The 72,089-nt window shown below is 32.5% G+C and overlaps 2 protein-coding genes across 3 annotated transcripts in view; one reads left to right on the top strand and one right to left on the bottom strand.

Moving 5' to 3' along the window:
• Nucleotides 1-12,729, top strand: part of LOC129234420 (TRPL translocation defect protein 14-like) — a 51,094-nt gene extending 38,365 nt beyond the window's left edge. For both annotated transcript variants that reach the window (XM_054868417.1, XM_054868418.1), the window contains 5 exons: nt 3,691-3,786; nt 4,091-4,187; nt 6,468-6,559; nt 8,816-8,931; nt 11,824-12,729. In XM_054868417.1, the coding sequence (XP_054724392.1) occupies nt 3,691-3,786; nt 4,091-4,187; nt 6,468-6,559; nt 8,816-8,931; nt 11,824-12,040 (618 nt within the window). In that variant the 3' untranslated portion in view covers nt 12,041-12,729. The remainder of the gene's footprint in view (nt 1-3,690; nt 3,787-4,090; nt 4,188-6,467; nt 6,560-8,815; nt 8,932-11,823) is intronic.
• An 18,584-nt stretch (nt 12,730-31,313) lies between these two features.
• LOC129234419 (uncharacterized) lies at nt 31,314-56,510 on the bottom strand. The gene is made up of 5 exons (XM_054868416.1): nt 56,246-56,510; nt 48,717-48,919; nt 43,900-44,059; nt 42,222-42,368; nt 31,314-32,647 (listed from the first exon to the last, which is right to left on the bottom strand). Exons 1-5 carry the CDS (start codon nt 56,455-56,457, stop codon nt 32,554-32,556), a joined length of 816 nt encoding a protein of 271 aa, XP_054724391.1. The 5' UTR covers nt 56,458-56,510; the 3' UTR covers nt 31,314-32,553.
• Between the last annotated feature and the right edge of the window lie 15,579 nt (nt 56,511-72,089).

The following is a 72,089-nucleotide window of genomic DNA, read 5'->3' as shown; positions in this document are numbered from 1 at the left end:
GGTGCGATTATACACTGCCGCATATTGTGCATCTTTTTTCCTCAAGGTCAAAGTATTGCATCTTACTTATTAACCGCAGGATGAACTTCCTGAGATTGTATCTGTGTTTATAAGGTTATTTATTTTACCTAGCTTGAAATTTCCTTTTATGCTTTCAATGCTACGTAAAATAAACAATCATACAGGCAAAGAGGAAGCCTTCATTAATGCCTTAGCTCCTTTATCTTTATTCCATTGTCTCGAAGTAATTAGCGTACTGTAATCACGATTTTAAGAAGAAATCTTTGGTTTTTGAATTAATACTATAAAAGGTTAAAAGTTATTACTTCTTCGCGTTTTTAATTTATTGAACTTTCAATTTAAAAAAAAAATTGTTTTTTGCCGTTATACTATTTGTTGTCACCGCAAATTATAAAGGTTTTCTTTTCTTCAGAATTAAGTGATTCTTTTATTTTATAACCAAGTTGTATTCTTCTTTTATATATTTTAAAATTAACTTATTGCTCTTTTTTTTTCTTGCATTTCAAAGTTTGTTACAAAAGCAATCTAGATTTTTTTTTCGTTACATACTGAAATCATTTGAAATAGAGTTAACTTGTGTACTTAAGTAAATATCTTTATTTTTTTATTGTTAAAATGCTGTATTCATTCATTAAAACCTATGTTCATGATTAGAGAAAAGCTCCCTATGAATGGATGTCAAATGGTTTCATCTATTTTGCATAAATGTGTCAATTAGTTAGATAAGAATAACTACATTACCTCTATTCTTTCACTGTTACTCGTTATTCTTGCAACAATTATTATACTGTTTGAAAATTTAGTTCAAAATAATTTCAATTACTTTTTAGTTCTATCATAAATACACATATGTTTTTAAGAATGATTTTAATAGTTTCTTAAAATTCGTATGCTAAGTGGTTTCTGGAAGTAAAGTTTTTTTTTTTTTAATTTTCTATAATCTTCCCATGTAGAAAAATTAAATACACTGTTTTGAAGATTCCCCCCCCCCCCCCAAAAAAAAAACTTGATATGTTTTTTAAAACCATTTTATTAAAAAAGTAACATTTTTTAAAAATATATCTTTAGTTCAACAACTTTACACAACTTAAAACGTTTAAAATACTGCATTTTATACAAACATACAATGGATTTCAAGTAGAGCAAAGGAAGGAAACCATTATCATTGGTAACTTTAAATCAGGGAAATTTGGTGAACTTAATCAGGGAAATCAGAGAAAGGTCAGGGAACTTTTTTTCACAGTTCCTGTCGCCACTCTGAGTATACAATATTGATTAGTTCCTTTATTTGATGGGAATAATTTGTTTTATTTAGAGGAGAAATGTTCACACTGAAAAAATAATTTCGTATTTTTATAAGGCATAATTTTAAAAGGATGCGAGTCATTCCCATGAAAGTAGTACAAACCATGTCCGACTTTTTTGAACTTAGCATATTAATTTTAATAATTTTCACCTATTAATCAGATTTGAAAATTGATTGCCCATTAATTTGTGTAGAGTAAAATATTAATGGTTTGTGTAAAAGTAATTCGAAAGGAAAAAATCGTTTTAATCATAAAGAAAAATTAAAATTACAGAACAAGCATAAAATGAAATAATAATTCCAAAACTTAGTCGGTCAGCAAGTTCAAGAAGAAAAAGAAACGTTCAATGACTAACTAAGCACGGAAGCTATGTACGTCTTAGTTTTCTTTAAAATATTATCAGATTCAATGCAATTGTTTCATTTTCCAAGTGGCTGTAACATAGTGGACAGTGCAAAACAAAGAAAACGTTGGGACATGAATGTAAACATATTACTTTTTCTTTCTCAAGTTGTGCTGCTACTTCATTGTTATGTTAAGTTTATGATACAACTGATAATTTTATATTGTTGCTGCAGTTCAACACTATGTTTAATCACATTTCAGATTGTGCTGAAATGTTCCTAATGTTTAGATGCAACGACACGTAAGATTCCCCTTCTTGTTCTAATGCAAAATATTTTTTACATCCTTTCAACTACTTAGGGATAAACAATTGATACTTGATTACGAGCAATTAAAAGTCGATCTAAAAAATATGATGAATTTGTTGTGCTTATTAAAATGTAGGAAAAAAACTCAATTAGTCTCGGACATGATTTTTACAATTTTCGCAACATTGACCCATGCACTTATTTTTAAAAGAAATTATTGGATTTTGAGTGAAGTCACTTAATTCAATCATTGATCTACAAGGCTCACTGCTGCTCACTTTGCTTGCCAACGTCAGTACGCCATCCTCAGTGCTCGCTTCGCGAAACAGCTCCTGTACACTTGAGCTTTTGGAATTAACTATTCTATTAAGATTTTGTCAGCAATATTACTAATAATAATGAGTAGTTCTGAGCCAGGTTCTTCCAAGGGCCAGGACCCTATTTTCCGACTAGGTTAACGTTAAGGTCTTTCGTCTGCCTTGTTTTTGGCGCGACTACCAAATGTTGGGCAATACTTTTAAAATATCCTGGCAACACCAGCAAGGCCAAAACAACTACATGAATTTATTGACACCAATTTCGCTAGCGGCAGCGACTTCATCATTAGATTTTTGTACAACACATTCAAAGATAGAGTGATTCAAGTCAATGGACGACTTGACTTTTGTTTTCTCAAAAATTTTTAATATCAGCTGCGTGTGCGTGCTTCCTTTACCTTCTTTTTTCCATGCCTCCCTCGGGACGTCATTTGAAATGTTTTCCAAGGGGGGGGGGGGGATCAAAGGTTATATGGGTGATTCTACAAAAGCAGGAAAGTTTTGGTCCCACACTGATTTTTATTCTGTTTAATTTTCTTAAAAGCTTTTTTCTTGAAACTTCCATTCTTCTTGAGCACTAATTTCAATACAGTAAAAACTCGCTACAACGCTATCCGATAGAACGATAATCCCTCTACTACGATAATATTTCGTGGTCCCGGTGAACTCGCATAGGAATTAATGTTGTCCTTTCAATATTGCAATATTCTCTACAGCAATAAACCCCTTTAAAATAATATTTTTAAAAAATTTCACCCCCCCCCCCCCCTTTATTACGATAATTTGGTTTTCAAATAATGAAAAATATCTTATTTTATCAACTTTTGCCTTTTTTTTTCCGTTTTTCCGAACAAGAGAAGAATTACTGCTAATTGCGTACTTATTCCTTTTCACCACTGCAAGAATTATTAAAAATGTTACATACCCATTTTTGAACTTCAAGTTTTAGTAGGAACAGCAGATAAATCATATTAACAAAATGCTCAAGGAATCCAACAAAATGGTGGTCTTTTGGTCGCCAAGTTTTGTCACCAACTTGGCGACAATTTTGGTGATTTTTATTTTTTAAAATTTGGTTTTAATTTGGCCACTTTTTCTTGATATTTAGAGAGTAAACTATTGAATCACATTAAAATTGTCAATAATATTGAAATGACATTAAATTAGAGTATAAGGAAGTTATGTGATGCATACATCAGCTCGTTAATTTTGTATTCTTTTATTTCTATATCAACTAGCAATTTTTTCCTATCTTTTAAACTAACATATTACTCAAATATTCGAGAAAATGTTTTTTTCACCTTAATCATATTGTAGCACAAAGCTTATATGATAATTTTTCATTTAACATATTACTCACAATTTATAAATTGATTCGTTCATCCTTTCTAGAGTGTATGTCGAAGAATTGGTATTGATACCGGTGACCGATTGGCTACCAATAGCCACAAACTAAAATTCTTAGTTGGAAATTTGGCTGATGATAAGGTAACCGTGGCATTTTTTAATCATCTTACTCTTATATTAATATTATGTTAATTGCAAAATTTTCATGATTGTTTTCTGTAGGTCATTAAACATAACTATTCAGTATTGATGAATACATTGGACCTAGTATTGTTTAATTTTTTTTTAAAGTATATTTAATGAGCAGTTTTGATCTATTTTCTTCAATTTTTCTTCTTCAAATGTTTACATATTAGCATTAAATTATGAATGTCTTTGAAATGAAGTAGTTTTTAAAATAAAATTTTATTCTGATTGTTGTGAGTAAATTTGTAAATTTTCTTAGGAATTTCCACCATTTCAAGATTTTGAAGTTGTTCATGACTACCTTGTTACATCTCATCCCAAAGTTCAATCAAGATTGAGAAAGAGAGGACAAAATGGTAACCATAGTTTATGATAAAAACATCTATTCCTGACGCTTTTTTCAATACTAATTATTACTAAAAATGCTGGTAGCAGAGCAGTTTGACATATATCAAGTTGAAATTAAAAGTTTTTCAACTTTTGAAAACAATTCATCTTCATATATTTTTCTTAAAGTGTTATCAGACTAAAGACATAGTGAATTACATTTAGTTTTTAAAGTTATTTATAATGTATTTTACCAAAATCATAATAATATTTAATAATTTACTCCAAATTTAGGATTTAACTTTTTTTTTTTTTTTGAAGCTATAAAATGTCGCTTTTTATTTTTCTCTAATACGTTAAGCATTTGGATTCATTTGTCCTAATGAATGTTTTTGTGCATCCACGGTATACATTTTGCTTGTAAATCTATGAGAAAAGTAAGTATTATGTTGTGGAAAATAAGTATTACATTTCAATTAATGTTGCTAAGAGACGGTAAGGAAAAATGCAAGTTTGTTATGAGAATGAACTAAGTGTGGATATATTTGCATGGAAAAAAAATTATGCATTGCGTATAGAGCAAGAGCCCCTGAGGGCCAGAACTATGTCATAGTAGAAAGGCCCAAAATATTTCTGCTTGAGTACATACACCACAGCGGGCAAGCAAGGTTTGCTAACCTAATACTATTTTGAAACATATGTTTGAAACTACTAATTAAGCCATACGTTAATTAAAATGGCTTAATATTATGTTCCGACTAAACATTAAAATAGCTGATTGTTTGCAGAACTTACAAAATTACTACTTTGGTATGAAATCGGTCTAAATTTTTAATTATTAAGTTTTCTTTTCTTTTTTTTTATTTCCGTGAACAAGGCATTTTTTAATTTTTTTATTTATGAGTAAAGTAATTGGAACTTAGCTGGACCATTGTTTATAGTTACTTTTAGTAGGTAACACTTTCATGTAAGAATGAAAAAAAAAAGAAAACAAAAGGTTTCGAAATTGAAAAATATTTGTGTTCCAAAAGTTATGTTTTCTGGAGTGACCCATATACTTCCTTCTTTGTTTTTGGTTTTTTTGAAGAAATTTAAGCATAATACAAATCATTAAATTCGACAATCGAAAGCATTGACACTTCTAAAAAGTAAACTCAATTTTAAGTTTTAGCATCCTATTTTCATCAGTTATATGAGTTTAAATATAATTTTAGCAAAGTAACACAATAAAGCAGCACAAGCATAGAACACAAAGTACCTAGCCTAGTTACACATAGATTTTTAACATTTTACAAAAAGCAACGAAAAAAAAGACTGAAAAAATGCAGACCAACTGTACACACAAGTTAGTTAGGGTTAAACTTGTAGTTTTGACTCCTCATAAATAGGAGAATAATCATTGAGTTACAAGTTATGTTTAGAAAAATTAAAGAAGCGCACAAACTAAATAAGAAAGACTTAAAAACAAATCTTTTAAAACTTAAAACAAAGTAGCAATGGTGAAATGATGACTCCTATTCAAATCAAACAACCGATCAGCAACATATGAACTCATCAGTTATCTTTCATTACAAACTTCCGTTGAAAAATAAATTAACACTTGTGGAAATCAAGAAATGAATATATTCCCACAAAAAAAAAAGTCAACAAACTTGAATCTGCATCGTCACAAACGATCTTAAAAAATCAACAAAGTTTAGAAGAAGTTGGAGTTTTCTCAGTTCACGCAATTAGATTTAAAAAAAAAAAAAACAAATTGGAAAAAAAAAACACCTTTCTTGTATAAAATTTCAAAATAAAATAATATCTCCTTAGAGTTCAGAATACAAACAAATCCGGTCAGATCTAAAATTCAAATGTCTTGGAGTCGTCTTGAAAGCAGACATTTGTGGATATTTTTAATGCAATGTATGGGATATTGAACAATTATCCATAAGCTATACTAATATCCATATCTAAACCATGTAACTGCCTGGATCTCTAGAATACATGTAAAAATCCATATCCATGATTTGGATATATCTTGATATCCATAGGATGTCCAAATATCTCTATCCATGATTTAGATATTTTTCTACGTCCAAGAAATCTAAAAGACGTCTGTACAGGTAATAAACTTATTTGGATGTCTTAGAGATATTTGTGGATGTCTGGGACACAGTCTCATTCCACCCGCATGAATCTTTAAAAATATAGTTCTAAGTATTAAGAGTTCTTTATATCCATGGGAATGTCTTGTTAAATATCACATATATATAAATCCATATTTTAAGTGTTTTTAAGTGCTTTAATTTTTTTTTCTGTTTTAGGTAATTGGAGCTATATGCACACCCAAAGACGTTTTGATGTGAAAACTCAAGTAATTGAAGTTAAAAGACAGATAACTCAAAGAGATTATATTGTAAGAATTTATTAATCCTGTTAATTTTAGAGAAATGATTTTTTATATTTTGAAATACTGCCAGCCCCATTTAATCAGGTAATAGATAAATGAATACCTCGCTTATACGAATATTTCCCCATAGACGCAAAGTTAAGGATCCACGCTTTATCGAATAATTTCCCCCTGATAATCGAATACAGTCAACCCTCGTTTATCACGGTTAATTCGTTCCAGACTTTACCGCAATAAATGAATTCCTGCAAAGTAAGATTCTGTATATATTTTTCTAATTAGAGCGCAAAAAACTTACTTACGGCAATTTAAATAGGTTTTTAACCATAGTTAAAGCTCCCTAGACATAAAACAGCACCCTTAGCCACCATTACATTTGCACAAAATTACTTAATATATTGCACAAAATATGAGAAAATTAGATATGTTAGACGTAATAGATATCACATTGTTAATTATTGGGAAATAAACTACACAAACACTCACACGCAGTTCTTACACACTACTACTAGTCTATGAAAAAACCTCAACTTGTTTGATGATGAATCAATTGCCCGTTAGTGACCGTAGGAGCCCCCGTTCTTCCTCTACATTTACGTATACAACTTTAAAAGCTAGTACATTGTTGAACCCCATTTACAGATGTATTTATCTCCTAGTAATAATACAGTGACTTATACTTTCCAGTTAGTCTTAACGGTTAAAATGAGGTAGCCATATTGTTTCTTTTCTTTTATCTTTTCTATTACAAAAAAAAGATAGTGCAGTCAATAATTGAGTTAAATAACACCAAGAAATATACACATTTTAGATGATAATAAATTGATAAATATTTAATGTAAAACACAGCAGACAAGGGGAGGGGGGGAATCAGAAATATGTTCCCAAAAGACCTTGAGCAAGCAACCCACTGTTATGGAATTTTTCAAAAAATAATGTACTAAAAAAAGGTGCCAAAACAAAGCTTTCATAACTCAAGTTGTAAGTTACTTATTATAATTTTCATACGTACTTGTAATATATATGCTAATTATTAAACTATTTTGTTGTTAACTTAGCTTACTTCAAAAACTTTTTGCCAATAAAATTAATTCATTTATATAGCTATTGCTTTATTATTATGTTTTAAGACAAATGTTGTCATTTTGGAAAGATGAAGACACATTTCCCTGCTTAATCAAATACCTCGCTTTATCGAATAATATTTCTTGGAGCAGACAATATTCGATTAAGGTGGGCGAACACTATGTTTTAAACATTGATATTTTTAGTCTAAGAATTGTTTTGATTGATTTATAAGACTTTTGAATTGATCAAAAGCATACTATTCAGGATGGATCTTGAACATGTGGGTCAAATTTGTGTTCCTTAAAAACGTTACTCTAACATAGATAATTTTGAAATTGATAGCAAGAACATAACTATAAGTACACTACACTAGACACTCGCTTTTTATTTTTTACTGTTAAAGATAAAGCGTTTGCATGACCATGCTTTAGTCACCGCCACATTTGTTTAAACAACGATGCAGCGAACCAATTCTGTGTTGAGGGATGCTGTGAAAAATGTTTCGATATTTTTTAATAATTCTATCAAATTTTGTTACAAAGTATGTTTTTTTTTTGTCATACTGTATGGTAGGTCTGCTTATTTAAGGATGTGTTCGCTTATTATCCATTCTATCCGGACTTTCATTTATTCGCATCGTCTTTGGTCCCAGCTAGTCCGGATAAACAAGGTTTTCAGTATATTGAGCGCCTGAAAAAATATATATGGGTTTAAATATAAATTTTATTTTTGTAGTATCAATATAGGTATATTTGTTTTTTTTTTTTTTTTTTTAAATGTTCTTCTTAATGCTCCAGTAAGTTAGGATCTTTCTTTGCTAATTGTATTGAAATTTTCTGTGCTCAGCTGTTAATGATGCAGTTTTCAACTGAAGTAAAGGATATTAAGGTCGGCTGCAATTTTTAAGTCTTGTAGTCAAGAAATCACGTCGTGTCAGGACAACAGTAGGATATCTTACTGTTGTTTCTAGGCGTTACCGTAGCTCTAAGGTGACAGTATACTTATTTTATTTCATAATTTTTAATTCAAACCAAGCATATAGAAATACTTAGGATTTAAAAAACATTTTTTAAATTTTATCCAAAGCTTTGGTAATTTTAACACTCGTTTTGAATTGAGTTTCCATTTTATTCTATTTTTCCCTGATATTTTATTAATTTTATGAACTTTTTTTGTGTACTTTATTTCATTTAGAACATGCTTGCCCAGCGTGATGATAAACATTTCACTGTTTACAAAAAGAGAAGAAGTTTTCTGTTGAACAACGTTTATATGCAAATGGATATTTACAAACACCCTTGCCATCCAAGGTATTTTATGTTTTGAGAATTCCTTACTATGTTTTTCTCTAGAAAGTTGAGCAGGGTTGGTGAGGTTTTGGACACTACAGTAAAAACCCTGGTTTTTACTGTCCTGTCCAAAACCCTTGTGTCTAAAACTGTCTGAAAGTGTCCAAAACTATATTTTTAGACAATTTGTGAGAAAACATCAAAAACAGAATAAATTGTATCAAAGTAATGTTTAATATTGAACATTTATTCAATGTGAACATTCAACTTATTTATGCTGCTGATTAATCTAGTTGCATAGAAGTTGAATCCTTAAGTAAAATTTTAATTTGTATGTATGAGTTTAAAATTTTTTTTGGATAATAGTAACCAAATTTCTCTATGTTTATGCATGTTCACCAATGAAAGCAGGGTTTGCATGTTTTTCACCGTCCTGTCTGAAAGTGATCAAAACTATTTTTTGAGAAACTATACTTTTTGTGAGAAAATATCAAAAACTGGGAAAAATGCATCAAAATTATATATATTTTTTGACTATTTAATGCATTTATTCATTGTGAACATTCACAAATAAACATATATGTAACTTATTCATACAGCTGACTTTAATCTAGTTATGTAGAAATTAAATTCTTCATTAAAAATTTCAATTTACCCATGAGTTTTTTTTTCATAAACCAAATTTATGCATGTGTGCAAAAAAAAAACTGTTCAAAATTTTGTGCAATAATTGACTTAAATGCAATAAATTACAATTTTTTGTAGTTACAGAATATATTATGTTAAAAAATATTAACTAAAAAAAGAAAAGCACAAGTCTTGAATTATAAGTGTTTAATCATTAATTTCTTGTTCTCTAATCCATGGTTTAAAAAGTAATTTTTGTGAAAACATCATGTAAAATGTACTTGCACAATTGAAAAAACTCAGCTTTTTTTTTTTTTTTTGCTCCTAATTATTGCACATTTAATAACATTCCTGTAAGTTATAAATGGAACTGAAATTAGTTGTCTTGATAGTATTGTGAATATATATCATATTTATTCATTATGAATATTATGGTACAAATACAAATTGATTAGATTACACCCCTTTAGCTTTAGCATACTTTTAGACAGTTTAAGACAATTTTGGACAGTAAAAACCACCTGTCCTGTTCTAAACCAGTTTCAGACAATCCAAATTCCCAACCCTGCATAATATGGCCATGCCCATCATAACGAATTTATTTAAACAGTACTTTGCCAGTCATAATGTTTTCAGATTCTTGTAGCTTTACAAATTATTACAGATGCACAGAATTTCTGTTGCATGAGATAGATCTATTACATTCTGGAAAATGTGTTACTTTAAGGATGGTCATGTCTGATTTGTCCTTGATCTCTTTCATCCACCTGATGTTGAAAACGAATATCTGGTGCCTCTCAGCTTGAACCTTTAAAAATGAACAAATAGAAAGGAGAAAATTATTGATTAAATTTTTTTTTTAAATTTATCCTTAAACAACCCTTTTTTTTTTGTGATATGCTGAAATAGATGTTTTACAACTAAACACAGGGATTCCAAATTCAGTTTTTATCATAAAAAAAGCATTTTTCTATGTTTTATTGTTTCTGTTCCTATAGAGTATCAACTATACTGCCATGCTAAGCACAAAATCGTACCTACACTTTTTATCTTCTGGTATCTCATGGTTATTTAAATTTTACCTGTATACATTGTTATATGGTCATTTGTATATGGGAAGCATTTGAAAAATAAAATGCTGAAAAAGTGGAATCAATTAAATACATTAGGACTGTAAAGAGCAGTTTCTCATTTCAAACTTGGTTGCAGCTATGACTTTTGTGCTTAGCTTTGGCGATATAGATTTCACCTAATTGAAACTTAACTTGAAAATTCACAAAAGAAGTGTAGCTTACATGATGTTAAAGAAGAGTAGGTATGGTAGTGATTGGTGGGCTTTAAATAAGTAAATGATGTTAAAGAAAAGGGATTGAACTTAGTTATTTATTTTGTGGGGGATGAGAATTTAACTTCTGGTTGACTAAAAACTTATTGGAAGTATGAAGTTCCTTATAAATTAAAACATTGTCCTCAAAAAAGGGTTAAAGTCAAAATTAAGAAACTTTATTTTTCTTTAAATTTTGGCACATAGCATGTAATGGCATATCGACTTTTTCAATAAGTTTTGCTCACGATTGCAGGTCCTTACTATTTGAAATTAAATTTGCCTTGAATGAATAAATGACACATATAAAATTATCAATTATTAAAAGCTTGTGAAATATTCTTCTTGTGTATATTTTGAAGAGATCTTTTAAGAATGTTCTTTTTATTTATCTTTTTCTAATCTTTGTGTATAAGTGATTAAAGTAATGCATGTTGTCAAAAATCATTTTAATCTGGTACAAATTCTTTATTGTTATTTTGTTTGATTTAAATGTACAAGTTCCATTTTGTTTTTTAACCGGAAAGCTCCTTGTAAGAGTTAATCTGAGGTAAGAAATTAATTTTGCTGATGAAACTAATTGCTAATTTGAACCCCCCCCCCCCTCTCTTTATGTAATGGAAATTATATTACTTCTTACAACGGAAATTGTACATTTTAAATTGTTTTACTGCAACATTTTTACAAATTTTAAATTGAGCGATTTGTAATGTTACCATATGAAATAGTTAATATTTCTAAAATTTTTAGTCATACATTTCTTTTTCTGTACATTTTTCAATGATTAATTACTTTCCTTTAGCAGAATAGTGTTCTAATTTTGAGGTTTAACCTTCTTTCTGTTTTTTGTGCAGCTATTTTCTTTACTGTCTAAGGTTTTATTATGATTTTGTTTTCTATGAATAGCTTAAATTTTCTTGGTTTGCAGTTTAAATTTATAAGGTATTTTTTGTCAATTTCAGGTGTACCGGTTTAATTTTGTTGGAGACTTACACTACCCTCAAAGGTGATGAATTATTAGGCCGCTTGCCACCTTTTTTGAATGTCGTTAAGGAAGTAACTGGTGATCCTTCCTTTTCGATGTTCAACTTATCTTTGAAAAGTGACTGGACACCTAACAAATTGCAGAATGTTAACAATTGCGCAGATGGGGCCTATAAAACAATTATTGGTTGTTAAACTATTAGTACAATGTTTTGAGTTTTTTTTTCGTTGTGATGTTCATTTGTTAGTGTAGTAATTATTGTCAAGAGATAATCAATTATGTACCTTGTTATTATTTGATGCTAGAGCAAAATCAGCTTCTACATTTTGTTATTGTTGAAAAACTTTGCAAGTTTTCCATTATTTAAACTAGTATTACATTTGGAATATTTTTTATTAATGTTGTAGAATGCAAATGCATTTGTATTTTTTCTCCACGAATGACTTGGAAAACTTGCATTAGTTTTTGAAAAAGTTTAATTTAGAGTTAGCTCAAAGTAAAGTTAGAAATCTGTAGCAAAGCATGTTCTGTTTGGGACATTATTTTAAATTTAATCTAGTCGCCAAAGGTAGAATTTTTGGTGTACTTAGTTTTAAACGGAACTGAAACATTAATAGTATATAGTTAGCTTTTAGTCATTTACGTGACACAACTTTTTGTTTTATACCTTGTTAAAAATTTGTATGTTATGGGGAAAGGTATTTATATTAAATTTCATCTCCTAAAATGTGATAGCAATTTCTACAGTTTAATGGAAATTTAATGCTGGGAAATGTATAGCGCAATCTGTTAAATCAGCCAATTGTCTTTCTTTTATTTCTCTTATGTTCCTTTTATGTTTTTTATTACCTTTGTATTTTTAATGTATTAACTATTTTTTTCTTTTTTTAAGCCAATTTTTAAAGACATTTTCCAATTTAAGTATTATTGAGTGTTTCTTTTCTTTTTTTTTTTTTTTGCCATGCTTTATTTTGGGAAAAATATTTGTTCAAAACTCAATTATGTATTACTGGGCATTTTGTACATAATAACAGTTTAAGAGTAGTTGTTGATATGTCAAAATATTTGTTTTTATTGTTATTTGTTATGGGCAGTTTTCAGTTTACTTTTTTTAATCATATCATCAGAAGAAGCTATGTATTTTCTATGTTATGTATTTATTTTTTCTGTAATGTTTCAGTTCATCCTCTTTTATTTCCATGTACTTATGCATTTGTCCTGAAAAGCATTTGTTCAGATTTCTATTTTTAGGTTTTTACTTTTATGTTTTTACCTCAGAGTGCTTTTAATATGTACTTAAGAAACTTTTCCATGAGTGTATAAAGTACACGGTTTAGAAAAAGTGCTAATTGCATTTTTTCATTAAATTATTTTTTTTTCTTCACTTTACACAGAATCTCAATAGTTTTAACTTTAAATTTTTGTGATAGTACATAATTTATGTCTGTTAGTACTTTTCACAAATTGTTGATTTGTCTTCAGTATTAGTTTTAATTTTGAGAAGTACTCCTTCCTGTGTTTGGTGCACCACTGTATAAACAGTATTTGATTGTTGTATACTTCCTGTTTGTATGCTGTGGGACTAAAAGGTTTGGGTAATTCTACTCCCAAAAGGAATGATACATTATAGTATCAATTTGTCTTTGTACTGCCGCATATTTAACCAAAGTAAGAATATAAACTACTCTCTCTTAAAAAAAAAAGAATAAATAAAAATTATAATCAAGTTTTGAATACTATCCTCAGTTGATTATAATTATTTGCAATATCCACTTGAGAATCATGTAATAGTAGTTTGAACTTTCTGTATTTCAAAATGTATACATTTTAGTTTAAATGAATCTCATTTTTGTATCTGGACTGAAATTTGTGATTTTTTTTTTGCTAAATTTATTACTTACTAGTGTTATGAAATTTTGTTTTTATGTCTAAAAGTGAACATCTTAAGTAAAAACTGCCAGCCTGGAATGTATTGAATACGTTTTCTATTTTTTCCCCTCATTATTTACAATCTATAAAAAGTAGTATTTTGTGTATAAAATGTTCTTATTTAATTCTTTTTTCTTTCAACAATTTTACAGTTCTGTCTTTTGTATGGAATGAACCAAAGATTAGATACATTAGTGTACACATTTTGTGTTAATGCTGGAATAGTTACTGAATAACTTTTCCTGGTTTTAAGGAATTAAACTTGAAGGTCTGAATCGATGAAATTTTAACAATTTGAATACAATTGTGATTGTTATTTTGTTGTGTTTTAATTTTCAGTTAGTTGCAAACACTTTTATTTATGAGAACAGTAAACAAGTTGATCTTTCAGATGTTTTAAAATCAAACTTTTGAAAAATAAGGATTGCTGTTTCCGGTTGATGTTATAAATATTTTTATTTAAAAAAGCAGAAAATTTATTAAAGAGCATTAAAAACTTTTAAATGCAAACTCTTCAGAAATAAGTTAAACACACTGTTTACAAAGCATGCATCTGTTTTTAAATGTAATACTGATCTGTATGAAGTGATTATTGAATTATTTATTTGTGCAGACACAGTTATGCCAGAGTAAGAAATAATCATTCAATAAATTGTTGAAACAAAAAACAGATACGTTCATCTGTATTAAATAAGTATTTGTGTGAAAAATAAATGATAAATGGTTTTAAGTGTGACTTTTCCAGGTAAAATTCAAATTGGATTTATATAGTACGATTCAGTTAGAATTTCAACAGTTTATCTCCTCCACCAAAATATTGAAATTAGAAGGAAGGGAGATCTTACCCCTATTGAGCTAGCTGAATGTTTTCTAGTGATTTACAGTTAGTAAAATTTTGTAATGCAGAATGAAAATGAACAAAATAAATTCTGCTTTTAAGTAAATTTATATTGAGCAAAATGCCGGTGATCCTGTGAAATCATGATTTAAAACCTTGAAATATGCAGAGCTTTTATATTCTTTATTGTGAAAATGAATGTGATGAATGTACAAACGTTTTCTTTATATATCTTTCAAAAAATAAAAAGACTTCCAAGAGGGAAGAATGCATTTGATAAGTATTAAAGTATAATTTTGGATGAATTTTGTTTTTTCATTAAGGGACACATGATTGCATACTTAAAAAAAATCTTGAAACTTACTCGAAATAAAGTTTTATTTTCAAGTGTTTCAAGGAGGTTAAAATAATGGAAAACATTCCTTGAATTAAATGATAGCTGAATTTTCTCTGTTCTGTTTATTTCTATCTCGACTCGAATCAACTAGCATATACCCCAACCTCTAGTCTTTCGGGTCTTTGAAAATAACCTTAGCCTATGTGCACAAAATTTTCATATGCATATCTTCTTAATTTGAAAAGTACCTATTAAGTTAAAATCCCCACACAATTGCATTTTTGTCATGATCTATTTGTTTAAAAGTTTGCCTAATTTTCATTTTGCATAATTTGCAGCTTCTTTCAACTGTTATTTCATGATCTTTTTTTAGTTCCGTCTGCTTGGAAATGGCTATTTTTTCTGTGAAAAATGAAAATTAACCACATGAACCGTAATACGTTTTTACAATACGATTCAGTGTTAGGTTTTGAATTTGAATTTTTTTTTGTTAAGTAAAGCAAAAATTTGCTAAATTGGTTTTAATCCTAAAGCATATTTGAAGTAAAATATGATTTTTTTAAAGCATTCTCTCCATTTAAACAAAATAAAAGCCAAAGAGCATTTTTTAGAACAATTTTCAAATTTAGGCATTTAAAGGTTAAACACTTGTAGAAAATAATGAACTAAATGTTCCTAAAAAATATTTATTTAGTTATAATTGTAGTGTCATGATTTTTCATTTGATTTATAGTGTTTCTAAATTAATTTGTAATATGAGCATATTATCTTACGTGTTTGTTTATACTGTCTCTTTGTATTCTTCCCTAAGCTACTCTTTTGAATGAATTTGAGGTTGTGTAATTTATTGAAAAATTTTCAATCAATGATGTTGCAAGTCTGAAGAAAACCTTTTGGAATGTAAATTTTTATATTCTCAAGAGCTTATTTGTGCAGTTGTGATGGAATAATTCCTATAAATAATTTTTAATCGATAACCTGATTTATTATTGGATAAAAAGTATGACAGCAGAATTTGATTTAGCACTGAGCAGGTAAAGGGCAGTAACTGCAATTTTTTTATTTTTTTTGCATTTTTGTCATCTATCATACGTTATCTTATTGTATAAGCTCTCACATCTTATTCCAAAATTTCCCTATTGCTAGTATGCTAGTATTGAATCCAAAACGCGTTTCTTCAAATGTCTCAAACTCATTTCTGCAGATACTGCCGTTTACCTGCACACTACAGTGTGTATATATATATATATATATATATATATATATATATATATATATATATATAGCTCATATGTCACAATCCATCCATTTCCATTCATTTCAGAAAATGATTTGACAATTTGAGGAAGTTCAAAAGATAGTAGCGAGAAAGATAAGGATAAAATTACATTTATTTTTGAACATTTACTGTAAAAAATTCTGTATAAATATATAAACTGATGAAAGTACTATCATTAGTTTTAACGTACATTATAATTTATGCATCTTCTGTATTTTTAGGTTTTGTTAACATTATTAAATGATGTAGTGAGATAACTCCAAACCAACAAAACTTGACTAAGATTTCTGTAGTTTTAGGAATGTTTTGGACAATAATTTAAGTCTGCATCTTTATTGTAACATAAATAGATATTAGTGGAGACTAAACTTAAAAAATCGTCTGAAATTTTTAGTTCCGAAGTTATTTCCATAAGTGAAGATAAAAGTATTAAGTTAGTAGGGTGTTGTGTAAATGTTAAATCATTTCAGGAAATTGAAAAATACTTACTTTGAAACTATTTTATTGTTTTTTTAAAAATCTTTTTGAGCTGTGTAGTTTTATAATTCTCTGTTGCATGTTTTTGAGAGTATGATGTCAACTACTTTTGTTATACTTGCATGTCATAACCTTCAAAACAATAATCCATTTTGATTTCCAGTTGTAATACATTTCAAGTCATTATTCTTATATTAAATAATGCAGTAGATTAAAATTTAAGTATTTTTTATTGTTGATATATAGTCATTATTATAAATACATTCAGTTGTATATATTGGAGGAAAAAACTGATTCAGTAATTTGATAATATTTATAAACACCAACTAATCTATGTTTAAAATTTAGTATATCATTATTTGATTATTATTTTTTTCATCAAAATTTTGTACATTTCCAATTGGTTTGAAGTCATTCTTTAATTGTAATTATAAAATAAGAAAATGTGTTGGGGGGGGGGGGAAGAAGCTGTTAGTAATTGATTTCTATAAATTGAATTTGCATTGTTTGCAAAAGTGTTTTGATGATTATTTTTAATTTATCGGAAAAATAACTAGATAGGTGCTAATTAGACATGTTGAACTATATGGGCCTCACTTTCAATTGATAGACAAATTTCAGTATTGACAGTTTTTTATTGCGGACTAATCTACCAGATTTGAAATCATAATTAAGTTAAATTTTTTTCCCGCTTTGCATTTTCCCTGATTTATTTTTATATCCTCTGCCATTTCGTGTTCTGTATACATTTTTTTTCACTGATATATCTTGTTTGTTTCTAAGATACCATACACTAATAATAAGGAAGTGCACCAGACATGTCCTGCCATGAAAGATGGAAACATTACTATTGAATAGATCATGTAAGGTCAAAGTTAAAATGAGTCTCAGGTTACGGACCAAGTTTAAAGATTTCAGTGTTTTTTTTTTATTGATCTAATGTTCTGCTCAAAAAGTTCAAAAGCACAAGTTACTTCAAACTACTTAAAGTTTTGCTCGTAAATTTTAAAAGAATCAGATATTTCAACTACTGATACTTTTGCTCAAAAATATCAATAGCAACAGTTGCTTCAGCATTTGATGGTTTGATACTAATAGCGCTAATTCTAAATAAATTTGAGAGCATTGTTATTTTTCAATACAGTGGGTGCCAGTTAATTGAATCAGTGGTTAATTAAATCAATCGCTTTAATGAATCAAATTGTCAAAAACAAAATAAAATCCAGCTTTATTGAATTAGCCGTTTTATTGAATCAGCCTCTTTATGGAATCGAAACTGTTTAGAAAGAACGTTATTCATATAAGTGGCGATCACTGTATATGAAAAATGGTTTATGCAATGCTCTTCTTTGTAAGCTAATTTTAGCAGTGGTTCTGTGATGTCATAGTAACACTTTTTATGAGCATGTTTGCTACCTCAATGATATAAATAAAAAATAGCTGTTCTTAGTTTATTTCCGAAAGGAAATGGCTGTTTCTTACTTCTTAGGAAAACAAATTAACTCTGAATTACAAGCAGTGCTGTATTTGGGGAAGAATGTGGAGTGATGTCGTCACCCAAGTATTTGGTTTTTATTGCAAAAACAGGGCAAATATAATGTAAAATGGTTTCAAACCACTTTTTTTGGTCTCCCACCTAACCCGAAAGTGAGTTCTCCCAAGTACATTCCCCTCCCCCCCCCCCCAACTGCAGCACTGATTACAAATATAGCATTTTTTTTCTCATTGGGGGAATGTGGGACAAAGTGAAATGCTTAACCCTTCAAGCGGCCTTGACGTAAAATTCCTTCACCCAGCGATGTATCGAAGAGCGGCCGTGTCGAAAAATTTCGTCATGAATATTCTTCCATAGAATTTTACGCCACAGCCTTTCTCGAAGAAGAATATTCAAGGCCAAAATTTTCGACACGGCCGCTCTTCAATACATCGCTGGGTGAAGGAATTTTACGTCAAGGCCGCTTGAAGGGTTAAGATAACTTACCTTTTTCAAAATGAGAAAATTAAAATTTGTTTTGAAAATTAAACCACATAAAAAAGAACAATGTTTTTATAACAACGCTTCCATTAAAACATTTTTTATTTTTGGCAATGAATTTGTAGCTTCAAAAAATAATGGAAATGTTTTTTTTTTCATGGGGCAAAGTGAAACTAAAATATTTTTGAGCTGCAGTATTTTGTATTTAATTGTTAAAAATATTTTTCTCCAAGTAGATGACTAAATAAAATGATAAATGAATAGATACTAAGCAGTAAACTGATGAATCGAAATATATATGAAGAAAAGTAAGTGAGTGAATAGTAAAGTGAATGAATGAGAAAATAAGTGAATGAATGAGTAAATAAGAAATTTTTTAAATGAAAGTATGTAAATGATTCAATTAATAAATGAATACATATATGATTTAATGAATTATTGAATAAGTATACAAAATGAACTGTCTCGCTTGCCCCACATGCACTTGACTAATTGTGCAATAAATTTAAAATAAAAATAAGCTTAATATTAAAGAAATAAATTCTGCTCTGAATATTAGTAAATCTCAATATTTTAAATGTTAATGACAAGTACTTTTTCATTTTATAGTAACAAAAAAAAAAAAAAAAAAAAAAAACTTTCAGCAAAACATGAGTATTAATTTTTAAAAATTACAGTTGGATCTCGACTTACGCGAGGGATACGTTCCAGATCCCTCGCGCAAGTCGAAATTTCGCGTTGTGGAACAACATGTGTTTAGAAACATTTTATAAGCATACCTAATTATTTCAGACGTGTGTTAACATCACTCAATTTGTTTCAAACCATTTCTTTGCAGTTTCTTTTATAAAGAACTGATTTTTTACTGCATTTTAGAAAAATCGTTTCCATAAATTACAGTTATGAAGCACATGATCAATGAGAGACATGAATTAAAACATTATGGTACTTACATTAAGTACATTACTGCATTATAGTAACACCACTGAACATTAGATATCGTAAACTTAATAATTTTTTAATTGATGAAGATGATGGTTTATGCAGTGTGGGAACACCCCTCTTTCTGGCCTCCTTAATCCACAATGCAAGAGCAACTTTCATTTTCATGATATTTGCATTTCACTTAGACACTACTCTGCGAGCTTCAGTATTAAAAGTAAGTTCTGAAAGTTTATGGATTTCCTTTGAAATTTAATTGTATGTATCGAAGATTTACTCATACCTAACTGTCATTCTACCTTCGAAGCACTTTTTAATTGTTCAAGCATACCGAAAAACTTGAGCTTCTTTAATGGTCAGAAACTTTCTCTTTTTTTTTCCACTTTTGCAACCTTTAGATGAAAAAGCATGTTTGGGAGCCATTCTGTTTTATGAATGCTCATATGTAAAATGAAAAAAAAAAAAGTTAAGAATCGGAGCAGGTATTTGTACAAACTAAAGCAAAGCATCGTTTAGTTTAGATTTATACAGTTTGTGAATTTCCGCTGTCAGTGATGCTAAAGGGATGAAAATCCATTCACAAAACTAATATTTAGTGTCATCAAAGCCCATTCTAACGCACCGCCGCTCCTTTCCAAAGAATTTCATGTTGCAGACGGGCAACTTGTGTCCGCAATAAAAAATTCATGACTACAGAAAAACTCGCATTATAGTCATTTCACGTAAGTCGGATCGTGTTGTAGCTGGATCCGACTGTACTTGTATTATCATATGCTTTGATCTTCAGAGACAAATTTTTCCTGCCTGGAATAGGCTACATGTGCTACTACAAAGTTAAAATATTACCAGATAGATGGTGCTAAAAACAGAGTGTAAATATTTCATCATTTCACTTTGCCCTGCATTTCCCTATATTATTTGTCAGCAAAAAAGCAGTATATTTAATTGCAGCTTGTTTTGCTGATTGCATCCTTATTGTGGATTGTTTCTATTTTCCTCCATTGTGTTGATTATATTTTAAATGCAGTATTAAAATCCTGAGTATTGAAATGCATGAATAAGCAGCAACGCTTAATTTTGTTCATAACTAAAAAAATGAAAAAACAACGTTTACTGTAATTTTTTTTATTTCTTTTAATGTTTACATTTGTGCTGACTGTGCAGGCAAAAAAAAAAAACAACAACAACTTTGGTGGCACTAACTGATTCAGTGCCAGAAAAAGGAACTTAGTGAGAATATTAAATAACCTGTATGTCCATCAATACCTTAACTGAAGTTCTCTAATTTGTAAATTGAAATTTAAACAGGCTTTTGTTTTTGAACCTAATGGTAAAACAAAGTAAGTATTGAAAGAAACTAAGAGGAAGGAAGTTTCTAGCTTTTTAATAAATGCATTATTGTTTATCTTATTTTCTGTTAGTAAATATTTATTCCGTTGTTTTTATTGTGCTTAAATTAATCCTTATCAAATTCCTATGAAAAACTTGACTGCTGCTAGTTCATGCAATGAAGTGATGTAATTTTTTTTAAAAATTTTTTAAACAAAATGTTTTGTATTTCAAACTTGTCAAAAGTTAAGTGGGTCTGCATTTTAAGTCTTTTGAAATATTTCATGGTTTTACACGTTTGTACATTCAAAGGAGCCTACTGGGCTACAAGCATAAATTGTTATACAGTATTGTTCTCAAGAATAACAGTTTGTAAAACTCCCTTTACCTTTACAGAATTTAAAAATGCTGATATATTTTTGTGATTTCAGCAGATTGATGTATTTGTGAAATAAAATACCAACCAAAATTATGTATGTTTGATTAATTAAGCATTAAACGTTCCTTTTAGTTTCTACATAGTGAAGGAAGTATTGTAATCACAAAATTTTTTTCTCTCAAATATCGGCCTAAATTTCCACTTCGCATGAATGTTGTGAAATGTGTCGAAAGAATGTTGAGCCGTTTTCTCGACCCAACCGCATGTGCATATCTTCACCTCAGAGTAACAATAGGATATCTTAGTATTATTCCTGGGATTAGATGTCTTACTGTTGCTCTGAGGCGACGATATATACCTAAGAACGTATGGAAGCCTGAATTCAGGGTTCGTACGCTCCTTCAAAACTCCTCCAATGCTTCTTCATTTAGGAAATTTTTTTGAAGGGCCCTTCAAACTCCTCCATTTTGGTTTTTACTCCTTCAAAACTCCTTCCTTTTTAGTTCAAGACCACATAATCTTCCTCTATGACAGTAACTTAAAATACTTTGATTGACAACTAACGTCATGAGGAGGGCGATTTTAATGTAGTAATTTCGTGTGTTTATTTTTTTCAGAAAGATGCGATTTACAAATTGATCATTGTTACGTCATAAAATTTGAGGTGAAAATTTTATTAGAAGACTAAGACATTTCATAAGTGAAGTAAAACATGTTAGTAATTGGCTTTTTTTCTTTTTTTTCCAAGTTTTATGGTTACTGTTTTTCCCTCCCACACTTTCAGCAGCAAAAGTCAGGTTGTCTAATTATTTAAATATAAGTAGATGTACTATATTAAGTGATTGTGTTAAAAAAACAATTGTTTAGTAAATCAAAGTTATGATAATTGTAAAATAAAAAGCGTTATCCGCAAGTGATGTCATGCCTTGAGGAGGAGACGGGCTCATGAAAGTCTGACAAGGGGCGACAAAAAGTGACATCACACAGTTATTGTAACAAAATGTTTATAAAAAATTTGACATGTGATAAGAGGAGGAGTTAGCTGAAGTTTGACACTTTGTGATAAAGGGGAAGGGGTCAAATTTGTTGGAAAAAAGTTTGGCATCATTTGATGACAGCTCGTTAGTACTCCTCCAAAATCTCATTTTACTCCTTCAAAACTCCTTCATTTTCTTTCTGAAATTGAGTACGAACCCTGGAATTATCCATTTTGAGGATCTTTAAGTTAATTACCATGAGATTTTCTCATGACCTTTGTATGTATGTGCATATGCATCTTGCACAACTCTCAAACGGTATGCCGAACATCTTTAAGTCACAACAATGACAGGCATTGTGGCCCCTCGAGAATTGAAGAGAAGTAAGCCGTAGGATGTTGGAATTTTGCACCTTGAGTGGGGTCAAGTTATGCAGCTCCTCTTTTGATTGCATTCGGATGTTCCAAAAAGGGTCTTTTATGCCTTTTTGGAGAAAATCAGTGTTGATTCAATGCAGACTTAAGTGGTGTTATAATTCGGCAATCATACTTTTATATGCGAGCCAAGCTTATAGAAACAATCTTAAAATTAAAAAAAAATATTTTTATATTTTTCTGATAATCAAATTTCTTAACTCAGCATTGCAAAGTCTTTTTTATTTTACAAAATGATAGGTTTGCATGGCAAGTCTTTTCTAGTGAGTAAAATTGTTGCGCGAAATGATAGAATCAATTACTTTCTTTTGTTGAATTTTACAGAATGTTTTGCGAAGAACTGCATATGGAATTATTTCAAATAAATTAGGGACTCACCTGATGAATATTTTAATTCAGTTTGCCACAGAGTCACACAAAATGATGAAATAGTTCTTTTTTTCCTTTAATGTTTTTTTTTTTTTTTTTTTTTGTACAAATATTAGTTAAAATTGGATCTAAGAAGTACATTTCTGTACACTGACTATAAAATAGGTACCATATTTGACGAAAACAAACTTGGAAAAATATTTTAAGAATGAGATCTTCTATGCATAGAAATCATATATATCTATATATATAAAAATCTCGTGTCACGATGTTTGTTCGGGGTAAACTCCGAAACTACTGAACCGATTTTTATCAAATTTCATACGTATCTGTAATTTGGTCCAACTTAAAAGGTAGGATAATTTTTATAATTTTTTATTGCAAATAAAATGTTTATTATACTTTAATAGTGTGTATTGATTGTTTGGTTCTGTAAATTCTTAATAGATGGCGCTGTATGTTATTTCTGCCTCAAAAGTTTTATTCTTAAGTCAATTAAAATTTACAAAAGATACTATGTTACGGATATTGATGGTTATCAACAATATCGCCGTAGAAAGGAAGAGTATAGAGACCACACTTTTCAATGTAAATATCAAATTCTAAAAATGAAGTTGAAATTGATAAGCAGCGGGTAGTTCCATACTCACCACTGCTTTTAAAAACATATGAGGCTCATATAAATTTCCAGTTTTGCAAATTCGTGAAATCCAGTAAACGCTTTGTCAAATGCGCTATTGAAGGTCCGTATTAGGTCGCATGTGAGGTAGGAGATTAGGATGAAATAACGCGATGTGTGGTTATATAAGCAGCAACGAAAGGCTATCTGACATAATTTAGGTTCCTCATATACGAAAGAATCCCATCTGTACAGCTTCTGGCAGTACATCTTGAAAACAGTCAACGAGAATATTTTACCGAAGATATTTTTTACGAAGAGCACTTGAATCATCAAAATCGACCCTGATTTTTTTTTTTTTTTTACATTGTCAAAAACCTAAAGTGTTTGGCCCAATTCTCAGAAATAAAAACATTTACCAATGTTCCGCGCTATTTTACATGCACTAAAAAAATCCGAAATGTCACTGATTATTTCCGTGAAACATGTCGGGATTTCACAGATCTTGAACAATTTTGTTTTGAAATCATCTATCTGCGTCAAAATTTTTCCTGCACTGCTGCAAACGTCATGAATGCAGACTTCTCACTGTTGCAAAAAATATTTTTAGCTCCCAGTTTAAAGATTAAGTGAGCGTATTTATTAATTCTATCGGCCTCAGGTGAATTAAGTTTCATCTGCATTGCCTAAGCTCCCAGCGAAAGTGAATGAGCTTCTGGATTCCGTAGCTTTGCAGAAATCTCAGGCGAGATAGTCTTATGGTACTTGGTCTGTGTTACCTTTCTCCATGCTTGCAGTATTGTTATTGGAGCTTTCTTGGGAAAGTAGAGATGTGTCAAACTTTGTATTCAACTTAAGTTTTTTTCTGAAGATCCAGCGACACGACTGGCTTTTAGCCTGGGATAGTACTGAATTCTTCGAAAAGATTCTCGGATAATTTTAGGGAGGTTAATGAATTTTAGTAATGAACTGACTTCACTATCGTCCTCAATGTCCGTCCAGATTGACGTTACTCCCTATGGGAGGAAGTGAGTCTCTGAATTTCATAACTTTCCAAGAGTAACAACAAGCAAGTGGAATACTTTGTGCATGCTTGCAAGTCCATCTTAGCAGTGGCTATGGTAGCGATAATGTTTTTGGTACTTTTTTGGTGAGTCGAAAAATGTGCCAAGATGTTATTTTTATTATTACTTTGGTTCTCTCTAAAGGTTTCAGAGAAATGATTGTCTCGAATCGGAGAGGTTTCGGATGCCTTCAGAAAGACTTCAGGATAATTTTATGAATGTTTCTGACTTTCAGTGGGATACGTTCCTATTTTTCTGCAAGATATATTACTGGCAGAAATTGGGCGTATTCGCTGCCCATTATTTTTCAGGACGTTTCTTAATTGTTTTTACATTGTTGAAAATCAAAAAAAAAAAAAAAAAGAAACATGGAAGTCACGCAAACAAAGAACATAAAATTCATCAATCTCGGGAATAATTAACTAGTATGTTGTGGCCATCACGAAACTTTCTTCTATATCTTTCTTATAATTCTCATCCCTCCCCATGCTTAACGAGGAAGCAATATTCCCAACGAAAACAAAATTACACATGCCAAAACTTGATGACCATCCCAATTCCTGATTAATCTCAAAAGCAAAGCAAAGAATGAAAATTGAAAATTATTTTAAAAGCCTTGCTTAAAATAATTACAAACATTTATCTGTTAACAAACACAAGATGGCAACAGTTAAAAATTTTAAATCATTGAGATAATATCTCGGATCATTTCCATGCAATTAAAAGCACGAGCTGAACGCAGACGACAGTCTGTTACGATTTATCTTTCTTATTGTTGCAATTAAAAAGCTATTTTTATTCACTCAAATAAAAAAAAGTCAGCCCCCCATGGAGCGATTGGCGCCAAAATTAAACCAACGCCTGTTTACATATGGATTCATATTTATTCCAAATTTCATCCAGAACGTAGCATTACTTCTTGAGATATGGCACTCACAATGGAAAAAAAAGAACGTTCGATTGAGCCACCCCTTTTTCAGCTGTTGACACCAAAATAGAATCATTTCTTATACCCTCTAAGGGCTACTTGTCGATAAATTTTTGTTTGATTATGTTCATTATTTATTGAGATACAGCAGTCACAATTGACGGCAAAAAAACGTTCTATAGCTCAACCCCCGTTTGAGCTATTGACACCAAAATTGAATCAGGATCTGTACCTTTTAGGGATAACATATGGGTCAAATTTTGTCTGATTCCGCCAGTTACTTCCTGGGGAATAGCAGTCACGCAAAACTCAAAAAACGTCCCATTGCTCCACCCCCCTTGGAGGAATTCGCGCCAAAAACCAATGGGCACAAGTTCACATAGGGGCACATATGTGCACCAAATTTCGTTCGATTTCATGCGGTAGTTTTTGCTGTAGAGCGGCCACAAAAAACTGGTCACACACAGACGTGACACACACACACACATACACACACACACACAGACAGACAGACATTTTCCAAAAATAGTCGAAATGGACTCGGCACACCTCAAAACGTTCGAATCCGTCAAAATTCGAAATTCGAAAATTTGCACGAATCCAATACTTTCTTCTATATATTAGATATAGAAGAAAGTAAAAATTAAAGCCAATACATTGGGACCAAGATACAAGACATTGGGACCAAAACTCCAACCAAAACAAAACTGTGCATCCAAAACAAAATGAGTGTTTTTTTTACTTTCTTCTATATCTAATATATAGAAGAAAGTATTGGATTCGTGCAAATTTTCGAATTTCGAATTTTGACGGATTCGAACGTTTTGAGGTGTGCTGAGTCCATTTCGACTATTTTTGGAAAATGTCTGTCTGTCTGTGTGTGTGTATGTGTGTGTGTATGTATGTGTGTATGTGTGTGTGTCACGTCTGTGTGTGACCAGTTTTTTGTGGCCGCTCTACAGCAAAAACTACCGCATGAAATCGAACGAAATTTGGTGCACATATGTGCCCCTATGTGAACTTGTGCCCATTGGTTTTTGGCGCGAATTCCTCCAAGGGGGGTGGAGCAGTGGGACGTTTTTTGAGTTACGCGTGCTTGCTATTCCTCAGGAAGTAATTGGCGGAATCAAACAAAATTTGGTCCATATGTCGCCATTAACAGGAACAGGTGCTGATTCAATTTTGGTGTCAATAACTCAAACGGGGGTTGAGCTATAGAACGTTTTTTGTCGTCAATTGTGACTGCTGCATCTCAAGAAATAACAAACGGAATCAAACAAAATTTTTTTGACAAGTAGCCCTTAGTGGGTATAAGAGCTGATTTTATTTTGGTGTCAACAGCTAAAAAGGGGGGTAGCACAATCGCCCGTTCTTTTTTTCCATTGTGAGTGCCCTATCTCAAGAAGTAATGCTACGTTCTGGTTGAAATTTGGAATATATGTGAATCCATATGTAAACAGGCTTTGGTTCAATTTTGACGCCAATCGCTCTAAGAGGTGTTGATTTTTTTTTTTTTTTTTTTTTTTTTTTGCGAATAAAAATAGCTTTATTAATGCAACAATAAGAAAGATAAATCGTAATAGATTGTCGTCTGCGTATTTCTCGTGATTTTAATTGTATGGAAATGATCGGAAATATTATCTCAATGATTTAAAAATTTTAACTGTTGCCATCTTATGTTTGTTAACAAATAAAATATTTGTAATTAATTCAAGCAAGGCGTTTAAAATAACTTTCGATTTTCGCTCGAAAGTTGTCCGAAAAAAAATAGTTTAGTATATTTCACTCAGAAACGCAGTTGGGGGGGGGGGGATTTATAGCTGCTATACTGCCGTGCTAAGCACAAAAGTGGTATCTACACTTTTTGTCAAAATTGAGTTATTGTCACGAGGTGGTTCTTTATAACATGTTTTACCCCTATGCAATGTTTTATTGTCATTTGTGAATTGGAACTATTTTTTTTTTAAAAATATAAAAAAGTGAAATCTGGATCAAATACATGGAGGCGTAAAACTTTAAATAGCAGTTTTTCGGTTTGACCTCAGCTGCAGATACGACTTTTGCGCTTAGCACGGCAGTATACTAGTAATTTTTTTTTTTTGAATCCAGTGTATCACCACACGTCGCTAGTGCAAGAAAAACATAACTGTGCTCATATTAAGAATTAAAGTAACTTTATCCATTTGGAAAAAAAAAAATAATAATAAATTCATGCAACTAAAGAAACTTCTCAAACAATTTATTGTTCAGTGCTGTTTTTTTGTGTAGAATAATTGCATGTTCTGTAATTGGGTATTTGTTCATATATCAATACCAATTCTTCTGTTTTGAAACAACTATAGCTGATCAAGTCAAAAAAAAAAAAAAACTTTTTCAATAAAATCTACCTCGAAATCAACTAAAAACCAACATTTTTAAGGTGAATTTTCAAAAATTTTTGAAGGAGGGCTCCCGGACATATTGTTGCAGTGGGGGGGGGGGGGGGGGGGGGGGGGGGGGCACAAGACTGGTGACCCTCCCCACAAAATGCTGAGTAGATGTTTTTAAAAAAATATTCTTTATTATTGAAGAGAAGAAAAGATCTCATTTTGGGAAAACGCAGTTATTTTACGAAAAAAAAAAAGAATGTTGAGGAAAAAATCTTAATTTCTTTCAAAAAGAAATATTGACGTTTTAATTTTTCAACAGTTTAAGATTATTGGCGGCGAATTGTGTGCCTCCTCCCCCCTCCTCGCACAATCCTCTTTCTTTCATATCTCCCCCCCCCCCCTTTTTTTTCATTTTTAAATATTTCGTTTTCATTTTTTCTATTAGTCTTCAAAATTTTTCTTCTCCAAAGCCCTTTTTCCAGCCAAAGTTATTACAGAGTACCTCAAATTTCGTTTCTTGAGCTTCACTTTCGCAAAATTTCCAAGGAAGCTCTTCTAATCACCTAAATACATCGTGAAAATAGTTGAAAATTGCGTTTTTGGAGCTTCAGTTTAGAAAAACTGCCGAGTCCCTAACGTTACCAAATATGGTCCTACACTCATGTGTTTAAGACTGTAATTTTGGAAAATATTCAAACAAGGGCCTCCGGCGCCCTTTCTCTAATATCAAAGAGAATATTTTGGTTTTGAAAACTACTATTTCGAAATATTTGGGAGAATCCTTTTTTTTTTTTTTAAATTCCATGGAGTATTGCAGAAGAACTTCATTTTTAGGACTTCAATTTCGAAAATTTTCCAGGGGAGAGTTCCAGAACACCTCGTTCGGAAACAGCATCAAAAACTATCCTCCGTAGTATTTTTGGAACTTCAATTATGAAAAGTTAAAGAGTTAGCGTGGGGCGAAGGGGTACGTATTTCTATCTGTTTTTCAAAAAATCGATTGGAGACAGTCTATGAGTCTCATTCCTAACCCAAACTATAACTATAAATATGGACTATAATCACATTTATAAGACTAAAATTTCTAAAAATAGCCTTGGATCCACACGTACCTTTCTTGCCCCTAAAATATCACCAAGAACTGTAAAACTGCGTTTTGAAAACTGCTATTTCAAATTTTTTTCTGGGGCGTGAATCCCATTCCAAACCAGTAGCTGGATTCACCCATTGCTTCTAATATCGACTTTCGTTTAAGACTTTTTCTGCAGTTTGAAATGTTAAGAATTGCCCATCCCCTAATCTTACTAAAAATGGTTTACATCGCGTTTTTTAGGCTTAAAAGTGTGTCCCACCCTAAAATCATTTTCTGATTTCGCCACTGCCTTGTTATTCCGGAAATGCCTCCCCTCTCCCCTCCCCAGATCCCTCTTATTGTTGCACCCCCAAATATTTCGGCATAAATCCGCCTATGGTTAATTGTCGAGTGTTTAATACATATCACGATGCCGAATTGTAATTATTCGTAGCACACAATCATTGGGAGTTGCATTTTCTAATGCAGGTTTTGCATAACGAGAAACAGTATTCGTCAACTGTTTAAATAATGATTTCGACGCATAATATCCAACACAATTACCATTTCTGTAGGGAAACTATATAAATTTTATGCTTGAAGATGTACTCCATAGAGTTAAACAAGCACACTGATGTCCAAATCGAGATTTTACACCAGATATATATAACGAAGCTTTAGAATTGACTGAAGATTTTTTCATTTCAATTTCAAATTTGTTGTTTTGTTACTATGGTGTGATATCACCTGATCGATTGGTCACCGACTTAGTTAACACTGATCATGGCCCCACTGAATGCGCTGCCGCTTAAGTATTCAGTGGGGCCATGCACTGATTTACCACGGGAAAAAACAGTGCAATGACGCTATCTTAGTTACTATTATTGTGAATGATGAGCCATTACTGACAGCTGAAAAAAAAATCATAATCAGATTGTGCTGACCGTTGATGCTGAACAAGGCTATACAGTAGTAGATAAAAGCCTAGCCGTAAACATTCCAACTGAATTTTTAAATTCTCTGTATATACCAGGAATGCCACTAGACGATTTCCAGTTGAAAATTGATTTACCAATTTTCCTTTTTCACAGTTTAAACCCACGTAGTTTTTTGCAACGGTACACGTTTCTTCATCAAAATGTCAACAATTTTGACGGAAAAGTTTTAAGGACAAATTTTTGTGCTGCCACGTAGTCCAATAATAACGTCATAATTTTCAAACACATTTGAAAGGCTTCAATTTCCGATTTGTTTATCTTTCGAAAAGATCATAAATAGATCTCAATACCAAAAATTGTCTACTTTCGGTTTGGACTTGAAACATACATGTTTCTTTCATGGGCCACTATCCGTCGCCTACTCACAAGTGGGAAAGTTATCATACCTATTCGTGTTAGCAAAAGACAGGTTAAGCAAGAATATTGTGCACAACTTAGTGCTTAGATAATTTTCAGTTTTCAAATAATCGAAGCAATAGATCGAAGTCAATGTTGTCTACCTCATTTATAAAATTTAATTTTTTATATGTTTTTAATTTAGTTAATGTATTTTATAAAGAAGTTATTGGTTACAAATAATAGAGAAATCTGAGATGAATATTGATTTATGCTTAATTTCTACGTTCCAATATTTTAAAATCAGTTTCGATATTTACCATCACTTTCAAGTTATTTTGCTTTTATTTTTGGCCGAAGCCATACTTGCAAAATTTACTAAGCGTAAGAATAATGTTTTTACCATTGAATGTTGAGTTAGCACTGACTAAATTCAATAAGTACCTAATTCAGCCAAACCCTCCCGTTTTCAATCTTATATGTTATAAAATTATCTGAACTATTTAAAGCTTCGCTAAAAATATTAATTAGATTCTATCAATCTATTGAGTTAAAGCATATTCTAATCCAAATACTTCGCCACAGCAACGCGTAGCTGGGTCAGCTAGTATATATATAAATTATTAAGTGAATTACAGCAAAACCTTGGCTTACTTAAAGCTTTTAATTAATTGAAAACAAAATGAAAATAATTTTGTTTTGATAACATGCGAAAGAAGTACGACTTTTGTGAAATAGCAATAAAAAAAATAAACTTTTCAAACATGAAAAAGAAAACTACACAAAGCAAACAATGAATACTATATAGTTAAAAGTTTATTTAATAAAACCTTTCTTGATACAAATGTTTTATAAGGATTGGTCTTTACAATGCATTTCTGATATTTGATGTATCCTACGAGTTCATTATGATGAAATAAGTTTTCTTCTGAATGATTGCTGCTAAGTTGAAGCAGCTGTAAGTACAGAAATCGCCGATTTTTGTTAGTGAACTTTTCAGGTGTTACTATATTTTTTGATCAGTTAAATTTTTTGTTTCAAACGTTTTCCAATACTTACAAATATTACATATGAGAAAACTAATGAAATTATAACAGAAATAAAATTTAATAAGCAATTCAGCCTCGAACTGTATGGCGTGTGAAAGTTGCACTCCAAATCATATCGGAATTTCGTTGAAATTTTTTTTAATTCAAACTAAGGTCTTAATGAAAAGAAACATCTTTTATTTCCTAGCTTTTAACAAAGCTAAATAAGCATTGGAAACCCAAATTATGTTATCTTTTTTGGAAAATAATGACAGGTTTTTGTTGTGATATTAATCACTGGAGAGCATAGAAAATTTCCTGAAGAGTTAAACTTTAAACGCTTCTGTAAAATTTCAATTCATCGTATTGAGGCACTCATCTCCTTCCACATGAGCGATATACACTGCTGGCCTGTGAGGTTTTGATGCAGGGGGTTCCAAAATTTATAGATTCGGGTCTGTGTACATGCAAAATTTACAATGACATTTCGCTTTAAAAAAAGGGGGGGGGGGGATCCCGTCCCCTCGATCGCACAAATGATGGGCCTGTGTGAAAGTCCGAAATCCGGTAGATGTTGAGAATAGTCTGAATATCAACATTCCCACTCCAAAAACATCGTCGAAAGACCGAATATTTCCGGTGAATCACAGGAGAAAGTCGACCCTATCAAATTTCGGTCTTTCACGATAACACAGGACATAAGTGTGGAAACAAAAAATAAAAGAACTTTTTCAAGTAATGAGGCTATGATAAAATCGACATTAATCAACACTGACATAATTATTAAAACTTTTAGATAAATTAAATAATGAAAAAAAAAAGTCATTTTTACTAATTTTACCATTTTTGGTAGCACTCAATCTCTTCCAAAATTGTAGCAATTGTTTTCTTATAATTTTTAGCTAAGCCGCAGGATAAAGTCGAACCTGAGCAGAAAACCTGGACACACTGCGAAAAACGCAGTAGATTCGGCTGGTATGTGACACATCCAAAAATTGCTTGACTTGTACCATCTTCGCTTGTTGACTTCAATATTTCAGATGGGTTAATGTAACTTGCATTTTTTTGCTGTTTGGATCTGCACTCCACTTGACACAACGCTGACCGCCATCAACATCCGTTCTGCAAGAGTGAAAAAATATAGACGAATATTCATCCACGAAAAGGAATAGCTAGTAAACGAAGTATTGTAATCGCAAATATTTTCCCCTTAAATTTAGGCTCCGAAAAGAGTTTTCTTGCTCACTCTAAAGGTTGCATTTTTTTCTTCATTGCGTTCCATGTAGTTTTATGCAATTTTAAATCACAGACGATAATAAAAACATCATTTTTCTTTACAATGGGGTCGTTTCCAAAATTTCAAAAGTATTGTTTTCTGAAAGAATGCTTAAAAACAAAGGATCTGACCATTTTTACTTTCAAGAAAGTATTGGATTCGTGCAAATTTTCGAATTTCGAATTTTGACGGATTCGAACTTTTTGAGGTGTGCTGAGTTCATTTCGACTATTTTTGGAAAATGTCTGTGTGTATGTGTGTGTGTGAGTATGTGTGTCACGTCTGTGTGTGACCAGTTTTTTGTGGCCGTTGTACAGCACAAACTACCGCATGAAATTGAACGAAATTTGGTACACATATGTGCCCCTATGTGAACTTGTGCCCATTGGTTTTTGGCGCGAATTCCTCCAAGGGGGGTGGAGCAATGGGACGTTTTTTGAGTTACGCGTGCTTGCTATTCCTCAGGAAGTAACTGGCGGAATCAAACAAAATTTGGTCCACATGTTGCCTCTAACAGGAGCAGGTGCTGATTCAATTTTGGTGTCAATAGCTCAAACGGGGTTTGAATTACAGAACGTTTTTTGTTTCCCCTAATTATTGAACCCTAATTACTGCTATGTGTTCCGTACTGCTATGTGTAGTGAGCTAATAGCCATTGATGAAGCCCTAGACTCTCTGGAGCTTCTCCCCCACGGGACCGAAATTGGGATTCTATCCGATAGCAGAAGTGCAAGACAGCACCTGACCAGATGGCAAAGTGTGAGAGATAGTGTAGGAGTTTCAATACTCACAACAAACTAAAACAACTATCCGTCTCACATCAAATTCACATGCAGTGGATCCCCTCCCATGTAGAAATAGAAGGTAATGAGATCGCGGATACCTTGGCGAAAGCTGGTGCTGCTGAGGTCTCAGAGCCAACGGCAAAACTCACCTTTCAGGAGATCCACTCAAAAATTAAACACAGTTATAATATCACTTGGATTATCCAGCCAGAGCACCATTGGTACAGATGTTTACGACCTGGTGGCTCCCTGACCCCTGGGTTTATCAGACAGGAACAAACAACTCTTGACCGTTCTCGTAGTGGACATCTTAAAACTTTAAAATTTTCGGAGGGGTCGAAGACCTTTCAGACTTGTTCCAAGTGTTCGGTTGAGCAGGCCTCGCTTGACCATATACTGTCGTGCCTGGGGCTCTCTAGGAGGGATTTGACTGAAGACCCAGTGACGGTGCTGGATTTCTTGAGGGTAAACAAACTCATGGACCTGGTCTAGCTCTGCTGACCATGGCCATGGGGGCATGCAATAACAACAACAACAACGTTTTTTGTTGTCAATTGTGACTGCTGTATCTCAAGAAATAACGAACGGAATCAAACAAAAAATTTTTGACAAGTAGCCCTTAGTGGGTATAAGAGCTGATTTTATTTTGGTGTCAACAGCTAAAAAGGAGGTGTAGCACAATCACCCGTTCTTTTTTTCCATTGTGAGTGCCCTATCTCAAGAAGTAATGCTACATTCTAGTTGAAATTTGGAATATATGTGAATCCATACGTAAACAGGCTTTGGTTCAATTTTGACTCCAATCGCTCCAAGAGGTGTTGATTTTTTTTTTTTTTTGCGAATAAAAATAGCTTTATTAATGCAACAATAAGAAAGATAAATCGTAATAGATTGTCGTCTGCGTATTTCTCGTGATTTTAATTGTATGGAAATGATCGGAAATATTATCTCAATGATTTAAAATTTTTAACTGTTGCCATGTTATGTTTGTTAACAAATAAAATATTTGTAATTAATTCAAGCAAGGCTTTTAAAATAACTTTCAATTTTCGCCTCTTTGCTTTGCTTTTACAATAATTCAGACATTGGGATGGTCGTCCTTTTTGCATGTGTAATTTTGTTTTTGTTAGGAATATTGCTTCCTCGTCAAGCATGGGAGGGATCAGAAAAAGGAAAAATATAGAAGAAAGTTTCGGGATGGCCACAACATACTAGTTTAAATAATTTGTTTAAGTTTAATATTTTTAAAAAATTACTTAAGTCGGTACGCTTTTATTGTTGCCGATGACATCACCAGGGAGGCTAAAAGGAAGGAGCTTCATCTCCTTTGGCAACACAGAGAAAATGTGGCATGATTATTTCATCGCCACTGGTGGCGCTTCGGTTCCGTTATGTATCGACTATTAGTCGCGTTCACAACACACTTTTCGATCCCGTAAATCCCCACCCCCGCTCTGCAAAACACCGATGGAAAAATTCCCCATTTCCATGTAAAAAGAGGTTTTCCATTGTATCAGAAAAAGCGGTTTTTACCCAGCATCCTTAGCGGCTACACCCAGCAAGAGGACGAAACTCCGCTTTCTCTCCAGAAGCAAGCAGGAGGAGAAAAATTCCACATATACCCCACAAATAACCGGAATGCGGTGAAAAAGTGGTTTTTTCCGGGGTCGAAAGTGGGGTGGTTGCCGGCAGTCAGCTAGTTTGGGCCGCTGATGTGAAGAAATTGCCGGAGCTCAAGAATTCCACGCGGTCGTCAAGATGGAAACGAGTAATCTCAACTCAAAATAACTTTTTTTTCTGAAATTCATTTTCGATTTTTATATTTATCTCGTGTTTTAACCATTAAGATTATTATTTGTATTATTTTTTAGGTTTTCATTAAGTTATTACGCAATGTACATCTTGGTTATTTCTATATCCTTTTGCTAATTAGTTTTAATTTTTTCCTTCATAAATATGCCTCCTGCATACTGCTTTGTTCCTGGATGCAAATCGGGTATGCAAGCGCAACTCCAACAAACTATGGGGGGCACTGCAGCCACCTTCTAATAGCGGATGAAAAAGGTAAAACAAACGCACGCCGTTGCGTAGAAAATGCTAATAAGCCTAGTAATTTTTGTTTGTATGCATGACTTTTTTGTTTTATTCTTTTTAAATTGATTTTTAAAGTCTTGTGGATATTCTGACCCACGCAGAAAGAAATGAGGATTCAAGAAGCATTACTAAACGTTAGAAATTAATGCAAGACATGTAGTTTGTTGTTCTAAAGCAGCCATTTCCACGATGTTGAATTCGATATTTATAAATTCTTGATGGAACTTCATTTTCATTGTGGAGATAAGAACACTATAAATATTTCATGCATCAAAAACCTTCGTTTACCGGTGTTATCAAAAGAGGAAGATAATACTTCTTTGTCTTGTTTGTCTAACGCTAATTGCTTTATATTTGTAGCTGAATTATTCCTCAAATTACCGAATCAGTTAATTTTGAATTTTTCTGTTTCGTATGTTTCTAATTTTCGAATTATGATTTAATTCTGTCATGCATCATCAATAAAATTCTCACGGATGCATGATGTTAGTTTTCTTTCTAATTGATCTTCCATTTATTTCTTTAAACTTATCGAATTCTGTAATCTTTCTACCATTTTATTCCACACACGATAAAACATAAAAATGGTTTACAACTGACATGCGAAATCTCGTCAAGGGTTCTTTGCTCGCACAATACTAAAACTATAACCCTAAACTATAATCCCACTATTTTGGCGATGAAAATTCTCAGCATTAAACATTTTTTATTACGTTCTACGATAATATATTCAAGAACATATTTTGCAAACTGATCATTCCAACAAAATGCTGCAGTAAAATTAGGTTAGTTAAGTTAATTATTTTTAAACTAGGCGAAGATGAAAGCCCTAATTTTTTTGCTAATGTTATCAAATCCTTATTTAGAGCTTAAATTAAAAAAAAAAAAACCATATTCTTACAAATTCACAGAAAACAATAAAAACAAGTTTACATGGTATAACGTTATCCTCTTTCAAAAAAAAAAAAAAAAAAAAAAGCATCGAACAGACGAGAATTTCATGCTAATGCGAATTTTGTTAATCCAAAGTTTTCTTGTGTTTACGCTTTCGCCATTTACGACAATCATCTCACTTTTTAAAGGGAAATAATAAAAACTAACATTATTTTGAGAAGCTCGAGAATGCCATTAATGGACGAAACAATTTCTGTTGCTGAAAGCAATCTAAGACAGATTGAATGCGTTAATAAATACTCATAACAAACTGCCTCTGTTTACAAATAGACACACGTGGAACGCAATGTTTTACCTTTCTCTTTAATTTTATAAATCACCGTAGAGTAGCGTATTCGAGCCGTGGAGTTGCGAACAGATAAAAGTTGCGAACAGAACTCGAACTGTGATTTCGAGTGATGGAAACTCATACAACTTTAAATATTTCATTGTATTATGTGTATCAATACTTATTTTGTACTTAGTTTCGTTTTTGCTTACTTAATTCTGCTAAAAAACCCTATTTTCTACTGAACTCGCTTTTTTTTTCTTCTAGAATTTATCTTAAAATTGCTTGTGTATATACTGTGTATATTGAAAAAAAAAATGCTTTTTGTTAGTAAATTGTGAACAATTACAAAGATATTGTTATAAGAAAGTGCTCTGCAGTAAAAGGGTTGATGTGATTTATCGCTTGGCATGAGATACACTTGCTACCCCCCCCCCCCCCCCCTATTGAATTACTAAATTGCAATGTTTTGCAAATAACCTGATAAAATAATTTTTCAAATACGTGAGCTGTCTATACTAGGTGAGTATCATGCAAATAAGTAATCAATAATCTAATTAACCCATATCTTCAAAACTAGTTGCTTTATCAATCATAGGTTTCGTTTTTACTTACCACAGTTGCTTGGTTCTTTTATTCAAGTTACTTTGTTCTGTTACTTCATTCCACTTTCTCACGCCCCCCACACTTGCATCTCGAGCGATATTAGCTAATATAAATTACAATATTTCACTATTTAATTTTATCGGTAATTAATTTGTATTTAGATCTGTTTTTTGCTTCCACTGAAAAATCCTACATAGTTTTTTTTTTTTTTTTTTTTTGTAGGCTTTATCATTAAAAACAATTTGAAAAAAAAATACTAATATACTCTGTACAATAAAAAAAAATGCCTTTAGTTAGTTAACTGTGCACAATTACAAAGGAAATGTTACCATCAAGTTCAAGCGTTGATGTGATCTTTCTTATATTTATCCTATTAAGTTTCGTTTTTACTTACGAACGCAGTTTTGCATTTTGCAGAGGTGGTAATGAGCAAGGGAGTAGATAGTTTTAAGAGGCCCGTTGATCTTCACTGGGGATTGTCAATTGACTAGGACCAGTCTAGCTGGGCCCAGAGCCTGTTGCTGGTCGTCACTTATGTATTTGTATTTGTATCTTTTCTTTCCTTTCACATTTTCTCCAGTATTCGCTCATATAACTTTTGGTATTGTGAACTTTATTTAATTCTTATTTAGTTCTGTTTTTATTTCCTTAATTACTCAGCTGCAAAATTTCTTTTTCATACTTTTGTACATTAGGACAGGTCCCCAAATGTGAATCCACCTCTGCATGTGAATAGCATGAACTTGCGAGGTTTCCTTATTTTCATATAACATTCCAAAATTAGTGCTATTTAATTTTATTCGAAATTCACCTTGTTCGTAAAATATTAAATGGAAGCAAAAAAAAAAAAAATGTTGTAGTAGATTAAATCCCAAAATTTTGTAATTTTTCATAGCTATTTTCATTCTTATTTTTTAAATTAAAAACAGTGAAATAAAATTCTCTCATTTACCCTAAAAATTAAATAAACATTAAACTGAAGAATTAAGACAAAAGAAATGCAGTCTACGGATTTTATTAAGAGAAAACATTATTGTCAAAAGACAGCTAAAATCGTTTTTAGTTTTATAATAACAAATAAGTAAAACAGCGATTTCGAACACAAGATACAAGATTAAACATGAATTACTTAACACATAGCAGAGGAATGAATTAATTATCTCGTAAAAACGCTGCTCCCCTGTCCAGTGGAGACATTTATAAGTTGTCAAGCTCTTCTCCTTTAGTGATAGCCAGATCAAGTTCAATTAAAATTATTGCTTCATGAACAAAAATTATACGCATCGAATGCAAATAGTTCAACCGTACGGTGAACCTGTAAGTATTCAATGCTTCTCTGAAGAACTTTCACGGCAAAATTAGCTTTTTTCTTTCAAAATTTTTGGTCTTACATTTTAAAACGCACTTGTGTACAACGCTAGACTAAGGAAGACACACGTAAACATGTCTAGTCTGCTATCATGGAGATTCTTCTCCTCCCTTCTACTCCCTCGACATCACAAATGATGAAATGCCCTTCAGTGTTGCCATTCACAGAGCAAAATATTTAATTCACATCTTTATTCACGTGTATTGGCAACGATATGGTTGATAGCAAGCGTAGATTGCAATTTTAATTCGCTTCTTGATTATCATAGCGTAGAAGATCATCATTTGTGACGTCATCAATGCCAAGCCTTGTTTGAAAAATCGGACATTTAAAAAAATTAATTAAAATATAACTGTTGGGAAAATGAAAGTATTTTCTGGGTCCATGTTATTTTTTTTTGCTAATTCCATCAATTTCAGTGACAAAAAGTAGTATTTTAGACTGAAGAAAACAACCCCATTAGAAGTACTATTCTCTACTTTTACCATAATTGTAATTACATAGGAAATTGTCTGAAATGCTATTCATTTAAGAAGTGTTGCTTCTAACGCTCGTACATGAATACACTCAACCGCTTGAGCAATTAAAAAACATCGATTAGAACAAAAAGGGAGTTGTGTAGGGTTCATACCAGATTTTTTAAAAATAATATCTGTAACTTTAAATTTTTATCAAAAAGATTTTTTTTTTCACGAATTTTCCGCGGTTCCTTTCGGACAAGGGCAGACCCAACTTCTGGCTTTGGAGTCCAAGTGCCATTTTTGGGCATAAATTATGGGTAGGGGGTCAGAGTATGTTTTCGAAATCTGAGCCCCAAAACGCAGCGTTGGCTGTCTTTGATCGCCTAAAACGGTGTCATGCACCTTCACTCCCTAGATCCGTTGAAACTCCAGAACTTTTTTTTTGAAGAGAGGATCTGAGAAATTTAGGTGGGAATTCCTGGATCTGCCACCCTGTTCTGAATATTAGCCCCAAGGGTGTAGTCCCGAAGAAAAAAAAAAAGGAGGGGGGGGGGTGGATGTTTTCTAATGCGAACAAAACATAAGTAAAAGTAAGGAGACGCTTGTGCTGAAATTTTAAAAAGTGAGATCACGGTTGTGTAAAGTTAAAAAATAGAAAGGTCACTTGAGTCTAAGTAATTAAAACAATAATTATAGTTACACTTTTTTTTGAAAATTCCGAGATAGGTTTTCTTGTTCGGTGGAGCTTCTGTTATGGGGTACCACAAAAATAACATGCAGCAGAGATTAGCGTAGTAACAAGATAGTACCGACATTCGCGCTCGTAGTAAACCCTCTATTGTAACTCAAAAGTAGCGGCACGTCCGCCATCTTGGGGCTAAACGCTGCTTTATTCTTATGTCTGCTATGATGTTATAGCGTGTTTTGCCTTTTGATTGTGGTTTCTTATTCACTCCTTGTTAACCCACAATCAAGAAGCACCATGATTAATATGCAAAACCCGCTAGTTCATCATAATAGACAAAGGAAAAAAGCGTAGTTTAGCCCCAAGATGGCGGACGCGTCGCTACTATTTCTACATTTCAGGGTTTTAGCCAGTAGATCTTAGATGCATCATGTAGGGTAGACCGACCAGTGAGTGAACACCATCCAGTGAATGATCCGCTTCACTCGCAAATGGGTTGAGTTCCGGTAGCGTGGTCGCTTGGCACGTTAAGCGCTGAGCAGGTTCAGTCTAGGATTATTGTTTTAAGGCAACCGTTGATGTAATTCATTGTTTTGGCGATATTTTTGAAAGAAATGAAACTTTTGATTTGTTTTTATCCGAATGAAATGTACGACATTTTCTTCTTTTTTTCTGACAATGATTTTTGAATGTTCAACTGAATGTTTTTTTTTTGTTAGACAGATGGATCATGATAGCGTGGTTGCTGGGCGAGTTTGGCGTTAAACAATAGAATTGCGGAACTATTTTTACATTTGATAGATATTATTTGAGGCCTTTTTTTGTTTACTTGGCGAAATATTTTAAATTGCAGTAAAAAGCGCTTCACTCGCTAAATAGAGTTTTAAAGCAACTGTAAATCTAATTTAATGATTTGACGAAAAGTTTTAAATTCCGAAGAAACTTAAATAGTTTTTTTTTTTTTTCGAAAAGATGTGTACGCATTTTATACAAAGAAAAACGATCATTTCACATCAGGAGGGGAGGGGGCCTCAAATTTTTTTTTTTATTCAACGGACTTCCATTAAATTTTTAGCACGGGCATCGCTGTGCGGCTACTGCTAGTATTTTACGATTTCTTTATTTTTGTCTTCGCAAACAACGCACTTTTTACTGATATCTTTTATCTATCTATATCTAAATCTGTATATTACCCTACCTACCTACATTATCTATCTATCTATCTATCTATCTATCTACTACTTATCTATTTTACCGCTCTCACTATCTATCTACCTATACATCTATCTTTCTATATCTTTATCTCTCTTGATAGATAGACAGATAGATAGAGAGATAGAGACATAGAAATATATATACAAAGAGAGAGAATAGATAGGTAGATATGTATGTGTGCTTGTATATAGATAGATGGATAAATAGATAGAGGAAGATATAGAGATAGATGTATTAAAAGTAAGAGGTAAATAGATATATATGTAGATAAATATAGATATAGAATAGGTAGGTAGATAGATAGATCGATAGATTTATTTACAAATAAATAGATAGGTAATGGTTAATAGACAGATAGGTAGATAGAGAGACTGATATAGAGATAGATAGCTAGAGGTAGAGAGACTGATATAGAGATAGATAGATAGATAGATATATTGACAGGTAGATAGACCGATAGATATAGATAGCTGTGGGAAGGGTAAGAGAATGCTTTCCACCTTGGATGATTCCTCTTTTTTGAGAAAGGAGCGGCATTTTTGTCTTCACATTTTTCATTTTTTGTCCGCCTTTTTTTTTTTTCACAACGACGGCGAAATAGGACCCTGAGTAAAGTTTTACTTTTTATACTTCTTTGATTGTCTAATTATAATAGAATCTTAGTAATGTAGTTTTGTTTTGCAAGTCAGAAAACATTCAGCTTCAGAGTGAATTAATTGATATTTTGTTTCCTTGAACGCTTGAAATTGATTTCTTTCTTTCTGTTTTAATAGGCTCCTGACCAAAGCTTCAAGCGACAAAAGTTAACACAAACAAGTATTTCATATACTAAACGACTCTGCTGAAAATGTACCAAAAGTCGTCCTCTTTTTTTAGTAGTTTTGCAGCTGAAAGTTAACGAATAATTTTTAGTTCCCACTTAGACAAGTTTTCAGTTGAGTGTCTTACTTATGCATGTAAAAAAGAAAATGCAGTTTTCATACCTGTTCTCAACGCAGATGAAAGGTCTGTGTTCTTTGAGGCATTGCATTCGCATGATATTGAAATAAAAATTTCCAACCACATCAGCAAATTTGTTCTCTGAACCTTTCAAACAACCGTAGAATTCCTTGTCGCAGTCACAGTGAGACCTGAAAAAGTGAGTTTTCTATATTAAAATTGAGTTTATGCTTTAAAATACTGATCATAAAAGACATTTTTATAATTTTAAATATAATTAATGTTTAACTACAAAATTGTACAACCACCAGCTCATTCGTTCTTCCTTCGAATATGTGAGAACATCAACCATTTTTGCCAAATCAAAAGCATTGGCAAAATACCGTGTTACACAGCTCAAAAGAAGTGCACTATAAAGGAGAAAATTCTCTTCGGAATCACAAAAAAAGGTCTCCGAAGATCCGACACTTTCTATATTGTCATGTGGAACTATAATTTATCGTTGACGAGCTATCTGATGTTTGATGAAAAATGAACAAAAAAGCTTTGTGCTACGTATGATAAAGTGGAAAAACAACGTAAATAAAGCACTAAGGATTAAAGTTCTAAAATGTGCTACATCAAATCAAAAAAATTTAAATGAATGCAGCGAGGAGTTTCCTCTTTTTTCTTTAGACCTATTTCGTGACACTTGTTCTATTGTTCCAAATCATGGGTTTCATATCACCCGAATTCCATTGTGGTTTAAAAGAATTTCAGCGCTTAAAATTGAGCAAATGCTCATAAACTTCATGCTTGCACTAGAATGAAAAAACCATAAAATCACATTCAAAGCACACATATTTAAATTTCGCTTTATAGCCCCATTTCATTTGCATTTCCCTTTTTTTTTTGTGTTTATTTGGCTAAACAGAAGGGCGAGTTCTTAAAGTTGAGCCAACTATATCAGACAATGTTATCAGTGAAAAACTGAATAGTGTTAGCATATAAACAAAATGATGAGAGAAGAAACAGTTGCATATCCGTGATTCTGGTTTTAAAATATCTCATTATTAGAAAAAGAAATTTTTTTAAAAAAATCCTCATGAAAAGTGAGAAGAAAATCAGTGATAGCTAAGGTGTGTAGGGGAAACTAGGAAGGTCTGATCACTCGCCAGATTTGACCCACCCTCTTTTATTCATATTTAAACATTTATTTAACTGATGAGTATCATATGTTAGCATTATATCAAGTAGAATTTAAAGTCGATTCAATTTTCTAGCCATTTTGAAGTAGAATCAAGGAGCAATCGTATGTGATGTCTTTTTCGGGCAAAAAAGTAGGTTCTTCCTATGATGACTTACCCATTCCATAGTCATTTTTCACTGTGGTCATGCAAAATTACTCAGAAGTCAGCACATGTATTGAAAAAAGGGCTGATTTCAAAATCTTGGCTGTCAAAATTCCGTTAAAGAGCTTACAACTGCGTGCAGTACCTTTTTTATCTGAAGTTGCTAACACAAAGTATTAATTATTTTCTCATTGGCGACATGCTAGAAGCATTTTTTTTACACCAATAATGATCGACTAGACTTTGCATCAGTTGAAATGCACTTTGCGACGAATCAAATCCGGGAAGGAAAGCAATAAGTAAGAAAATTACTAGGGACTCTAGGAATATATTTTTTAAACGAATTGAGCCCTACGTTTATAGATAGAAACCGTAACTCTGTACAGCTTACTTTGTATACAATGATAAGTTTATCAGTCCATATCCCGCCCTGAATGACTTCAGTTTGACTGGGCAGTGGTCGTGTGCTCTGCAGCAAGCATCCACGTCGGCTTGACTTCCTAGTTCCTCGAAAGATTCTGCAATGTCTCCGACTCCACACCATTTTGTGCCTACAAAGAAAGTAAATTTTTTAATGTTAAGAAAATCGTTTTCATGCAATTACTAGAATGATTTGCATACATTTTTTTCTATGTCAGAATTTCGTAAAGAATTTAGTACGTGACCATTTATAATTACTTCAAAAGTTTCATCATTCAGGAACGCATCCAGCTCAAAATAGAAGGTGAGGCAGGCCCGTCATTTGCTTGATCGGGGGGTCGAATGCTCTCTCTCTCTTGCGATTTTGGAAACATAATATAACTATGCATCTGTATATGTATTTTTTTTCTCCCACTTTGAAATGCATTGAGCCTTTGCCCCCTAGAAAGTTTGAAAATGACGGGCTTGGGGGGAGGATTTCTATGAATTTAAGCTTTTTCAAGGTGCATGTTGAGGGGGCCGTGTGCTTTAGCAAACTTTTGCATAAGAAAGAACTTTTTTGAGTTGAGTTTGTGGAAAAGGAATGGGTTTTTCGCACAGTATTACCTTCGTTAAGTTACAAGTATGTTAATATTGCGATAGCCCAATAACTTTTCCTTTTCACTGAGTTTCTAAAGAATATACTCTTTCCAAACTAGTAGTCACGTTACTAGAGCCGAGTCCATTGATAAGTTTAGAAATTGAAGCAGCTGAATATTAATCATTTTTCTTTTTAAATCTAGATTTTTGGTTTTATTTGAAATATTTTCTATTTTGGAAAGAGGACTACCCCTCCCTTGCTTCCCTCTGAATACGCCCATGTCATTATCTATCAGCATTACTGTGGAAAGTAATAAATTAATTGTTTACTTATAGGCTACTAGCAGTACCCGCACAGCGATGCCCGTTCTAAAAATTTAATGGAAGTCCGGTGATGTGAAATGATCGTTTTTCTTTGTATAAAATGCGTACACACCTTTTCGAAAAAAAAAAAAACTATTTAAGTTTCTTTGGAATTTAAAACTTTTCGTCAAATCATTAAATTAGATTTACTGTTGCTTTAAAACTCTATTTAGCGAGTGAAGCGGTTTTTACTGCAATTTAAAATATTTCGCCAAATAAACAAAAAAAAAAAAAAAAAAAAAAAAAAAAAAAAAACCATCAAATAATATATTTCAAATGTAAAAATAATTCCGCAGCTCTATTGTTTATCGCCAAACTTGCCCAGTAACCACGCTATAATAATTCATCCGTATAGCGGGGGAAAAAAATACATCCCGTGGAACATTCGAAAATCATCGCCAGAAAAAAAGAAGATAATGTCGTACATTTCAATCGGATAAAAACAAATCAAAAGTTTCTTTTCTTTCAAAACAAATCGCTAAAACAATGAATTACATTAACGGTTGCTTTAAAAGTATAATCCTAGACTGAACTGCTCAGCGCCTAACGTGCCAAGCGACCACGCTACCGGAACCCAGCCCTTTTGCGAGTGAAGCAAAAGGGCTGACTTTTTTCTTTGGCAATAATAAATGTTTCGCAAACAAACAAAAAGGTATAAAATCACATTAACAGTAGCTTTCAAATCTTTATATATTAAGAGCTGCGTTTCTCGGCTTTGCCCAGTCTACCTTGAGAACAAAAATTGTGTCAAATGACATATATTCAACAACTAAATAAAAGAATAACTTAATAACTTAAAGAATAACTTAAATAAAAGAAAAAAAAAAACACCATGCAAAATTACCCTTCCAAACAATGACGACAGATATTAAAATACTTTTAAGAAATTAAAATGCGAAAGATGGATTTTAAAAGCGTAACCATGGAAACATGAAACAAAATAAGTTTAAGAAATCAGATGCAAAATAGACAATGGATTCAAAAAGCGTAACCATGGAAACGCGAAAATAAAACGGTTGACAACCTGAATCAAATGACATATTTTGAAATTGATTTAAAAACGCTTGTAACTTTTTTTCCTTTGAAGATAGAAGCTAATTTTTTCGACCAAAGGTCGAAAGAGATCTGGAGTAAAAAATCTCGCTTTTTTGAATGCTGTCAAAAAGAAAACTGTGGGACGATTCCTCCACTTTTTATTGATAGATTTAATGAAGAAAGTATTGCCAAAATTTCAGCTAAGCCTAAAAAAGTTCGAGCTAAAAACGCAAATTATTCTCGCCGTAATTAAGTTAGAGCATTGAAATAAATTGTTTAGAACGCAGAAAATTCTACCCTTTTTAACGATATATAATATTAATATGTGCAAGTAATTTTTCACTCCTTTAATAGCCAATAATAGGCATTTTACGTAAAATTTGTGTCTAAATTTGAATAAAAAAAAGAACTATTCATTGGATTTTTTTCGAATTATAGCCTATATTACTCAGCAGGAAAGAACCTTTCATATACTGAAAGAATTTTTCAAATAGGTGCAGTGGTTCCGGAGATTACCTCGAATATATAAACACACAAAAATCCGCCCTCTTTCTTTATAATATTACTAAAGATAGCGATCACACTCGAGCGTTGGTGGCTGCTTTTTCTTGTTGTCCTCCATTTGCTCGATAGCGGTATTGACGATGAATGAGCCTGAATTTTAACGGCTGTTAACAGATTGCTGATGTTGGAAAAACGTCACCTATCTACACATATAAAAATGGCTTTAAATGGGGGTTGTTTGTATATGTTCCATTGTTCACCTCCAATTTTAGCACTGATCCTACCTATTGCCAAATAAAGTGTTTTGTTTCCGTTCCTAGTTAATCCGCCATCTCTACGTGGTCAAGCTATATCCAGGGTTTGAACTTAGCAGTCGTTTTGCTCTAAACTTTAAAAAGTCTCTTTCCTCTCTTCGCTTCTTATAATGCCTCAATTGTGATATTTGTCAGAGTTTTGGATTTGTAGTCGTGGAGTTGAGGTGGAACAGATTTTGCGGAAAATAAGTCGCAGTCAAAGCCTCTCAAATTCCCAGAGTCGGATCGGAGTCGGTCATTTTCCCTCCGAACCTACGAATCTGTTAGAAAGGTAAATGAACTTATTTATATGTTGAGGGAAGCACAGACATGTTAAAGAGGGAAACATAAGTCTCATTTTCAGAACCGTTGCTGTTATTGTCAGTCATTTATGTATAACACGTACCCTGGAGTCAAGAATCGGAGACTGACTGATTTTGAGGTAAATGAGCAGGAGTCAAAAGCTCTCAAGATCCCAGAGTCGGAGTCGCAGTCGATCATTTTTCTTTCGACTCCGCAGCCCTAACATTTATATATTTGATGAGTGAGCAGGGTTGCCAGATTCAGGAACAGTAAATACGGGGCAGGCTTCTAGGAGTGAAAAGGAGGGGGGTGGACTTATTTTTGAGAGGTCGCTGTAAATTCAATCTCAACAAAGCATTAAATCTCAAAAGATGTCGCGTATCAAGGTATAAAAATAGTTTTCATTGCGAATGACGACGCATGCGCAGAGTTATATTTTTTCAATATTAGTCAATCAACAAAGAAGCAACCATTCGACTCCTAATAGTCTGCCGCAAAGAAAAAAAAAACACACATACAAACCAAATTAAAATTAAGACATTTTTTTTTGTTTGATATCACATGATTTTCTTATTGCTCATTATTTCACATTTTTTGTTTATTTTTTCCCTTGAAATAATGTCTCGTTCTGTAAAATATTGTTATCAACTCTAATACGGGACTTTTGCCGTCCCGTATGAAAGTTCCCCGGGACGCGGGACACTTTTTCAAAATACGGGACTGTCCCTTGAAATCCGGGACGTCTGACAACCCTGTGAGTGAGCGGCTATTGTAACGCAATGAGCTCGTGGAAATTACTTTTCAGTAAATGGGAGATTAATTATAATTGACTGAGAATAAAATGGAAATTTTTGTCTTCAACCACTTCGCTTCTAACTCCACAATTATAGCGTACAAATATAAAACAAAACCAACACATAAATGAACATTTTTTCCATGAAAGCATGGAAATGCTTCAAGTTTGCGGTAGCAATGGGAACAGTCGGGAGAAAACCGGAAATTTTGGGAAAAATGGTGTTTTTCTTTTTTTCCGATAAAATTTATTTACACTCGGGAAAAATGGAAAATTTTAATATTTCTGACACAAAATAATGTGTTCAGAAATTAACAATATAGTAGGACCTCGATTATCCGAGCTAATTGGGACCGCTACTGCCTCGGATGTCGGAAATCTTGGTTAATAGAAACTTTGTACAAAAACTTGTCAGGATTGCAAATTTCAAAAAGTATCAATAAAAACACAATAGAATATTCTTAAAGGATGAAAATGAACGTATAAAAAGGAATGTTTTACAGTTAAAAAACTAAAAGTGAAAATAACTTGTAGTAAATTTTATAAAGTCAATTAAATATTTTTACAATATCAAGTTTGAAACAGAAAAAAAAAATCAGAAATTTCCGAAAAATATTTTTATTTTAAAATCTAAAATTCATTATTTTATTAAATATACATTCTAGTTAAAAAAAAATGCATAAAACACCTGAACAACAGAGAAATGAAACGTCACATCTTTATCAGGGCTTACATATCTACACAAAATAGACTTCATTATCGGCCCGGTTAACAGAAACTTCGGTTAATCGAGGCTCGGTTAATGGAGGCTCTATTGTATTTGCATTCCAATGCTTTTTTTCTTCGAAACGTTTTTTATGTTCAGTATCCCAATCATTGAAAACACTAAATTTGATAACTTTTTTTTGTGTTACTTACCGGGCATTATTCCATTCCACATATTAGCCCACGGTGACCAAAAGTGAGATGCTGGAGCTTCGGTTGTCGCAACCATCGTTGCGTTGATCGATGGCATCGCCAACCTAGTGCAGTTGTTGATGAGCTGGAGCATGGTTTTGAAACTTGGATATTTGACATCTAGGCCGCTGCCTTTGATGATGGCCTCCGCATCAGATGATTCCCTAGAATGGAAATCAAGATCGTGTTTTGAGATTGGGGTGCATACGCCGCGAATCCATGAACGAGGCTCAAGCTTTCAAATCATCATGCTAATGGGAATTGTTTGAAAAACGGTATTGTGAAAAAAAATGTTTGGTGTTTTAAATTAATAATAGCTGAAGGCAGAGTCTTGACTAACTTAATTCATTGCCAGTTGAAATAAAAGAAAAAAAAAATATAACAAGAAACGGTAAAATTAAAAATTTTAAAAACCCCCGACTGAGTCGCAATTGTAGAATCAAGAGGGAAAATGGAAAATCCTATTAAAAGCTTTCTGCTATGAAAAATCAATTACAGGTATTTTATTTGCTACTAGTGTAGTATTTGCTACAAAATTAAAAATTATCAGTACATTCTCAAATTTACTAATTTGGAAATACATTAATACTATGCTAATTCTTAACACACATTTGAATTAAAAGGATAACAAAAATTTAAACCGCACTTTAATTAAAGGGACTTAATATTAGTTGCACGCAAACCATTAATGTAGCTCATTGTTAGCACAATTAACAAAATTACTTCTTTGATATTAAATTTGTCTTTATTTTCAACTAGTGGTACCCTCTCGGCTTTGCCCGTAATAGAAAAATTAAAAGGTCTTTTGGTTCGCCTGTATATTTACAAATAATTTATGGTGAATTTTCTCGCCAATTGGCTTGTACCCATGTTACGGTTCCACGTTATGATAATTTCGTATCTCGCCAATTGGCTTGTGCCCATGTTACGGTTCCACGTTATGATAATTTCGTAATTTACTCGTCCATCTTATGATATTTTTGTTCTTAAAATTGGAATAGAAGAAGAATCACATCGAATTTTCGAAAAATCGCTTCGAGGTGCACACCCCCATGCTGCAAACTAATTCTGTGACAAATTTCATGAAAATCGGCCGAACGGTCTAGGCGCTATGCGCGTCACAGAGATCCTGACAGACAGAGATCCGGACAGAGAGACTTTCAGATTTATTATTAGTAAAAATTAAATAGAAACTGGCAACAGATAAAAATTTTAAATCATTGCTTTTAATTTCCTTGTCGGCCAACAATGAATTCGGTTATCAATCGCGTGAATAAAGGCTTAGAGTCTTTATTAAAATCTGCTTTAAAAAACGTTATAATTCGAATTCTATGAAACATGGAAGTTTCAAACACATTCTATCAGACGAGGAAAAAATTATCTTTATTTTGGTATTAAATTTAAAAATTTTTAACTATGTTTTCATTGCAAAAATTGCTAAAACTTTTCAGAGGTTTTTAATTAATATCTTCGCTAATTAATGTCATCCGAAGACACAACCTAGCTAAGAACACTATCGATAAACTCTCCTTTCGAACAAAATTTAGGCGCTAGAGTGCTACAGACAAACACACAAATACACAGAAACACAGGTACAGACACGTCAAACTTATAACCCTCTTCCTTTGTGCGTCGGGGGTTAAAAATATTCCTTTTAAAAAAGATAAAGGCATGTTTTTATATGCCACCGGAACCGCTACTTAAAATATAAAATAATGTTTATAATGATATTTAAAACGAATAAAAAATACGAAAAGATCAACTGAAATTTGTGTAACATTTAACTTTTAGAAACGTTGAGTGAACAACTGGCTGTAATTTTTGATTTCAGAAACTTTGAATTTGACAAAAACGAATGCAAGTTTTTTTTTTCAATCTTAAATTTTAAACACGTTGTATTGAAAAAAAAAAAAAAAAAAAAAAAAAAAAAAACGAATTGCAAAGTTTTCTGTTTAAAATACTCTAATTGAAAATGAATGTTAAGGCAAAATGGAGAAATTTCAACATTTTACTTACTAGTAAATAGAAAATAATATCTACGGGAAATGCAAAATGCCATGCATTCTTTTGTCAACACAAAACAACAGCCATTGAATATTTAACCACTTGAACAAAACCGAATAATTACTTTTGTAGTTTTTTAGCGGCGTACGCTTGTAAATTAATAATGTAGATGTTAGAGAAAAGGCTTTAGGTGTTCATTTTCTGAAACTGCAGCTGCTCGTCTCAAATGCAATGCAATTATACTGTACTTGTTTGACTTAAAATGTAGTGAAGAGTATACTTATACAATTTTCAAGTTGAGACATTCAACAAATTCTTTTGCAGTGTTTAATTAGCTGGCAGTAACGAATGGAATAAACAGTGAAATGACAAATATAAGGTGGTCTATTGTAATTTTTATTATTTATGTACTTACTAGCTGCGTTTCTCGGCTTTGCCCGGTCTACCTTGAAAATGAAAATTGTGTCAAGTGACGTATATATTCAACAATCAGACGTAAAAAATAAATAAAACATCATGATTTCCCTTCCAAACAATGACGACAGATATTAAAATACTTTTAAGAAATTAAATCCAGAAAGATGGATTTAAAATGCGTAACCATGGAAACACAAAATAAAATAAGTTTAAGGAATTTAAATGCGAAGGAAAATGGTTCACAATTTGAATTGAATCGAGATTTCTTAAACTTGATTTAAAAAGGCTTGTAACTTTTTTCCTTTCGAGATAAAAGCTTATTTTTTCGACCATTGGTCGAGTTAGATCTGAAGTAAAAATGGTCGCTTTTTCGAATGGCGTCAAAAAGAAAACTGTGGACAATCCCTTCACTTTTTATTGATTCATTTAATGAGAAAAGTAGTGCCTAATTTCAGCTAAGCCTAAAAAAAATCGAGCTAAAAACCCAAATAACTCCCGCCGCAATTAAGCTAGAGCCATTGGAACAAATTGTGTAGAACGTGGAAAATTCTACCCTTTCCAACGATATATAATGATGATTTTCGGCGCATCTTTGTACTGCGTTTCCATGTTATGATAATCAAGGAGCGAATTAAAATTGCGCTCTACGCTTGCTATCCACCATATCGTTGCCAATACACGTGAGTAATAAATATTTTGCTCTGAGAATGGCGACACAGAATGGCATTTCATCATTTGTGATGTCATCGACAAGAAATGTAAACAATGAAAGATCATCGATTTAAGTATTTTTTAAAAAATATTAAACTCAAACAAATTATTTAAAAAATGGTTAGATCCTACGTTTTTAAGCATGTTCTTTCAGAAAAAATACTTTTAAAATATTGGAAACGACCCCATTTTGACTACGCGAAGTTTTGTTCAAATTCACCGTATGGAAGTTAAAACACTATTTCATTCTGGGCACTTTTTCTGAAACTAAAATCAAAGTCCAGGTGAAGTTTTGACAGCGCGAAGCTTTGGCCGCGAAGTTTATACCGCGAAGTTTTGTTCGGCGAAGTTTCGGCAGCGAAGTTTTGACCCATTACCGTTTATAGTACAAAAAACACAAGTCGTAAAGTTTGTGCAAAAACTAAATGTACTTGCAGAATTTTAAAACGCCAAAAAATTACAAAATATTCTAGAGAAGTATTTCAAGGTTCATTAGTGAAGGAAAAATTTTCCAAACTTCAACGCATTTTTTCCCGTAAATCATTCATGAATCAATTTTGAGAAGTTTTTCTTTTAAAGGTCTATTTGTACCTATTTTTGCATGCACCTACGTATGAATAACCGGAAAATCAGTTTTAGCCATTCTTGCAGAACAATTTGACCAGTTTTGTCGTAAGGTTAAAAAAAAAAAAAAAAAAACTTGAATTCTGAAATTTTGAATTCAAATTATGTTTTTCGCAATCACGAGTTGCGACAGGACCCTACTCATTGGTTAATACCCTACTCAATTGTTTCTAGACGCGGCTCCTGTCCCTCCAAGCCTACCTCTCCTCTTGAACGGAGACGTGTGTATTAGTTGTGCATATGTAGGCTCTTGTGTGTATGCACGTTGGCGTGTGTATATGTGTGTAAAGGCGCGTGTGTGTATGTGTGTGAATGCATATGTGTATGAGCGTGCATGTGTGTAGGTCATGGATGCCACCATCACCAACCAGGAGAAGCGGCTACCGGGGGACGAAGTCGCGCCTGCAGGTGACGGTGGGGGTTGAAAAAGGCACGGACATCAAAGACGGTCAAATAAGAATAATAAGCAATCGTGATTGCTCAAAAAAAAAAGTGTTTTTGTAAATCCAAATGATTAGCCGTAGGAGATTGAATTTCGTATGAAGGACTTTCATAGTATATAGTACAGAAACTCGTACTTTACCCTGTCGCAACATAATGTTCCGATAGGGAACTTCATTCACTTTTTTTATCAAGTCGCTCTTCGTACAGCGTTGTTTTCTATTAGGCACCGCTCATTCCATCTCTAGTTGTAGTTAGTTAAATATTTCGTGCCACATTGTGCGACACAGATCTCAGCATAACCTTTTGAGAAACCTAGATTCCTTTTTGATTTCATTTTGCCATTCATTCACTTTTTTATCAAGTCGCTCTTCGTACAGCGTTGTTTTCTATTAGGCACCGCTCATTCCATCTCTAGTAGTAGTTAGTTAAATATTTCGTGCCACATTGTGCGACACAGATCTCAGCATAATCTTTTGAGAAACCTAGATTCCTTTTTGATTTCATTTTGCCATTCATTCACTTTTTTTTATCAAGTCGCTCTTCGTACAGCGTTGTTTTCTATTAGGCACCGCTCATTCCATCTCTAGTAGTAGTTAGTTAAATATTTCGTGCCACATTGTGCGACACAGATCTCAGCATAACTTTTTGAGAAACCTAAATTCCTTTTTGATTTCATTTTGCCATTCCTTGGCATTTCTCACTCTATTGTCTGTGAGATTGGTGGATAGCAAGTCATATGATCCATTGCGGCGTGACTAATGAAATTCATGAAAGTTAAATCGTTTGTTTATTTTCTGCGGACGACAAATCTTATCGCATATTACTGTTGACTTTTTCCCCCGCAAACGTTGCCCAATCACGTTTTGTTGACGTTAGAAATTTTGAATGAAGTCATTACATTTCTAGTAAATAAAAATCATGATTCTTTTTGCGTTTTACAAACATTATTTTCTGATGATTTTTTGAGGATATCTGTTTTTTTCCGTTCTGTTTTAATTTATTTGTTTTGGAAACACTATTTATGTTCTTTTTCCATACTTGTTCAAGCATTATACAGTTTACGATCAATGGCCACCTACACCTTGCTACACGGGGACAGCCGTATAATCCTAAGCCGATATGCTAACAATAGGTAGGAAGTATAGGTAGGGACGGAAAAGAGTAGACTACAGTACAATGAAGAGGAGAAAGAAAATCATCTGTGCAAATTTTTGTTGTTTCTCTTTTTCTTTTTGGTCTCATTCAAAGATTCCTGTCTCAATCATGATTGCCGAAAGAGTGATTTGAATTTGGAAGTGATTACGGCTGCAGTTGTTGTTGTTTATTAAATTTGTTATTAGACTTATTTACTGTTATAATTGTTGTTATTGTTACTGTTATTGTTCTTATAGTTATCATTATTATTGTTATGATTGGTTGTTATGACTAAAGCTATTATTATTATTAATACAAACATTATTATTATTTAAAATAGTTTACTGTCCAACCACGAATCGCATGGAATTTTCAAATGTCCAGATAAGAAGAATCTATGTGAATAAGGGGAAAAAGTAAAAATTTGATGCGCGTATTCCGCTTATTTGAATGACACTCCGCTTCTGCAAAAGCTGACATCGGTAAAAAATAATAGATTCGTCCACTTCCGGCTGTAAAACGGATGCTTGTCTTTCCATACAATCCGTGGTCAGACAGTACTATAATACTTTAAAGAAGTTTTACAACTGCAAAAGATTTCGGTTTCCTGTTTTCAGCTGGAATCATAGTTAACTGTAGGCGTACGGGAAAGTTTCATGTTCTCATTAATTTTTTTTAAAATCTCTGCTCAAAGGTAGAATTTTCAACTTTTGACCATGATCGGCAATTTTTAGCTGGTGGTTTGTACACCTTCAGGTTTCTGCGGGGGTGGTTCTTGATTTATAGACTCAAAATTAGCTTTGTCCAATGAGACGATTCTAACCACATGCATTAGATAAACCAAGCTGATAATGGGGTGGTTTCCTTTAGTCAAAAGAACTACTTTTAGTCATTGAAATGGATAGAATGAGCAAAAAAAAAAAAAAAAAAAAAATTACATGGCCCAGAAAATACTTTTATTTTCCTAACAATTTTTTTAAATTAATTTTTTAAAATGTCCGATTTTTCAAACAAAGCGGATTCTTTATGACGTCACAAATGATGCAATTTGGCTCATCTTTCTACTACGTTTCCACTTTATGATACTCAAGCAGCGAATTAAAATTGCGCTCTACGCTTGCTGTCAACCATATCGTTGCCAATACACATGAGTAAAGATGCGAATTAAATATTTTGTTCTGTAAATGGCAACATTGAATGGCATTTCATCATTTGTGATGTCATCGGACAGAATAGAAGGGGGGCATACTACATTCCGTGGGAAATTTCGTGAGGAAATTGTGAGACCAATTCTATTATGTTCCTTATGGCCTGTGTAACTATGCCTCACCGGGTGTTTTGCCTGAATTTGTGTCAGATGGCCTGTATGACGTCATCAATCCAAGATGGCGGCTGTAATGAGTTTTTGCAATTATGACTCAATTTTTGGGTATTTGGTGATAATTTTCTGGTGAATTTGTTTGATTAATATTCTATTACTTTTCTTATTATAAGTGTAAACAATGAAAGCGCACCGATTTAAGTAATTTTTTTATAAAATATTAAACTTATATAAACTATTTAAAAAATGGTCAGATCCTATGTTTTTAAGCATGCTCTTTCAGAAGAAAATACTTTTAAAATTTTGGAAACGACGTCATTTAATACGAAAGATAATAACCATGTTTTTACAATACCTACGTTTAAATATGATAGCACACTGAGTAACAGAGTTAAGCAATGAAATGACAGCATCTAATGTCCAAAAATGTGTTATTTTGCATTTAAATTAATAAAAATTCTTTTTCTTTTCTTTTTTTTTGGTGAAAATTAAACTTTTTTTTCCCTTCCTTTTATTTTTTTAGTTATTGACAAAAGTGTAATATAGAGAGTCTTGTTAATCAGGTTTACGGGGCCATCGATTAAAACTGGCCTTCCAGTTATTAAACATTTAATATATATATATATATATATATATATATATATATATATATATATATATATATATATATATATATATATATATATATATATATATATATATATATTTAAATTATATATTAGTGAAGTGGAATTAACACTATTGTTTTGCAGGGACGAAACAAAAAATGAACGAAAACAATAAATTTATAATTTTAAAACGAGCATGCATAATTAATAATGTGCGTTGTACTTACTCCATTTCATGGAGTCTGCAATGTATCATGTCACCATTTTCATCAAGTATCACCTCCGCTAATGTTTTGTCGTCGGAAAATAAAATCGGCCTGGGCCTGATGTCATTGAATTGCGATGCCACTCCACAGAAGAAGAAGAGGAATCCGCACGAAAAACAGACGAAGATTCTCGTAGCCGTGAAGCTACCTTCGCAATCCCGGCTGGATGTCATTACCAGGGAACAACCTGGTGACCTGAAACACTACACCTGATCATCACCGTTTCTTCTCGACCGACTGACGTTCCTCCCGCCAACATTAAACTATATTTTACGGTCAAATCTGGCAACGCAGAAGACAAAACGAGTTCCTTGAACTGCGGAAGAAGACGGACAAAAAGTCTTCTGCGTGTTCCACGGAACTTGGTTTATAAACATTATTCTTTGTTATTTAAACTTTGATCGTGGAGTTTTACCAAAAGATATGTTCTGAACCAAAGAGTTTATTTTCCTTCCCTTTTTTTTACCTATTAAATAAAAAACACTTGACGATATCAGCTATCGGGGAATTTCGCGCCTTTCCGCGCTCCAAAGCTTCTGTCGACCTCGAAGAGGTCACTCGAATATTAATGTAATCGCTCGAGAGTGACGTAATTTAATAGAAATATCTTCCTTGTTTGTCATCAAAGCATTGATCAGAGTTTATGGTTATCGGATACACGTTCAGTGTTTTACTGATAGTTCTTAGTTTACAGTTCATAAAATATCTGATTTCAATGAATAGAATACTTTGTCCGAAAGTTTATTTTTCTTTTCTTTTTTAATCGTAAGCTATTCTTTCCATAAATTATCTCATTCGTATGACTTAACGTAATCAAAGCACAAATGTTGGAAGAAGTTGCAGACACGTGGTTCTGGGTGGTTTCAAGGTACATTTTTTCAATGCAGAACATTGTGAGCTTTTGGATGCAAAGTTTTCTAGAGGAAGTTTTTTTCGGAGTTCTTTTACTTCTCTCGGATTCTTTCATATGCCGAAGATCACACTTCTCTGCATTGTAAACAGGGTTCCCTGGAAACCCGAAACACGTGTCTGCAAATGGTTTCAAATTTGTGAATTTATAGCGTTGCTTTTTTAATTGAAACATAATACAGTCGGATATCAATGTAAGGTCACCCCTCAGCTCTTCGCGAAACTGACCTTATAAGCGGATCGTCCTTATAACCGATTCATATATATTGCATTAATTCTTTGAAAAACTAATGCAATCAAATGTATCAGTTAATCAGGTTATAATAGTTCAATCGATTTGAATGAATTACAATTTTGGAATCAGTAAGAAATTTTGAGATATAAAATTATTATTGAGATATAAAATTATTATTAAACGTAATTTTGAGGTAACTGATTTTTTTTTCTTTAGAACAAAGCTGCATACAGACATGCCCAAGTACTGATGCTCCACTAACCTTACTTCAAGTTGTCAATAATAGCTCCTGCAATTCTTTTTTAACTTAAGCACAATAGTTCCTAATATTTTCTGAAAATTTTCTTTAGCTCTCTCATAGCTAGTAAGAAAATGTATCACGACGCAAGAAGTGCGTACTTGTGTTACTGCCTCGTTTTCTAGTATCACTGTCGTCATACAATCGTTATATACTCACTTTCTACTACACTTCATGCTTCATTAGTAGTAGGATAAACGATTTTTCAGTTTTTAAGGATCTTATAATGTGGAAAATTCTTTTGAAGTGAATCTGTTAGGCACTCAAATTTTTCAGAGGAAGTCTTGCAAAAGTGACCTTAAAAGCGATTACTGTATTACGACCTGATCTTATATACGATAATACAACATAGAATTTCTATTCAGTGAGCAGGGACTTTAGAAAAGTGACCTTGTATATGGGGTGATCCTATATTCAGGTCTGACTATAATATCACTTTTCGGCTTCATTACGTCGCGTCGTTCTTTCACGTTTCGTTTCCTCACAAAGGTAAATGTTTTACATTGTTGTTCTCTCACAACGTTCTTGTCGTACGAAGTACATGTTTAACAATGTTATCATACAGCGTTCTTTGCCGCACAAAGGAAGATGTTTAACAATATTGTTCTCTCACAGCCAGGGACGTAACTAGATCATTTTCGAACAGGGGCAAGACCTTGTTTCAGCGCCCCCCCCCCCCTCATAAAAAATAAATACTTAAAAATAATTATTTAAAAATATTAATTTGAATTAGACAGTGAAAAAGGATGTGTTGATAATCCTATAAATGCGACTTTACAGTTTTATCACTGTATTGGATTTTTTAAAATATCGATAGGGGGTAAAAATCCTTAAATTTTATTTATTATTTTACATACGAAGGTTTTCAAGGAAATATAATTTTGTAATTCCATTTAAGAGTAATTAACAACTTGTTGCATTATTTTTTCTCTACCAGGGGACTTTGCCCCCTGCTCGTTGACACTTACCAACCCTCGAAGATTTATTCGAAACCTTATTTGATTCGCGAAGATTTAAATCGTCTGTCAGAAAGAATCAGATTGAGAAACCCGTTTCATGTTCTGTTTCGAAGAAAGTGAATATTTCCCTCTCCCTCCCATAGAAAATAGAATTTAAATGAAGAGCTCATTTTTAGAACATAATCTAACTCCTACCCGAAAATATAAAACGAATTTGATAGAAATTGCATAACCGAGGCATTAAAAAAAAATCACTTTAAACAGCACCCGTTTCAAGCCTTCCAAACTAACTTGTATTAACTTGCAAAGCTATAAGTGCTAAAGGACCTCCGAACCGAGCCTAGGATTTTTCGCTAAAATGGAAACCCTTATATCTGCTGTTCTAATTTATTGATTATATTATTATATTGTTTATATTATTGTTAACAATAATATAATCTAATCATATAACAATAATATAATCAATAATTTTGATTATATTATTGTTACATGCTTTATTTGATGCAGAATTTTTTTTTTTTTGGAACAACATGAAATGTTAAAGGATGTGAGAAATCTTTCATCCGTTTAATAGGCAATTTACGTGAAATTTTAGCCTAAAAAATAATCGCAAAAAAAAAAAAAAAACTAATTCAAAATTTTAAATAAGAAACCACAGGTGCAAATCCTCCAGGCTCGAAGTAATTTTGTACAAAATTTCAAGATTGTAGGTGCTATGGGGTCTCCTGGACGCATGCCTGCCACAGGCATCCTTTCACAATTTCTTTGGAGTTACTTTTTTTTAAATATATTGAGTAGTGATGTGTCGGATCGTCAAAAAAGTAAATCCGCGGATACGGATCATTAGTATCAAGATCCGCGGATACGGATACGGATCTCAATATTTTATATTTTTTTACCCAATTCAACTATCCAAGTGTTTAATTTGTTGCGGAAGGTATTTCCGTCAGCATAATAACACTACTTCTTCAAAAAATGTCATCTACGGCGAAAACATAATCAAAACTATGATTTACTCTTTAAAGAAATCACCGTTAAAATTGAGGGAGACTTGGAAAGAACGGGTCAACGCTGCATTAATGCTTAAATAGAATGTGATAGATTATTTCTAGCTTGCTCGGTAGATGCAGGATACAGGAGCAAGAGTGCAAAGCTGCTATTGGACAGGTTAGAAATATTTTTCGCATTTTATTTCAGCATAAATGCAGCGCTGACCCATTCCACCCAACTTACTCCGACCGAAAAAATAACAGAGCCGGGAACACCTTTACAAGCAGTAAATAGAGAATTTAGTCTCACTTTTTTTGAAGAATGCCGAGAAAAACCAAAATGAAGAATAACAGAAACCTCAAATCAATAACAAAAACTAATATTAAACTAAAAATTAAAAAAAAAAAAAAATGTCCCAGAGGTTCGATCTGATATTGAGATGGATTTCGCAAGTCAGAACACATATTGTTAACAAATATGAACTTACAGCAGATAGAAATTTTAAATCATTGAGCTTTTCTCCTTATCCGACTATGAAATAGCTACCGATCACGCGTATAAAGGCTTTGAATTAAAATTTCCTTAATACGATTATAGCTTTTACTGTATATAACTTGGAAGTTCCAAACAAATATCAAACGCAGAAAACTTAGTTCTTTCAATTTGGGGACAATATTTTTAACGTACGGGTAAGTTTTTACTACTATAATTCTGAAATACGTTAAGTCGGTTTTTATTAATATTTCCGGTTATTCAAGTTCTGCAAAAACGAGACCAAGCTAAGAACACTTTCGATCATCAAGTCACCTTTTGAACGAAAAAAGAACTATCAAAATCGGTTCATCTGTTTAGGAGCTACGATGCCACAAATAGACACACAGATACACTTTTAAAACTTATTACCCGTTTCTTTTTGGAACTAGGGGTACAAATTGGCTTCTGAAATGATACCTTATATTTTAAATAGGTTATAAAATCTAATTTAAACGGAATTTAAGAGTCTTTTATTGAAATATTTAAGAATGTTTAGACTAGAAAAGATCCGTTTAAGATCCGTCAAAAAAGTCGCGGATACGGATACAGATCTTTATTTTTCCTCGAATATCCGCGGATACGGATACGGATATCCGGAACATCACTAATATTGAGATACGAATTTAAAATTTTTTTTAAATTCATAAGAAAAATAACAGTATTCAACTACAAAAGAGCAACATGTCGCAATAATACGTGAAATAATTTTAACTTCGATGAAAAATTTAGTGGGCTATTTGTTTTTGTTTCTTACTTGAAATTATTTGAAAATTACTATACTTAGTATATTGACTTTAAGCCGACAACTTACAATCGAAATGGACAGATTATCTTATTTAAACAGTATCTTGATAATTTTATATGCAACGCATTTAAAATTAAATATTAAACATTACAAGAGTAAAATTTTATAAAGGACGCATGTTCCCCACCTATGGTATATGAGTATGCATTTGAAAAACATTTAATAGAAAAACAGAAATCTAATGTGCATGATATCATAACTCTTTCTATTAACCTTCTTTTAAAAAACACAAATCTTGAACATATTAACATTACATGTTTTCAGTGCGCTTCTTTTCAGGTTATTTCTATTTACAGTATAACCTTATTTATCCGGACTAACTTGGACCAAAGGCAATTCGAATAAACGAAAATCCGGATAATAAGTAGTAATTAATTCGCAAATAAGCAGACTTATCTTTTATTAACAGCAAAAAACGATGCTTTGTAACAAAATTACATAGGATTGTTACTCGCAAATACTGTATTGTTTCTAGTTCAGCTGCAGTGGTGTCAGACTGAAACTCCAAATACGTCACGTTGTTTATTTGATAACTATAATTTATTCGACAGTTGTGTATTTAATGAAAGTAAAGAGCGAATATTTGGCACATTTATAGTTCCGTTCTTACTATCCCAATTTATAATTATTATTCAAGTGAATATATTTTTTAGCTCTACAAATTTGATTCGGATAAGCCAGAGATCTAGATAAACGGGAGCCAGATAAACGAGATTCTACTGTAAATATAAATATTCATCAAAAGTACCAAAGCAAAATTGAAGTTTCAGAGGTGAATAAATAGTTTATTTCTAATACATTAATTGAATTTGAAGCAGATGATTATATGTAAAATATTGTGTGGGTAGCAAAAATATATCGAAACTAAGTCTAAAATTTATGATTTTAGTTCAATTTATCTCTAAAAAACCGAGGTATTTTCTAAAGAAAAATAGGTAGTCTCTCGACTTGAAATTGAATCTCCATTCTTATAGTGCGAGATTTTTCTCCAAGAATGGGAAAATTGTAAACTAAACTAGGGCGAGGGAACAGTGATGTCCCGTTTGGGGTAGACAAGCTCTCGCCATTGTAAATGAGAGGAAGGCATCATGTTGGCAGCTTTATGACGTTTAATTGTAGAAAAATGACATTTGAGCATTTCCGCTGTTTTGTACTGGTGTGTACTCCCCATAGGCTTTGCTCTTATATTCCTCCTCCGAGAGGGAGGTTTTTTAAATAAGACATAATAAGTACTAGTAACTCTAAGAAAATACATTCATGCTATTTACTGCACCCTCTTCACTCTCTTTACGTCTATCTTTACCACACTTGATCGTTTATCCACATTAAACCATGCAAGCTTTCAGCTTGCGCCCGCACTGAGGGGATCTTTTTTGGACTTTTAAAAAATGTTTCATTTTTTTTTCTTTTACAAAAATAAATTTGAGCATTTACTTAGTCAGTTTAGCGCCCCTAAAATCTGGCGCCCGGGGCACGAGCCCCGTCTGCCCCCCTCTAGTTACGTCCCTGCTCACAGCGTTCTTGCCGCACAAAGGTAGATGTTTAACAATGTTGTTCTCTCACAGCGTTCTTGCCGCCCAAGGGAAAATGTTTAACATTGTTGTGCTCTCACAGGTTCTTGTCGCATTAAGGTAAATGTTTTACAATATTGTTTTCCCACAAACTTCTTGACACACAAAGGTGAACGTCAACTTAAAATTAAACAAAATTAATACAATACTTCGCGACGATTTTAAACTAAGTTTGCATGTGATTTAATTTTTAAAACAAAGAACCAGGTTTTAAAAATTAGTGGTCTTTGAACCGGTTTTTGATGTAAAATCATAAATGAGGTATTAATTTAGTATGTGTATTATATTTGTGATTCGTGTTCAACCAGTTTGTAATCAATATTTTTTTTTTAAATTCATATTTATTAAATACAAAATGAATTAAAAAAATGTATAGCGTTTAAGTGTTGCAGAGAGGGGGAAAGGGATTGGGGCAACCCCCCTAACCCTTTGTTTTAAGCTATATCCAGTTACCACATCCAGTACGGTAGTTTACAGCAGTACCGTGGAGTAGGAGGGAAACTGACTGACTCCGATACCGGAAATTTTAGAACCTTATGCTCCGACTCCGACTCTTTACCTCCAAATCTTCAACTCCGACTTCGCACAGCAGGTTTACAGTGCTGTAGTAGAAAATAAAATGCTTGGGGGAACGGACCTAAGGGGTTGTTGTGCACTCATCAAAACAAAAGGTGGTTTTGAGAACAATTTACATTATTTTACAATAAAAGAACAAATATTTAAAGAGACGGCGTCTCCTCCAACCCAAACTACAACACTGGAATGTTTATGCAAATTTAAAGACTGTTATGACACATCCTGCATCAAGATAAATTCTTACTGTGCTAGTGATGATTTTGATGCCAAATACTGTTCATTTTCAGGTTGATCTTTTAATTTTAAATTATCTCACTTGCATTTTCGCAACATTTCTGTTCGAGAAAACGTCAACATTTCCGAGAAATGCAAGGCCAACCACTCTTTCCCGCTCTAGCGAACGCTCATATTCTTTTAAAGGAAACACTTCAGAGTTCGAAAGCGTTTTAATTTGTCAAATTCATAATTAAAGTTCCTTGTTGGAAATAACTATTTAAATTTCAGTTAAATTATCTTTTGACTTCTTCAAAACCAAAATTAAGACTAATAATAAACTTGAGGAAAATGTGTTGACTAAAAACTAAGTTAAAAATTTTTAATGGTATTTTTTTCCATTTAAATGAAACGCAGGAAAAGAAGTAAAACGAATGGGGTCATTTCCAAAATTTTAAAAGTTCTTTTTTCTGAAAGAGCATGCTTAAAAACATAGGATCTGACCATTTTTTAAATAATTTATTTTAGTTTAATATTTTTAAAAAAATTACTTAAATCTGTGCGCTTTTACTGTTTACACTTCTGTCGTGTGACATCACAAATGATGAAATGCCATTCAATGTTGCCATTCACAGAACAAAATATTTAATTCGCATCTTTACTCACGTGTATTGGCAACAACATGGTTGATAGCAAGCGTAGAGCGCAATTTTAATTCGCTGCTTGATTGTCATAACGTGGAAACGTAGTAGAAAGATGCGACAAAGTGCATCATCTGTGACGTCATGAAGACCACGCCTTGTTTGAAAAATCGGACATTTTAAAAAATTAGTTTAAAAAAACTGTTAGGAAAATAAAAGTATTTTCTGGGTCCATGTTAATTTTTTTTTTGTTTTTTTGTTTTTTTGTTTTTTGCTCATTCTATTCATTTCAGTGACTAAAAATAGTACTTTTGACTGAAGGAAACCACCCCATTATTGTGTCCAAAACAATTAATAAAGGAACCAGTGCTATAAATCCGTTAGTTTGCTCATTAAAACGGAAGTTCTTTTTATGTACGCTCAGTTGAGATGAAGAGAAATAGTTTCAATGCAAGTATATACCGACAGCTCGGTTAGGAGCCATTCATTAATTACGTAAGGACGATTTTGGCAAGTTTTGACCCCCCCCCCCCTCATTCTATGTAAGGGTAAGTAAGATTTTTTAAATCCCTCCCCTCTCTATCTTACGTAATATTCCATTTCGTTTTTCAAAGTAATAAAATAACGAATCTCACATCACTGGAATCGTTATTAAATTCACTATTATTAAAAAAAAAAAAACTTAAACCTTTTTTGTGCAAAGAAATATTAACTGAAAGGAATCTAGACTGAACGTTTTTTTGACAAATATTTTTTGAAAATGATGCGATACTAATTAAAAATAAGACATAATACCATACACAGTGCGATTCTGTTATTATATTTTACACTATTCATTCTTTGAAAAAAAAAAAAATTAAAAAACAGCTCATTCTAGCACTTTTTTTACCTTCCAGAAGCAAATGAAATATGATTCTTGCCAAACCACTTGACCGCGCGATTCCTAATATAAAATATCGACTTGGAAAATATTACGTAAGAATGCGTTTGACCCCCCCCCCCCCCAAGTAAGGTTATGTAGAGATTTTTCCAACCCCCTTCCCCCTCAGGACCCTTACGTAATTAATGAATGGCGCCTTGGACATCCAGAAATTACAGTTTCATTCTTGTGCAGTCTATGGATGTCATAACCTGGCTGTCGGCAGATGCTTGGGCTTCTGTTTTAACCCTGGCTTAATAGCGGTAATTTACTGCTTATACTTTCAACGTTTAAACTTTAGATTTTTCCTTTCTTTTGGATGAATTAAGGAATCAAATTTTGTGCATTAAATCCAAGACTCACGAGTCTTGGACATGAGTCTCAAGACTCATGAGCCTATTATAGAGTAACTATCAACCATAGTTACTCTATAATAGTAACTGGGTATACAAATTTTGCCTTTATGACTGTTTGTTAGTGAACTAAATCGTGCTTTTTTTAGCCTACTTTCCCAGTAAAAGTCAGAGAAAGAAGAAAAAAAACTGAAAGAAGGCTTTATGCGTCTTAAAAATATCGCGAAAAAAAAAAAGTCAAAAATAAATAAAATAATTAAATAAATATCGAAAAATTAAAAATTGGAAAGTAGGGTATTGATATAGTGCCTAGAAAGAGTAGTGTGCCGACCGGCGCTTTTTTCCCCAAGATTCTTGAAGACAAATTGTATGAAAACCGCTAGAGGGCAGTGCGGTCGAGGTGCACGTTCAATTTCGCGATGTTTACATTAGTAGACGCGGGATTTTGTTACAATTTAGTTCCGCGTTTCTCTTTTTTACCTTTATTTCGTGAATATTTCATGAAACAGCGTTTAAGGCTTTTAATGGAGGCATCAAAGTTGAAAAGCTTTATCTTGTTTCGTACCAGGGTGCAAAAGTGGATACAAAACATTCAAGTTTTTAAGGATACATTTCTTTCGCTATTTTACATTTGAGATAAAAGATAAAAATACATAAATACTTTTTTTTGTCAGTGATAACGTCAGATTCAAAAACTACTTCTATTTCGGTAATTATCGACAACAAAACCGTTTGCTGACAGGTTCTAAAGAACGTTGTAAAAATAAGCAAACTAGCAGTTTGACGTTGATGAGTACTACCGAAAATTCAACAAATAATCAAGCCAGCTGTTTGCCAATTGCAGTTATTTGCAAATTAGTATGTAGTTATATATGTGATCGGAGCAAGTGGCCCTATTATTTTTTTTAATGTAAGGAAAGTCCTTGAAAATTAAAAAAAAAAAAAAAAAAAAAAACAGGTCGGAGTCGGTAGGTTTTCAAGCGACTCCGACTCTTCGACTCAGACTGAGAAGCCCTGATAATTTTAACTAGCTTCAAGAATTTAGAAGCAGTTTTATTTTGAAACTAGCGGTACCCGCACGACTTTGCCCGGAGGAGAAAATTAAAAGGTCATTTGATTAGCCTGTATATTTACAAATAATGGATGATGAATTTCTCGCCAATCCAACTGGCTATGTTCATTCGCTCTTCCCATGTTACAACTCCACGTCATAATGATTTCGTAATCTACTCGTCCATCTTATGATAATTTGGTTCGGAAACTGTTCTTAAAATTGAAATAAAAAAAGAACAAAATCAAATTTTCGAAAAAAGGCACTATAATATTGAGATGGGGAAAAATGTCTGTCGGTCTGTCTGTTGGTTTGTCTGTCTGTCCCCCCCAATAACTTTTGAGTGAATAGTCCGATTCGAACAATTTTGTTTTGTTAGAAAGATCTCGGCGAGGACGTCTCATTCCCATATATCATTTTTTGATTTGAACAATTTTTCGTTCAATTTCGAACAGTTCAAAAAAAAACTTAACATTAGCACCTACGGGAAAATTAAAGGCAATATATATCCTGAACTGAGAGGCAAATTCAAGCAAACTTTGTAGAAAAAAGCTTTTGATGAAGAACATGTATAGAAAGTATATTTTGATTTGAACAGTTTTAAAGAATTATACAAATCTAGCTGAAGGAGCTTTTAATAATGGTTTGATACTTTGGGGGGGGGGGGGGGGGGGGGAATCAGAGATATTGTGAAATTATGTAGTTTTTTATAAGTAATTTATGAGATGTTCAATTTTGTATAGTGTGGGAAATTTCCTAGCTACTTCACTGGTTTTACCTTGACCGTTATAGGAGTAAAATTGACTCATTGATATTTTTACAACTTCTTTTAAGATACTGTTTTAAAATATACTAATCACATAAATTAAACCTTCCTCCCTTAAAGAATTTCAAAAAATTCTAAAATATTTTTTATTCTTGCTTCTTCTACTGTTTGACCGCGGATTGTATGTAATTTGGCAATCTGCCAAGTAAAGACTATTCCATCTGAATGAATCTAGCAGGGGAGACGAGAAAATAACGATGGGATTTTGATGCACGCGTTTTATAATGTCACTAATGCCTTATTCATTTATTGCATTCTCTAAAATAAAATAAGGAAAGACAAGAATAGTTACCATGGAAAAAACAAAAATAAAATAAAATATTTTAATTTCGTTTAGGAACGTAAAAGCAAAATGGTAAGCTCAAAAACTTTGTTGTGAATAAATAAATCAATTAATTTTTGCCTTGAGAATATAGATAGAATAGACAATTTTTTTGTAAAAAAAAAAAAAAAATGTTGCTGAGAGCAAATTTTCATTTTTACAAAACTAAGGCTAAATAATAGAGAGGCAAAACTGCTTCTGTAATAAACCAACTAACACCCCTATAAACTAATAGATACGTCCTTTTCCGCCTATAAACTGGATATTAGCCTTTCCATGTAATCGATGGTCAGACAGTAAGTTTCAATATAGTACATTAGTCCCCTAAAATTTTTTTTTATTATTAAAAATTAATGACATATTGTTTCCTGACTCTCTCGTAACCCCATTGATGCTCAATTCCATCTTTCATATGTATTATTGTTTAATGCTCAAGAAATAGTTCCATTGTATTGACGAAGTAATTGCATATTCAATATATCATATTTTACTTATTTCTGATTCAAATAATTGTGTAATAAAGCATTAAATTTGGATGAGTGAACATTTTCTGGTTTTCTACTACTCGTTTGAGTCGAAAACTTTGAAAAAAAAAAGCGTGAGATTTAAATTTTCGCCATTGTGACGGAATCGCAAAAATTGCCGAAAAGTAAAGCCACCCGAAAATAAGTGCTTTTTCTAAAAATCATAAAAATAAGTTTTGTATTATTTCAAGCTTTCCCCGATAGGTGTCACTACAAACATTCACAATTTCTTGAGTCAGTGCCCGCAGGTTTTAGTTTTTAAATTTCATTTCTCGGTAGCTTCTCCGGGACTTACAGCAAAAATAAAATACAGTGTCCCTCAAAAAAATTAAAAAGAATTAAAGAAGTATTAAAGGTGTTAAGTAAAAAAAAAGTGAAAAATTTACAAATCAGGATTTTTCCTTTTAATAGCTATATTTATTTGTTTTTCTTCTTCTAATTATCATTGCTTTAATTATCGTTTTCATCATCACCATCATTGTCATTATTGTTATTAATTATTACCATACTATTTCTTTTATCATCATCATCATCATCATCATTAACTATTATTATTTTTTAATTTTTTTGAGGGGTTTAAACTTTTTAGCATATTTTATTCGATTTTCACAAAGGAGCTAATTTTTTGACTTGCCTAAAATCTACATAGTTCGTGAATTTCTTGAAACGAACTTTAATTGAAAAAACTTACTTTTATTTGATTCAGTATTATACTGTTAACAATATTCTGAGACCAATAGTGAAATTTATAAATCAAACAAATATTTACGAGGTAACTTGACAGTTAATCAATTTTAGAATTCAAACATAGCGTACAAAATATTTCATTTCCTACATGAATATTTTCCACCCCGGTAATTTTCGTTCTTGACCGTTAAAGAAATTATGTAGAAATCGTCAACTTAATTTTAGCGCGAAGCTTCATTGAGGCAAGGTTTAAGAAAACTGTTCCATCGGTTCGGTTAAAGGACCCTGATTTGTTGTAAGATTTAATCTTGCCAAAATCCCCTAAAAAAAGCAGTTCAAAACATAGGACTCTGAGGATGTCCGCATAGAAATTTCTAGTTCAGTTTGAATTTGCTTTTCTTAAATTTAGATGTTTTAAATAAATAAAAAAACGAATTCAGAATAATTCTTTGAAAACACTATTGTGATGAGAGCGTTTGGGACTCATTTTTCTCAATGTAAAACGTCAATGAAAGATTAAAATTTATTAGGACAGCGTTTAGGTTATTGGGGAAAATAAGACAACTTAAGACCTCACATTACGTTACGCAAAAGGCGCATTGAAATGTTTTTTGCAGTTAGAATAAATACTTTGACACTATCTTTTACTTCTGAGATTTTCTTCTTTCTTTTTTTAAAACTATTTACATACATATATAATAGTTCTTGAAGTACATTAATTTCTACATAAAGAATCTCTTTTACAACTTATTTATTTATTTAAAAGCTAAACAACTTCATAATAATAATCCCCTTGATAATAACAGCAGCAGTGTTAATCATTGTCTCTGTGATGGACGTTGAAGGTTGTTCCTCATGATCAATATCTTACTGACTCTAAACATTGCTTCATCGTTGAAAACTTCACACGTATCATATCAAAGATCTCAGATGCTGATTTTTGCAGACGTAACAAACTTTAATCGCATAACTTAGTTTCAACGACGCTTTCATTGTGACAACTGACTGCGTCTTGTAGGCGCTCGCCAACAGACTTCAATTCAAACACGTGTAACTCAGGAACATTAAAGCCCTCGATCCGTCTCTTAAGAGAAGGACACTTAAGAGAAGGATGCAGGGCTTTAAGGAACATAGGAACATGAGTCTGTACGCGCCAACTATCGGTAGCTTTTGTTTATACCGACAACAGACATCTCTCATGCCACAGGAATTAAGATTCCGAAAAGTGGTTTCGCGGCAGTAAAATTAGCCTTATTACTTATTGAATAGCCTACGTATATGAAATTGCGGGCCAGAAGTGTTCCACTTACGCATTAATTCTACTAAAGTGATTTTTCTCGCATTTGCTGTAAAATTTTCAAAGAGTAGAAATTCCAACCGCCAAGATGGCAGCGAGTGGGTGGAGTTGACCTCCCCGAAATTCTTAGTTCTAAATCATGTTCCCAATCCAGTATGATATTTTATGCACAAGAAGTACGGTTATGACTGACCCTGCCCCCAGAAGGCAAATTATTACAGTGTTAGTGCCACCCGAAAATAAGGTTTGGCAAAAGAGTTGTAATTTTTCCAGCTTTACTATCGCTTTTAAAAGAAACATTTCCGTAAAAGCCATGGGCGGATTTATGGGGGGGGGGGGGCAAAGGGCGGCAATGCCCCCCCCCCAGTTTTGGGAGGACTTTATGTAGTAACTACACATCTTCCAAAATTTTTTTAAAAAAATCATTATTTTTTTGTTTTTGAATAGTTCGGAAGAACATGGGTGGGTTTATAGGGGGGGGGGGCAAAGGGTGCAATGTCCCCCAATTTTGAGTGGAGTTCATATAGTAACAACTTATCTTCCAAAATCTTATAACAAAAAAAATCACGATTTTTTTTTTCTTTTTTGAATAGTTCAATGAAAATTAAGAGAAAAACAAATGTCCTTTTCTGATGGGAGAAAAGAAAAGGGGAAAAAAAAAACGAACATTAAAAACAAATAGTACAGCTGTCACTGAGGTACTGAAAATTGGTCTAAATTCTCTATTTTTCACTGAAAACCATTTGGGCAAGTAGAGTCGAACCTCCATATATCGAACTTCCACATATCGAAATTTTCTATATTTCATAATCTCAGCAAATTTCTATGTTCATTACATAGAAAAATTGTTTCTATATATCGAAAAAATCTCTATATATTGAAATTTTTTTCGTGACATTCGTAGATTTTTTTTTCCACTTCAGACTGTTTGTCTCATTAAAAATGAAGGTTAAGGGAGAATATTATGTTCACTAAAGGTTGCTACGAAACTCAGAAGGAATCTGGGGTTGAAAGGTGTGTATATGGGTCGTTGTTCCGTTCTGGAGTTCTTAAATTCCCTCAAGTTTATTTCAAATCTAAGTTGTAACCAGTAACACTGTAAAATCCGTTTTCAATTTATTCCTTTTGTCTGTTAGTTGTCATTCCTAGTCTTTTTAGCGTCAGTAAAAATCATTCAAGTTAAGTAGATTGCTTTTTACTTTTCTCTCGATTACATTGTCAAAACGAAACTCCCCTAATGTTGCGGATCAAGTTAATTGCCGAAGAATGAAGGTGTATGATGGCGCAAAAATGCAATTTCTGTTAATTTTTTAATTATCAACTTTCATTTAATCCGATGCTCGTATGAATTAGAAATTGTTTTTCATACACGAAAATTAGTTTTAATTTTAGTATTTTAGGAGATTTGTACGATATAAGATCGTTTCTATATATCTAATTTTTTCCCGGCAATTTGCTACTTCCATATATGGAGGTCCGACTGTATATGAATGAAAATATTTGCTAAACGAGCTATGCATTCAGATGCAACACTTATAATAATTGACGTTTGGGACCCTCCCTCCCCCCCCTCCCCAATTTGCGCTAACAGAACGATCTACTCGTTACGATTTGTTTTCTCTCTTTTCAGAATGCTTATTTTCAATTTGCGTGATTTCAAAAACTAGATGTTTTGGGTTGTTACAGACGAAAGATTTTGAAGAACCTTCTGGTATCACACGTTCAAATGAAATTGGCTGATTTGAAATGTATGCTATTGCAAAAGAAGTACATAGCTAAAAGGTTTTTGTACAGCAAAATACTATCAAATGTAACAGTTAACACCATACTCAACAAATGTATGTAACAATGAAGCAAAAGACTAGAAAAATTGTCCAACCATTGAACAAACAGAACGTAAAATCACTGTAAACAATGCGTTAATTTTTTAGGGGAAAAAATTAGGAATCTCAATCCCTAACAGTTCAAAACTAAATTTCTGATTTTCCACAATCATACATTGTAAGGAAAACGTCTGAATAAAAGAAAAAGTGAGGGAGATATATTTCCGGCACAAAAGCTTTGCACAATTTTTGTAAGAACGCATTATTACCTG

This window comes from Uloborus diversus, chromosome 1, assembly GCF_026930045.1.
Source record: "Uloborus diversus isolate 005 chromosome 1, Udiv.v.3.1, whole genome shotgun sequence".
In the NCBI taxonomy this organism is placed as follows: Eukaryota; Metazoa; Arthropoda; class Arachnida; order Araneae; family Uloboridae; genus Uloborus; species Uloborus diversus.
The sequence above is the reverse complement of the archived record's forward strand: the minus strand, read 5'-3'. Positions and strand labels throughout refer to the sequence as shown.

Coding starts and splice junctions, on each gene's coding strand:
- LOC129234419 (XM_054868416.1), bottom strand. CDS start 56,457: ATGACATCCAGCCGGGATTGCGAAGGTAGCTTCACGGCTACGAGAATC. Junction 48,920..56,245: donor TGCAGACTCCATGAAATGGA/GTAAGTACAACG, acceptor TTTCCATTCTAG/GGAATCATCTGATGCGGAGG. Junction 44,060..48,716: donor GTGGAATGGAATAATGCCCG/GTAAGTAACACA, acceptor CTTTCTTTGTAG/GCACAAAATGGTGTGGAGTC.